General features: G+C 39.2%; 2 protein-coding genes across 3 annotated transcripts in view; one reads left to right on the top strand and one right to left on the bottom strand.

Moving 5' to 3' along the window:
- Positions 1-4182, top strand: part of CYP1B1 (cytochrome P450 family 1 subfamily B member 1) — a 7857-nt gene extending 3675 nt beyond the window's left edge. The window contains exons 2-3 of the mRNA XM_014076665.2: positions 1-633; positions 3328-4182. The exon at positions 1-633 is cut by the window's left edge and continues 363 nt beyond it. Coding sequence (XP_013932140.2) covers positions 1-633; positions 3328-3934 — 1240 coding nt within the window. The 3' untranslated portion in view covers positions 3935-4182. The remainder of the gene's footprint in view (positions 634-3327) is intronic.
- Positions 4183-18318: 14136 nt separating this feature from the next.
- On the bottom strand, positions 18319-52965 carry RMDN2 (regulator of microtubule dynamics 2). 2 transcript variants are annotated; one of them, XM_087717966.1, is made up of 11 exons: positions 52674-52965; positions 47835-48303; positions 45006-45201; positions 42721-42826; positions 41876-41936; positions 32852-32927; positions 32121-32198; positions 25539-25637; positions 24016-24069; positions 23808-23888; positions 18319-19715 (listed from the first exon to the last, which is right to left on the bottom strand). In XM_087717966.1, exons 2-11 carry the CDS (start codon positions 48290-48292, stop codon positions 19662-19664), a joined length of 1263 nt encoding a protein of 420 aa, XP_087574092.1. In that variant the 5' UTR covers positions 48293-48303; positions 52674-52965; the 3' UTR covers positions 18319-19661. The 2 variants fall into 2 exon arrangements, with proteins under 2 accessions (XP_087574092.1, XP_087574093.1); XM_087717967.1 differs by having other exon boundaries at positions 42721-42823; positions 52674-52961.
- Between the last annotated feature and the right edge of the window lie 19124 nt (positions 52966-72089).

Genomic DNA, 72089 nt, shown 5'->3' with positions numbered 1-72089 from the left:
TCAGCTGGTATCCGGCGGACGCAGCTTGGCCTTCGGAAGCTACTCCGAGCTGTGGAAACTCCAGCGGCGCTTGGCGCACTCGACCTTGCGCGCTTTTTCGGCGCGCCGCCTCCTGGAGCAGCCCTTGCTGGCTGAGGCGCGCACTGTGGTCCGTCTCCTGGTGAGCGCTTGCGCCGGCGGCGCCTTCGTAGATCCGTCCCGGAGCCTGGGGGTGGCCGTGGCTAACGTCATGAGCGCGCTCTGTTTCGGCCGCCGCTATAGCCATGCTGACGTCGAGTTCCGGCGGCTGGTGGGTCGAAACGAGCAGTTCGGGCGCACGGTGGGCGCCGGGAGCGTGGTCGACGTGCTGCCCTGGCTGCAGCGCTTTCCCAATCCGGTGCGCTCAGCCTTCCGCGCTTTTCGCGCCCTCAATCACGAGTTCTACAGCTTCGTCCGCCAGAAGTTTCTCTGGCATCGCAACAGCCTCCGGCCGGGAGACCCTCTACGCGACCTGATGGACGCCTTCATCCGCCTGCAGCAAACGCAGCCTGGCTTGCCTCTGGAGCACGTGCCGGCTACCGTCACGGACATCTTCGGCGCCAGCCAGGACACTCTCTCTACCGCCCTTCAGTGGCTCTTGATCTTCCTCATCAGGTGAGCTGTTTGGCAGGAGACTGGGAGGAGATATTGTGCGCAGCGCGCGCGCGGTTAGAAATATTAGGTACCAGTGTAAGAAACTCTATTGAGATTCTCAGATATCCAGGTCATGGTTCCCCCAAATGTGCTTTTTCAAGAGGCAGCTGGACTTTCCGTTTTTTTCTTCCAAGACGTCCTTCCCTTCCAGTCAGAACTGAAGAAGCTTCTTGGATGAGAAGCTAAACCTCTTCAAAGAAAAACCAGAAAATCCAGTTGCCTCTTGAAAAAGCACCTTTGGAACAGTATAAGAAACATCAGTAAAAAACGGTCCAAGGGACTTAACTCAGCTGGAGAGGCTAAAATCCATGAAAGCAGCCAAAAATAAAAAATTGAAGGAGATCCTGTTTGAATGCATTAGGGTTCATGGTTCATCCCTGCATCCCAACCATGATCCTGATTTGGACCCTACTGTGCCTTTTAAACATGCGTTAAGTATATCTCCCCTATGGTATCTACGTTTGAGGTAAACTATGATTTCTGGACAGCAGAAAAAGTTGCTGAATATTTAATGAGAATTTGGAAATATTCGGAGTAAGAAGACTTGACATTATGAAAGATTTTGAAGTCTTGCAAGATTATGCTTTTTTTTTTTTAAAGAGAGGGAGGATGATATCACACAAATTTGCACGATGGTCTCTGATATAGAACCTGCACTGGTGCTAAGCAAAAACTTAAGTTTCCCATTTATTCCCATACCACCTGCTCAGATAGTCTTAGAGGGTTTCTGAATCATTTGGAGCAAATGTGGGAAGGAGGGAAATGTGTGCAAATACTGCCTCCTTCCTATGCCCCCCTTGGCTTTTTGTGAAAGCAAAAAACTAGATGTATGTATTTATTTGTACCCCATATTTATTATTTTTACAAATAACTCAAGGTGGCAAACATATCCAACCTATCTTCCTCCTCCTATTTTTCCCATAGCAACAAACTGTGAGGTGGGTTGGGCTGAGACAGAGTGATTGGCCCAAGGGCACACAACTGGATTTCATGCCTAAGTGGGACTAGAACTCTCAGTCTCCCCTTTTCTAGCCTGGTACCTTAATCACTAGACCAAACTGGCCAAGGACTCATAATTTAAACAAGCTTTTTATATCTTCCCATGTACCAGAGAATATTTCAGTATTTTAAGGAAATTAAGCAATCTAATATTAGTCAATACTATTGCAGGCTGACATAATCTTGAATGATGAAGATTTCAGCTGTTCAAGTGGCAATTATTTTTAATGAACGTTGTTTGTTTTCATCTCTCTCTCCCACCAGATTATAGGAAAAAAAGGGTTATGAGATCATTTCTGTTTGAAATTTGCAGTTATCAATTCAGGAGAAAGAATGGATTTCCATGGTTTGCTCTTCATTAAGATGAGTCTCCAATGAAACTTGTATTCTCAGAGATCATTTTTTTTAGAACAAATAATAGCTCTTCCTTGGATCTTTGGTTAGGTTAAGAAAAACCAACTGACAGTTGTAATGCTGTTGGTAGATGACAAATAGAAAATCTTTGTTGCAGCCTTTAATGCATATTTTTATTTATAAGCTGCCCTTCCATATGGAAACATGGCAGTTTAAAAAAGGAATCAAGATCATAACAGAAAATCAGAACCCTTAGAAATAATAATCCTCAAAATTGTCAAAATCTTCAAACTGATTGTAACCAGAGTTAGTATTAAAAATAAGCATAATGACAGATCTTAATTTAAGTACCGGTAATTTTCATTTTTTTCCAATTTTGTTCAAGAGTCTGGATTTCTAGTGGGCATTATTATTATCTGTTCCCAACAATGTGGAGTCACAGCTGCCAGTTCTTTACCTGGTGTTTGCTTTCATATGCATCGAGTTCTTCCCAAGAATTTAGGATATTATAATATATCAACATGGTATATTTGTGGATCCAAGTGGTGTAGTTGACAGAAGAAATTGTGTCAGTGCAAAGATGAAAGCTAGCTGGGTAACTTTGGTCCAGTCACTTTTAGTCCAATTCACCTCACAGGTGTTGTGGGGAAAATAGGAGATAAAAGGAGTATTAGGTGTGTTTGCCACCTTATTTGTTATAAAGTAATAAAGGCAGGATAAAAATATAAAAAAGAAACTTTTAGTAGGAGTCCTGTTTCAGTCAAATTCAATCAAAATATTACAGTGGGCATTGTTTTAAAGAATAAAGAATAGATGTTCAGCTATCTTTTCTTTAACTTGCCTATTGTCATATATTTTCTGTTAGAACTGTGTAAAATTGTTGGGAATGGAGTGGTTGGTCAGTTCCCTGTATGTCATGATTTTCAACATAATATGTCCATCTGTAAAACTATTGGAGAATGATACTAATTTTATACTCATTTGGGAAAATGAACATGAAAGAAAGAGAATATATCTGTGAATCTCTCTAGCAAGATACTTATATAAAGTGTAAAAAAAAAAGTTGACAGCCATCTCCAAAATGGCAAGGCCCAATTACTGTACATCAGAACTGCATTTGCAAGGGAAAACACATAGTCACAAGAGATTCATATATATCTTCCCCTTTCCTGCCAGTTGTGCCCCCTCACCTGGTATTGTCTTCGTATGTTGCTAGTAGCATAGATTTGCCTAGATAATATCTGCTTTCAGAGAGTTGAAGAAAGTGTTTTAAAAACAATTGCTGCTGCTGTTTTTAACCAGGTATCCAGAGGTGCAAACTAAACTGCAAGAAGAAATAGACAAAGTTGTTGGCCGGAACCGTCTGCCCTGTGCTGAGGATCAGCCCCATTTGCCTTCTGTCATGGCTTTCCTATATGAATCTATGCGTTTCAGTAGCTTTGTGCCAGTTACCATTCCTCATTCCACCACAGCCGATTCCATCTTGATGGGCTACCACATTCCCAAAGACACCGTGGTCTTCATCAATCAGTGGTCAGTGAACCATGACCCAGTGAAATGGCCTGCTCCAGAAGTTTTCAATCCAACAAGATTCCTGGATGAGAATGGATTCCTGAACAAGGACCTTGCTAGTAGTGTGCTGATTTTTTCAGTGGGCAAACGAAGGTGCATTGGAGAGGAGTTATCCAAAGTGCAACTCTTTCTCTTTACTGCCATCTTGGTCCACCAGTGCAATTTCACTGCTAATCCAAAGGAAGATTCTAAAATGGATTTCACTTATGGCTTGACTGTTAAACCAAAGCCATTCACACTTAGTGTCACACTTCGAGACAGCATGGATTTGCTGGATAATGCTGTCCAGGGACTTCAGCCAGAAAATGCATCTGAAAATTGCTTGTTTAATACATGAATGCTCAGGTTTGAATCTTGTCTATAAAGCTGTGTAAGGATTGTGTTTCTCCCCTCTTTAAAAAAAAATACTTAGAAATACAATGTATTCTGGAGAAATGCTAGCAAGAAACGAAGTAAGACAATATATGAATAAGCATGGTGTGGTTTGCAAACTGATGTTTTATTTACTTCAGCAAATCTTGTCAACCCCTCTCCATAGTGTGAATTTAATCATTAGTTTGCTTCCCTAATTACACTTTGGCATTCCTATACTGGCCATCCACATGATTCCCTCATTACACAGTTTCTGTATTTTTTTTGTGTGTGTGTTTTTAATCTTTTAAGGGAGTGGTATATTTCTCTAACAACATTCTATCCAGAAAAAATATTTAATGCTGAAGACCAATTAATAATCAATAGATTATAAAATAGTACGTACTGTCAAGATAATGCAAACAAGCAACTGGGTTTCAGATGGCCAATTAGATGACTTTTCCACCAACAGTAGAATTGTCAAATTCATTGTGTTAGGTGACAAATAGAAAAAAAAAATATAGGAAATTGGTTTCTGTAATTGACTGTCTTCTAGGTGTTAAGACTCTCAGAATTCTCAATATTTTGGTTTCAAATGGTAAGAACAATGCATATTACTCCTAGAGGATACTCATCTGAAACCTTAAATATCAACTCTGCTTTTTTAAAGAACCTACAGTCACCTACAAATGGTGCATTGACATTTGCTAAAGCAGCTCTGTAATATATTGCCATAGGCTCGTAGTTGTATTCCTAGTGTTCAACAAATGTTGAAATTCAAATAGGATTTTTTTATTTTTGTTGCTCATAGGGTGTCTTTAAAAAAAATCAGAAATGCACTTCACATTATCTTAACTAAATGTGTGCATTGCACTGCACATGCATAACATATTGATAAGAGATGATACATTTAGTAATGTGAATTATTTTCCCCCTCTAATACATGCTTTGGAGGTATTCCACATAATCGGATATTATTTGTAGTTAAAGTCAGCATTTATAAATAAGTTAATTTAGCTGGCTGACTTTAGTTAAATGCTTTCTTAAGAAGTGCATTTCTTTTCAGAAATAGAATGTTCTGTCCTTGATCAAAGTATACTTAGAAATAATAGAATAAAATAAAATGGATTGTTTATGTTTTAAACTAGTTGAATAGGAAGTTGAAAGCTCTGTGAATTTTGTTGATGAAATTAGTGATTTACTAACGAGAGGTAAAAAGTTCAAAGTTGTGATTTTTCATTTAAAAAGATTCTTAGTATATATAAAAAAAGTAACAGCATACAGTCATTCTGTATGTTGTATACAGTTTGAGAAATGGAAGATTGGGATGCCCAGACCCCTTTGAGTTGACTATTCTCCATTGAACCCATGTGAATTTGTCACTGTCAACATTTTCCAGATCATCTAAGCCAAACCACCACAAACTATCTCTTCTCCAGAGACAACCTGAGAACTGAACATGGCAGCTTGGAAGTTGCCTAGGTTGGAAAAGGCTGTCCTCAGACTTTACCTTCCAAACTGAGAATTCTATGTATATGTAAATTACTATTTGAAACAATAGCACTCGTTTTAAGAAAATGGAGATTGGGGAGGGGGACAACACATCATGTTTCTGATTTCCCACAGTTGTATTCCAGTTTTATCCACACCTACATAACCTTTTGGCTTGTGCTAATTTTCAGAAGCTCCAAGTAGCCAATGGTAATAGATGCAAAAAGAACACGAAGTACCACAAGTTGCCTATCCCAGGTAAAGATTCTCATGCTGTATTGCCAAACAATGTTCTGGATTACTTTAAAGGTTTAATATAAAGTCTTATCAGGGCAATCTGACAAGTATCAAATTTAATTCTGAGTAAAACACCCACAGCAAATAACAATTTGCTTGCTTCTGTTTTTAGATATCATATATAGAGCACTATCCTCAAACCTGCTAAAACATCCGGTTGTATACATTGGAAAATGAAACAATGGGTTTATGATTTCCAGTGCCTTATATTGGCCTTCCTCATGCTGATCCCCTGGGTAGGTGTTAGATTCAACTTCCATAATACTCTGCCAGCATGGCCTTTGATCCTACTGGGATGTTAGTTCAATCCCTGAAAGGCATCCTACTGTATTCTAGAAAGCCATATTGTGTAATCCTGCAGCTGTATAGATCAATGCATTTGCCTGTGCATTCTATTTCTGAAATTCAAAATAGCAATAAATTCATGCATTCCTATACTGAAGAATTCTTAATTTCATACTTAACTTTGAGAGAGAAAGCACAGAGTTTAAAAACAAATTTAGAAAGGTGATATCAATTATTTCATAATCTACAACAAATAAAATTTATTCTTACAGAACTTAGCCTGCTCCTGTGAAACCCTCTGTATGATTATAAACATATTAATCTCAGGTCAAGATAGGATTGAACATAGGGTAATATTTTTGTTATGTAAAGAAGGTTTGTAACTCTGTGTTGTGTATGTTTATGAATATACATATATATTACAGAATGTAATATTTCAACATAGGTAATTCTCATTGACTTTCTTTTAACAAATGTTGACTATAATTTTGTTTTTTCAACTTCCTCAAGACCTTTAAAATATATCAGACTGATAATACAGTATATATGTCAACAGAACTCAGTTATATAAATCACTTTTAAAGTGTTTAAATCCTATTTGTACTTGATCCAATATGCATAATGGTCAATTCAAATCTGGGTTGATCAGCAGGACAAGAGGTTTAGTTTTCTGAGATTTCAGACTCATGCTGGAGCCCATCCTCATGGAACTTCTCTCTCACCAGAATGTGTCACAATACAGTAATGTGTCACATTCTGATAGAGAGAGGTTCCCTGAGGATGGGCACCATTATGAGTCCAAAAGCTCAGAAGATTAAACCTCTGGTCCTGGTGACCAGCCCAGACTGGATCCTGCAACATTATCCTGGGACACATATTTGCCTTCATATATTTGCCTTCCTTCGTAATGGTCACTTCATTTGAAAGCCAGTAGATCTGGGTGGTTTTTTTAAAAGATGGACCATTAATTACCCAAACTATTACTCTTTTTTCCTCTATTCCAATTACTTTGCACTTAATATAATTTTAAAAAGTGTATCGCTTTAGATTGTCCTGAACTTTATTATTGTGGCTAGGGGCAGGCAACATGGAGTCACTCTTAGTGTCCATCAGGGTGTTATGGTTTGTACTACCTAACTTATTTCTTTTCTAATTTGTTTTATTTTAAAAAAATGAATGGACTGCTGGAATGGCAGACAAGAAAATGCCAGTCTTCTGAAAATATTTCTAAATATACTACAAGAACTCTTAAAAATAAAAACGTGGGGTTGTAATCCAATGCTTTATTTAGATATGTGCCCACCTGCCCAGACAAAAAGCTTCAAATGAAATCTGGGGATGATTAAAATGCATGCTGGGTGTTACAGGAAATAGCTGGGAACATCTTTCCATTGGTATCTTTAATTTTCTTGTTTTATAAGAGTGGGCAGAACATACTCCTAACATTCCAAATATGTACATCCACCCACAAAATTTGCCTTGACCTCTTCTAGAAGCTGTGTTGTTTTTCACAACAGAACATATATATTTTTCCTCACCTTCAAAAGTGGGAAATTTAAGTACTTTTCTTAAGACTTCATACATTTGTTCTTATAAAATGAAGGAGAGCAAGCATTAGTTGTATTCTGTGTTTAATCATTGCATAATGTTGGAAATTTCTGGCTTTAGAAAACTGAATGTAGCTTCTGTGATTGCTTGCTTGCCTGAACTTTGTCCTTTCTTTGATAATCAACACATTTTCAGCATCATCCTGACCCTGTTGCTGGCCACTTTGATATGGTTCTGTAACTTCGTTTCATTTTTGCTTATTAACCTAGCGTAAATCCCCCCCATCTTAGCTGGGTGCCTTGGCCCTTTTCTTACCAAGTACAGTTTGTTCCTTATTCTCTACCTCCTGTTCATCTACAAAATCATAATCTTTTGTACTTTGAAACTTAGCAGAGAAAGATTGTTTTGGCTTGTTTGATTTGGGTTTAAGAATCAGCAAAAGCTTTGAATCACCTTTGTGGAAGGTAACCCTGGGATTACATTTAGGGCAGCCAGGCCCAGGGTTTAACGCTAATGCCTTTTGGTGGTAAAATATTCTGAATATTTTATCTAATGTCCTGTAGAATCAGTTGCCTTTTATATTTTATGGGGATTACAAAGAGATTAGCCTTCTAATTTTATACATATTTTATTATAAAACACATTCATTTACAGTTTATCCTGTAAAAAGTAAAATTCTGATTTTATTTTATATTACTTCCTGATAATAGTTTATACTAACCTTGAATCTTTAGATGTACCTGGGTGTTGGTGTTTCTCCTTTCTTCTAACTTCTTAGCTACAATCTCAGTGGGAGGTTCTGGATACTTTCTTTGTTTATGTTGTATTCATCTTGAAAGAAAATGATTGTTCCTGTGTTTGTACCATGTTAATTATATGTATTATTAATCTGGCTTGATCACGCATATTGTTCCAATATGATCGTGTATAAAGAGAATGGGAGTCTGTAACTCTCATATGTCCTTAATCAGTAGATGGTCTATGGGTAGATGTGTTTGGGGATGATGTGTTTTAGATAAGTTATTGTTGGACTACCTAGAGAAATCTTCCTAACCTTCATTATTGTATTATATGTTTGTTATCCATAATTATTTGTAACAAGGAACCTAAGTACCATCCTCCACAGAAAATAAATTTCTATATTGTTAAACAGTATAGTTTTAATAAAGAAACCTGAATTGTTTATTTCCACTTGTGTATAACTTGCAAATATATGTAGCAGTCCCATCTGTTTCCTGAAGTTGTTATTGGTGCATTGGTACATAATAAGGAGACCACAATGCTATTGCAGAATAGTAGTTTGGCTGCCTGTTGTTTGGCTACAGCTCTGTTGTAGGACACACTCATGTGCTTCCCAAGGTGCAGCGCAGTAGGTCAAGCTGGCTTCACATCAGAAAGAAATACGAGCTCCTTTTCCTGCAACATCATCCTAGGTCCAGTTCCTTGCCAGAGCTGCCTTATAAATCAGCAACGCAACCGGGAAGATTCCTGAAGTGATAGTTTCTGGCTTAGACCACAGTTGATAGACAGTTAATAGGGAAACTGATGATTGAATTTAATTCCTACAGAAGCAAACATATAATGATGCCAGCATAAACTTGGTGAACTCAACACATAGACTTTTGCTAGAAAAATATAAGCATTTAATGACCCTTAGAAAATGATAGGCAAGTAAGATGCTCATTAATTCTTTTGATCAAGGTATTTCAGTATCAGTTCTAGCTCTTTAATTCATCTCGTCTCCTTAGTTTTTGTCTTAAGTCTATCGCTTATAATAATCACATTTGGGTCGAAGAAGGAGGCTGTCAAGATTGAACCACTTTGATTCTTTCAAACCAAATGTGTTTCAACCTGCCAATGAACTGGGGGGAAGGAAAGGGGGAAATGGAATGCTGAGAATGTATGGGGAGACCATGAGAATACGGAAATCATCAAGGTGTTGATGGTGTTAGAGAAAGAGAAGGACTGTTCCCATAACAAATTGATGTCTCATAATTGGAAAATGTGGTCACCCAGGGGTGGGAAGAAGGGGAAGTTATTATTTAACTAGGCAAGCATTTGCACGGGAAAACCAGAGCTGGTTTTGTATCTTCAGTATCAATATGATGTATCCAATAAAGTTTTACTTTTGGGAATACAAAAACAAGAAGTTTTACCTGAATACTCCCATTTTATGTTCCCACAATTTTTCTTGAATCCTTAATGAAACCTAATGCTTTTGGAATATTATGCAAAATTAAAATTGCCAATATGGAGGAGCCAAAGGAGAAATCAGGTATTGATGAATGATGCAAGCTCTGCAAATATATTTAATTCGCAAAAACATCAATCAGTTTTAGTTTCTGGACTTGTAGAAGTATGTGTTTAATTTTTCATGTATAGTAGATTTTCCCCTTACTTGTAGATTTTGGATTGGACTTCAGATGATTGATTAGTTTTAGTTCAACCAAAACAATATAATTGAAGATTAGTATCTTTTCCAAGATAACCTCTCAAGTGGAAAGGAAGCTTTGTTTGAGAGATTTCTCTAAAGTCTGGGCTTCCTTCCGGTTGCTGAGTTTCAGTCAAGTTGAACAGCCTCATTCTGAAACCTTGGCTCATGTTGCTGCTTGTTCCTAGACAGCTCTGCATTGGCCTCATCAGCTTCTGACAGAAGTAAGAAGCAGACTTCTGAATCCGTAATCCAAAACATTGTGCCTTCTGGGTAAACTTTTCAAGGGATGCAAGAATAAAAGAAAATATGGATCCACCAACCACCATTTTCTGTTCAATGCATCATTTCTCTTAAAGGTAAAGGTTCCCCCTTGCACATAGTCGTTCCCGACTCTAGCGGGCGGTGCTCATCTCCGTTTCAAATCTGAAGAGCCAGCACTGTCCGAAGACATCTCCGTGGTCTTGTGGCTGGCATGACTAAATGCCGAAGGCGCACAGAATGCTGTTACCTTCCCACCAAAGGTGGTCCCTATTTTTCTACTTGCATTTTTACGTGCTTTCGATCTTCTAGGTTGGCAGAAGCTGGGACAAATAACAGGAGTTCATTCCATTATGCAGGGCTAAGGATTCGAACTGCCAAAGTGCCAATCTTTTTGATTGACAAGATTAGCGTCTTAACCACTGAGCCACCGCGTCCCTCTTTATTTCTCTTAGGTATCCCCATTGAGCATCCTGTACATTGTTTCCAAGTCATATTTTTGAAGTGCATGACAAGAAGGCTTGAAGCATAGTCAACCACAGAGTGATTCATTCAGTCTCCTGAGGGAAAAACTAGCATACAACAGATACTGAGTCTCGGTATTGTTATACTGAAAAAGATATGAAAAATGGGAAGAGCTAAGTGTAAAGTGATTACAATCAGTGTGGTGTTAAGGCATCAGGCTAGAGACTAGAAAACCATGAGTTCTAGCCTGCTTTAGGCACAGAACCAGTCACTGTATCTCAGCCCCAGTAAGAAGACAAGAGCCATAATGTGAAGACACACACAAACACACACACCCCCCCCACACACGTAAGCAACATTGTATGAAAGAAGCTAATGAAATAATGAAAGAAAATTCTGAAAAACAAACTGGTCATCAGTGTTGTGAGGTAGCACAAAAACAAGATGGTGAAATTTGTTCTGACTACATAGCTAGTCATTACTCCTCCTTCTTAATGTGGCAACCAAATAATATTGCCTGAATAATTTACTGCAGGGGTAAATTAAGATCCAATGACTGATGAATCATGCTAGTGGAAAGATATAAGTGAAACACCCACCTTTATCGTTCTCCACAAAAAGTCCTAATCTAACCCCTTTCTCTAGAAAAGCTGATGCTGTGTTATCAATAGGAAATAGAACAGATACCCTTGTTTACTACTTGCATGGTCCTAATCTACCTATAAGTGCTAGCGCTAAATTAGGATTACTAGCAGAATTGGTAAACCAGGATGTCTGTACAGCACTTTACAGTGGTTCTTGACTACCTCCTTTCATTGGAACAGTAGCTTTATGTGAGTTGGAGAAAATGGTAGACCAAGCCTTCTCTAAAGTGACTTGCCTGTCAGATCTGTGTAAAACCAGGACAACCTGTCTGTAAGGATCTTTGTTCATCCACATTTAACAAGTAGAGCATTTCTCTCTCTCTAATTATCTTGCTGCTCTTCCCACACTCCTTATGTAATATAAGCCATCACCATAAACAAAAATGGCTGCAGGGGGAAGTCAGTAATGACCAGAGAAGCACGGAATGATTGCAAAAAACAAAAACAGCCAATAGGAGGTGGCCAGATCCCAGTCCCATCTGGATCATCACCATGGTCACCATCACCACAACAAAGAAACATGCAGCTAAGCATGTGTTGTTTCAGAAGGAGATGGAAAACACTACTTCTACTCTGGATCAGAAAAAGTCCAAAATTAGCTGGGCTCAGCTACATATGTGTTAGAGATGAGAGAAAGGCTGTAGCATGAAGATGTATTCTTAGTAGTTAGGGAGATATCTTTGTGCCAAAGTTAGGGGGAATGTGTGCTGAAAATTTGGGATTCTTGAAGAATTTATCATTTGACCAGAGGCAAAACCAATGTGAAAATCTCTTTTTTAAAACCAATTTTGCAGAGCTGAGCTACAAAACCCTGATGACCTCTAGATGGGTGCCAGTAGCTAAATTAATATATCTAAATATTATACATTTAAATCAGGCATGAAATCATCTTATCTTCACTACTGGTTCAGCGCTTCGCTTGCACGTGGCGCTTTTGCGCAGAGTGTCCATGATGACGTCTGGCTGAGTGGGGGGACCCTCCCGCCAACGCCACTACCAGTTCGCCCGAACTGGGGTGAACGGGCAGAATACCACCTCTGATTTAAATATATTAACTCCAATGTGAAATGTTGTCATTTGGTGGACATTTGGATTTTTGCCGTCCAGATCTTTACCCCAACACTTTTAAGTGTTATATCTTGTATACAAAAACAATGCCGCCCAGCCATAAACATTTCACTTTATGTCTTGCTTTTGGAAAAGGAAAAGAATATAATTTATTTTCCATTAAATTAATTCCATTAAATTAAGCAAGTGGTTGAAAAATGCAGAAATGGCTTCCTAGCTAAGTAGAGACTTACTGTAAATCTGGATCGCTACTCCTATTTTGAGCAAATATACCCCATAACTGCAGATTTTTTTGTCATTTGCTATTTTGTTGCTTAAAGCTATAATAAAAACTATGAATCCCATCCAAATTTCTTAACAATCTTGAACTCAGCAGTGACCATACAGAAAGATCTTCCTGAGTTTTACATGCTGCCATATATTCATTACTTTATCTGAATTCCTTCCACTTTTTTCTCAGAAGAGATTTTTTTGGCAGCTCACAACTGATTAACAATTGTAGAACATCATTAAAATAGCAGCAAGCAGGAACAAAAAAACAAAACAAAACCGAACTGCAATTAAAAAGCAATTCTGAAACCTGATTAATTTGATCAAACAACAATAACAATCCCAATGTTCTTTTTAAAAAGGAAAGCATTATAAATCTTCCGAAAGGCCATTAAGGAAGGGAAAAAACATGGAAGGGGCTCTAAAATCTAAGTCCAGCCATTGGAACAACCTTCCACCTCAACGCCAAAAAACATATTCCTGGCATTGCTGCAAGCCTTCCAAACATGAGCTCAAAAGCAGTAAGTGCATATGTTGAAAGAAAATTTCCACTACATCCTGATCTTAAACCAGGGATGTTTAGTGGCCAAGGGTCACACTTAAGAGGCAGTGGGGAAGATCAGTGGTTGAATGGGTAATGATACATAATAGGTGAAGCCTTTTTTGTTGTATCAGTGGAGCTGAGTGAGTTTCTTCTAGCTGTTATTGTGGGGAGTCTTGGATGATTTGTTTGTTGTTGCTTTTTACTATTAAGCAGTCATCGGCAAATCCTTTCAATCCAGGAGCCTTCTTCAGTTAGCTTTGTAGCAGGGATGGGTTCCTGCCAGTTCTAATCTCCTCTATAGAAGAGGTTCCACAAATCTACAGTGCCGTTTAGAACTGGTTCCAGCTCCCTCCCCCCGCCCGTCTGCACATCATCAAGATGAAGAGGGAGAGGAGGAATTCTGGGAGTTGAAGTCCAAAAGTCTTAAAGCTGTCAAGTTTGAACACCCCTGGGGTTTTTTCCTAAAGGGTTAGGGGTGCAAAGGTTTTGTAACTTGACAGCTTTAAGACTTGCACACTTCAATGCCAGAGTTCCTGAGCCAACATTTTGGTTGCTAAGCAAGAGTGTTATTAAGTGAGTTTCACCACATTTTACAAGTTGGCCACACCCACCCAATCACATGTCTGACAAGCCACTCCCACTCAGTCACATGTCTGGCAAGCCACTCTCACCTGGTCACATGGCTGGCAAGCCACTCCCACACGGACACATGGCCAGCAAGCCACTCCCACAAAGCAGGCCACACCTACAGAAGAGATTCTAAAAAAATTTGAAACCCACCACTGCTTTGTAGGTGCTTCTGATATGAATACAGACAGAATACTAAGTAGATTTTAGGTTTGACAAGTCTTGTACAGTATATCTCCTGTGGGATGTATCTATTTATCCTAAGTTTTATATACATCTCTTGTGCTAAAATAATGTGGATTTGTTTGTTTGTCAGTAGCCACATTCTAAAATGGATAGAAGGCACCCAAGACAGTAGTAGGGATTACAAAAACAAGAAAAAGAAAAGGCTAGGCCAATGGGTGGAAAGAAGAGAATATAAGAGAAGTGGAGTTCCTGAGAGACTAAAAGAAAATGGTTGAAAGAAGGAAAGAAGAAAAAGGATTTACTAGTAGAATAGAATGAAATATGGTAATATTGCCTATGGAACATAGCTAAGATAATGTGAGGGAAACAGATTAATACTATTAATTGTGAATAATTAACTAAGTGAAATGTTTACTATAAAAAAATTAAATTTGAGGATATATGTTATCAATAGTAAAACAGAATAATAGATGGAAATGAAATGTTAAATTTGATTAACTTGGAGGGGAAAATAATGATAATGTTTATATATTAAGAAGAAATCAAAGTTAAGCTGGAAAATATGGAAAGAAAGTAAGATGGCTGAAATTTGAAATGGAAATATGATGTAAAATGAACTATGTATAAGAGAAGATGTAAAGGGGGAAAACCCAGGCAACACTTTGTTTATAAAAGAAGTTTTAAATATGGAACAAAAATTTTAAAAACTTTGTTTCAAAAAGACAGTAGTAGGGATGGCCCTCTCATTTCTAACCTTGAAGGTGTTAAAGGGCACTATCCAGCATTTTGAATAATCCCTGAAGTCAAAATGGAATATAGTGCAATTAGTCACATGTTCAAACACAAACTCTGTGACCAACCTAAGAAACACATTCTGGATCAGTATGTATCAGCTGCCAAATTTTCTCCTGCATCAGTCTTGCCTCAGAATACACTGCAGCAATCCAGACACACTTCCAGGGTTATCAATGTAATGGATAGGAGCTATGTAGTTATTCAATTCCCAGTATTTCTGCCTTGGCACAATGTCATATCTCTAGGCAGTCTACATATCAAATAATAGAAAAGCAGTAAGCATTGTAACATCCTAAAAATAGTGAAATTTAAAATAACCCATTGCCATTTGACTAGGGAGTAAAGTATAGATATTATTATCCATAATTATTGAGAATAGCACACTACTCTTGAGAAGGTTGGGAAACAGTAGGTGTTGAAGAGTCAAAGGTAGCACATGGCAGCTATTACAAAAACATAACCCAGAAAAGAAACACTCTGCCTGGCTTTGAGGTTTCTATTATAGTCAATATCAATAAAGCAGACTTCTAGTATTTCTTCTAGTTTAATCTATGTTGAAGATGTGACATCAGTCTTTAAATCTGGACAGATATTTCCTTTTCCTCCCTCTTAAACACATGAAAATCAGTGTAGGCCAATCTTGAGTTTCTTCATCATCCCTTCCTGTCTTTCCAGGCTAAACTGATCACTAATATAAGGTCTAGACCAGTGGTTCACAACCTTCCCAATGCCCTTTAATACAGTTCCTCATGATGTGGTGACCCCCAACCATAAAATTGGTATCTCAGTTCCTAAGACCATCGAAAATATGTGTTTTCCAATGGTTTTAGGCGACCCCTGTGAAAGAACCCCAAAGGGGTCCCGACCCATAGGTTGAGAACCACTGGTCTAGACTCTAGTTGGATGGAGCCTATTTCAAAGAATGGGGTTGCAGCATAGCATCAATTCTCACTCCTTCCACCTGCTGAATTGAGGAAATTCAGAATATTTCCCTAACTGCTAGAAGAGGCAGGCTGACCAGTGTTACTAGAGATGAGACAATCCCATTCCCCATGGGGGCTTTGTTAGTTGTGGGGGTCACCACAACATAGCACCTTGAATTGTACTCAGAAATGCATTGGAAGGTAGAGGCACTAATAATATTAATAGGATCTTGATGCAATATTTGTATTAATGAATAGGGAGAGAACCTATAGCAAGTGCTTTACTTTATCCATCATCCATCCATCCATCTTTTCTAATGGCAATATATAATGGCAGGAATTACTTGTCACAAGTAATCAGTCAGGCTTCCCTGGAGTGAAATGAACTGGCAAGTTGTTCATGAGGTTTCACATGTTTCTGTTTTGTGCTGTAATGGAAACCATCTGTATTGCTTGGCCTGGCTTTTCTGCAAACACAAATGCTGCTGTAATTGAGAGTGCAGGGAGGGAAGGCATTCACTGATACACAGGAAAAAATAAGGAGGTTTGATCCTTTGGCTGGAGTACTATTGAAAATGTCCTTGAGACTGAAGTATTAGCAAACAGCTACCTTAGTTTCTGTGTTGATTGGGACTAGCAAGGCCTGAAACCACTTCAGTGTGAAATCGTCTCCACAATATAAGGGACTCTTTGTAATGTTGCCCTGTCCAAATGACTTGAGCACTTCCCAGGGATGTCACTTCTGCCAGATTTTCTGAACTGGGTTATGACATAATTTCAGCAGTCTTGTGCTTTTGGGTGGGCCTCAATTCTCTTTGATCCTTTTTGAATGGTACGTTCCAGCGGTACTGATTAAGAAGCAGATTAGAGGGGAGGAAAAACAGTGGAAGACTGGAACAGAGAGGCAGCATCAGAAAGGAAATTTAGCATTTATTTGTTTTGATTATTTTCTTGGGAGGGCAGTTGGTTTTATTATGAAGATAAAAAAATGACAGAAAAGATCCTTGAAGCAATCCAGTAACTTGGCCAATTATTGTTTTCTGCAGGGTTTTAGATGGGCAGAATATTTGCTTCCCTCCCCACTGAAAAGAATTTGAGACAAATTTTCAGCTTCATAGAAAGACAGGGTACACTGGGCACTGTATGAGTTTGCCCCTATAGCTAAACCATCTCTTCCACTACTCCTACTCTGTTTCCGAGTTGAAGGATACATACCTGAGGTTGTAAGTCAGCTGAAGGACTGCAAGTTCTTAATAGCAATAGTCTTATATCGCAATGCAAAATGCATGTGCATCAATTATAGACGTAGGAATGAAAAATGAAGGTGCTTAAATTATTCTTGTGTGATGGCCACACAATCTACTGCATATTTTCATATTAGAATTCTACTCTTTTGATTATCTAACTTTATAAGCAGCCTAAAGAGACTGGCAATTAAAAAAATATTCTATCACTGCAAAATTAAAATAATCGTCCGTAACTTCTGAGTGCATCTTGCCAAACTGAGAATTGTTGCATTAATACATGTTTTTGTATATCTGACAGAGCAGATTGCATTCGTGTCATGTAACTTTTCTTTGCCAAAGGTTCATTAAAAGCACAAAATTCAGATTTAATACAGCCTGCTTTGCACCAAGTGTAAATATTGCAAGTTATAAGCTTCAGTTCCTTTTATTGCCTCTTTTTCTGAAAAGACTTTTGACATGCAGCTAATTATACACATCATTCATAAATTTCTGAATATTTACATGTTCCACAGGGAGATCACTCTCTCCCCCCTCTTCTCGTTGGAGAGATGGAGAAAGAAGAAGAGCTGGACTTTGCTGAAATGAAGTTTCTCAATCTCTCATCTAGCAAGGTGGAAATATTGCTGTGACACAGATAGATTACTGCAACAAATGGAGTTAAATCATGGAGGAGAACTGGAGCAAAGCTTGGCCTTCATCACACTTTGACCAACCTCTACCATGCTGCTTTATCTTCTATCCAATTTAAGAACATCTGATGTCAGAAGGAGTTAGCCTCTGGTGATGAGAGTGTATTAAGAAATTGGAACCCACACTCTTTGGAGCCCTGTCTCTTGGATAGTACATTCTACATTTGAAAACACCCTAAATTTATATAAAACATATGTGATAGGACAAATAATTCAGCAGCAGCATCCTAACTTTGCCATCTCGGGGTATTTTTTTAGCGTAGGTAGACATTAGAACATAGTGGAATAATCCAGATGGCCATTTTGCCATGCTTTCCTCCTATCCCGAAGCATCGTATTATTCCCATTCCGTGTCCTAAATGGATTTCTGAATTTATTTATTTTTGTATAGTATTGTCAACCTATCTATCTAACAACCACTTATGTGTCAGAAAGCTTTCTCTTGACTGATGTCATGCAACCTCTTTCTTCTGCAGTATTGGATGGTAAATACAAAAGTACCATTGTCTGAAAGGTTTTGCCCCTTATAATTTGGAGAGGTAAAAACTACAGAACAACACAATCAAACACTGTAAGAGACTTCTAACAAAGTAAATAGGTAATGTTTAAAACTTTATATAAGTGCTATTCAGGAATTACATTTTCCTTGGCATTTTTTTCTCCTTGGCCATGGACTCTTCTATTTCACAGTTGAATGGTCTGTCTGTCTAATTGGCCACAGCATCATGGACTAAAATCACTTACGTCTGTCTCACAAGTTTAAGATTACATTTTGGCTTGCTCTTTTGAGCTTGGATGTGAATGGCAGTTGGTTTGGCAAAAAAGATGGAGGAGAGTCAGCTGTTTCCTTCTTCAGGGGGCTCAAACAATATCTACAGCCTGTACTTTGAAATGTGTGCTAGCCAGAATCCATTCTCTCTTTTCCTCCCCCTCTGTAGCAGAGCCAGAATCTCCAAGGAGAAATATTAGCCAGATGAAGGAAATGCCAAAATATTTGGGTGCTCAGAAATGTCAAAATATGACAAATTCACCATGTCTTTATTTTTTTTTTCAATTTAAGAGTCAAAGATCCACAAAGTATAATTTCCCCACAAAAATGATATTTTTCAAGAGAAAAAAATACATAATATAATATCTCCCATGTCTCTTCAGCAGAAAAACTCAGCTACATACATTTGCATTCAGGCATAAACCCAACTAGCTAATCATTCTCAGCAAAATTGTGCCCATCATTCAGTAACTACAAATATATCCATTGCCAGCAGTGGATTTCACATTTTGGAGAGTCCCAACAAGTTAAAATTAGTATTTTAAATGCTAAATTCATTGTTTCCAAGCATTAAAAATATGAGAAAAAGAAAAGATGGTTGATTTTCCTGGGTTAAGATCATTGGTTCCATTGATTAAGAATCCTGACCTGTTTGTTGGAGATAAATATTAAGAAAATAAAAGGAATTAAAGGAAATAAAAGAACTGTTGTCCTGCTTGATGTTGCAAACATAAAGCCATATCCTGAGTGAATTGCTTTATCTTCCGCTTAGAGAAGGGTACTGTCAGAGGAAAAGGACAGAGGGTTTCGCTCTTCTGCATTTTTTCACACAAAACAGCAGCCCCATACAATGGTCCACATGGCCTCAGAAAACCCACCTTAATGTGATTGCATGGACAGAACGCAAGACTGTCCTGTTGAACTGATAATATTGCACATAGTCTGTTATTATTGCAGCCCCTGAAATACAAAAATTATAGGCTTAGAGAAGTCAGTCCACTCATTTGTCTCTGAACCACCATAATTAAAAATTTAAATTCCTCCCCATTCCCTCAAATCCTAACTTTAAAATGGACTGAAATCCTTCTGAATTCAACAGAATGCTTCTTCCAGAACAGGGACTTGAATCTTCTGCATTTTTTCACAGAACCTAAATGGTGTTTTGTGTCATCATTAAAGCTTCAAAGATGGAAGTAAATTTTCTAAAATTTTCTCAGCTTCTTGATCCTAAAAAGGAAGGGGAAAAAAAAGAATTAAGCTTATGTAATTATGCCTTAAGAACCACCCAGAGCTGCTTGAAGCCAGCACCAATTTCTGCATCAAAACAAGAGATTATGTTCAGTGTTAATAGTGCAGAAAGGATTAGTGGTTCATTCTTCTTCCAAATGCAGTACAAAAACAAAGTAGGGGAAAGGGAGAAGACCCTACTTTTATACTTCTCCTTTTCCCTTTCCAATTTCCTTCTAAAGAAGTGTAATGAAGGGTTATCTACAATTCTAAAGGCTTATAATTAAAGGTTTTCCTCTTCCAACAGTTACCTTTGGAGGTATTTCAGCGAAGCCAACATTCCTGAGGCTTGAAGTGTCTAATTTGCATTTTCTCCCTCTCCTTTGTTGCTGTTAAACACAGATACTCTGAGGCAGGGGTCTCCAACCTTGGCAGCTTTAAGCCTGGCGGACTTCAACTCCCACAATTCCCCAGGCAGCTGGGGAATTCTAGGTGTTGGAAGTCCGCCAGGCTTAAAGTTTCCAAGGTTGGAGACCCCTGCTCTGAGGGACCGCAGCTTTGTTGGTTTTACAGCTGTTTTGCACCTCTGACCGTTTTGTTATTTTTGAACTTCAAGTTCAGCTCCCACAAAGCTGGGTGGCTTTTGGAAATGAAATTGTGTTAAGTTAAGCAAAACATTATTTGTACAAAGCCATTTTCTACCTGGTTTAGATCCTGTAATTGTATCACCACAAATATGCTCATAGTGTAGTTGAAAACAAGACATTCATGTTAAGATATTTATGTATACAAGTAGTCCTCATTTAATGGCAGCATAATTAGCAACCCATCACGGTTACAATAAGGACAAACTACAGTAATTTAGTGACCGATATTTGAATTTTCAACCTTTACAGGTCTGTAAAACAAAGGAAAGCTGAAGATTTTATCTTCCTAGGCTCAAAAATGCATAGAATTGGTGAGGAAAGCCATGCAATAAAGAGACATCTGCTTTCTGTGGTAAAGTCAATGATAGATTTTGACAAAATATTCAGAGAACTCACACTATGCAGCTAGTCCTCCACTTACGACTACAATTGAGCCCAAAATTTCTGTTGCCAAGCAAAACTTTTGTTAAGTGAATTTTGCCCCATTTTGCCACCTTTCTGGCCACAGTTGTTAAGTGAATCACTGCAGTTGTTAAGTTAGTCACACAGTTGTAAAGTGAATCTGGCTTTCACATTGATTTTGCTTGTCATAAAAGGTCATAAAAGGTAATCACATGACTCCAGGACACTGCAACTGCCATAAATAGAGTCAGCAGCCAAGCTTCTGAATTTTGATCGTGTGACCATAGGGATGCCGAAATGCTTATAAACATGAAAAATGGTGACGAGTCAGTTTTTTCTGTGTCATCCTAACTTTGAACGGTCATTAAATGAACTATTGTAAGTTGAGGACTACCATAAATATATGGCAATAAAAAATATGAATTGTCAAGGCCATGATTTTCCCAGCTGAAACATACAGCCATAAAAGTTAGACCATCAGAACTAAGAAGAATTGGTACCCTTGAATTGTGGTGCTGGAGACTATTACTAAAATATGTTGCCCTACAAGCAGAACAAATCATCAATATAAAAAATCATTGAAGTAAAACGTCCTCATTAGAAACATTGATAATAAAAGTAAAGCTTAAGTATTTTAGATATTTTAGATGCATAATCTGAAGGCAAAAATTATTTGAGAAGACCTTTATACCTGGAAAATTGAAAGGCAAATGAAAAAGATGACAAAAAACAGGAACTATGTGTGGTAGACTTGTGAGAAAGCTAAGAGATTTTGGATACCAATTCATATAATGATGCAATAAATTTTAAATCATGATATTGCAAAGAACCCAGAATTCTTTTTCTTAGGACTTATGGGCAGTGAATTAGAAAAATATTCATGGTAGATTGATTTTGTATATTGTCACTGCAGCAAGATTATTTGATGCAAGAAGAACAAAACCTTCACAGTAGAAAAATAGGTTGTGAAAATGTCAGAATTCACAGAAATGGCAACATTGACCTGTCTGGTCGGGTAAAAATAACAATTTTCTTGTCTGCAAAAAGTCTGGAAACATTTTTTGTTGAAAGAAGAAAGGAAAGACACAATGACTTATGGGGTTGAAGGTTAAGAAAAAGATACATTAAGTAAAAGGCTAAGGGACATACAATATCTAAGAGGAGGGAAGGACTATAAAACTGTAACTATTTGTTGAAAGGCCAAAAGTTGTATTTCTTAGCTTTAGGGATTTCTCTCTCTCTCTCTATTTTTTCTTTCCTTTTTCTTTTGATTTAAATCATAAATTTACTTTATGATTTTTAAAATATAAATATAAATAAAAGGAAAGGAACTAACAAAAAAACAAGAGAGTCAGATACTATCACTTGTGACACAAGCATGAACTTACAATAACTTTTTAAAAAATTACCGGAAACTAATCCTGGCAAAATGAAGAGTCAGAAATGATTGAATTGAATGAACAACAAATTTAACGAATTCAACAAACAACAAAAACACTACTTTAAAATAAAAATAAGCATTTATGTAAAAACATAATAAACAAGATGCAGTGGCTCAGTGGCTAAGATGCTGAGCTTGTTGATCAGAAAGGTCGGCAGTTTAGCGGTTTGAATCCCTAGCGCCGCATAACAGAGTGAGCTCCCATTACTTCTGCCCAGCTTCTGCCAACCTAGCTTCTGCCAACCTACCAGTTTGAAAGCATGTAAAAATGTAAGTAGAAAAATAGGGACCACCTTTGGTGGGAAGGTAAAAGCATTCCATGCGCCTTCGGCATTTAGTCATGCTGGCCACATGACCCCAGATGTCTTTGGACAGCGCTGGCTCTTCGGCTTTGAAATGGAGATGAGCATCGCCACCTAGAGTCGGGAACGACTAGCACATATGTGCAAGGGGAACCTTTACCTTTATAAGCATATGATCTCTGTTTGCTGCAAGTGTCAAAAATGTCAATATTGGGATTTATCTGTCTGTTGGGAAGTATCAGAGAACTTGGCACTGTACTTGCTAGAAATAAGCAGGAGAACAACATGTTGTCATTAAGGTAGTTTTCTTCAAGTTGAGTTTAATTCCTAATGACTTACAGAGGCAGCCAAGTGGTTTTCTTGGCAACAATATGGATATCAATTGTCACTGCTGATTTCAGAGATACATTTTCCCAGTCTAATTTATTATGCTGGGACCCCTGGATTTCTCCTATCCAAGTCTTAAACAAAAATGATGTTGCTTAGCTTTAGAATCAGTTGAGACTCAAGTGTTGCCATTTCCCAAGGACAGCTGAACACTAAGTATTATTTATATTGGAGGCCAGTATTAAAGCTTCATGTCTTCAAGTGTAAGCTGGATAGATAGTTGCAGATAGACAATAAAAATAGCTAAGCAATAACATATCAATGCTGGAAAGGAATTTATAGTATTCATTCCGAACCTCTATCTTCATTGTACAAAGGTTATATTGCATGTATTGCCTAGTTAAAAGTATTAGATAACTAAATCACAATGAGATATAATTTCTATGATTCCTTATCTCTCCATTTTTAAAGTCATTTTAAAGCATGGTGAATCAGTGGGCCTAATAGGGTTAATTAACCATTTAATCCCGCAGAGTAATTTCTAAACCAGACAGTAATAATTTCAAAATTAGACCACATAAATCAGTGTCACCAGCTGCACTGCAAATTGTCCAGTTCATAATCAAATTACACATTAGCTTTATGATCGTATCATCTACTTAAGTATAATTTTATAATATCGGATTTTACACATTTTCAACATTGCAATCACGGACATCAGATGTTCTTTTGTTTTCTTATGCCTTATTTTGCAAGACTTTGAACACATTATTTCCCTTCCTTTCATTTCTAGATCTTCCTCTATAGTGTTAAAGAATTCAGTTTACCAAGAATTTCTTCTCTGCATCTTGACTGAAATTAATCAGAGCTGCTGAAGACAGACAACGTCTTCTGATGTAGTGGGGAAAGTAGCTGTAGGAGTCTTCATTGTTCCTCCTTCATCAGTAGATGAATGCACAACCTTCAGACCTACCTCTTTGGTGACTGGCAGAATGGACAATGCTGTTTCACAGCAACTCAGGGCATTGTTCCTCTGGCCCAGATCTTTGTAGCACTTAGGTAGAAAGAAAGGACAAGGAAAAAAAATATAACATGTATTTAGTGACCAGGAATTTGTTTTGCATTCAAAATCAAACATGAGAAAAGAAATTAAAGTATAGAAAGACCGCAATGCCCCATACCTTTGTCAAATACAGATAGTTGCTTTTAGAATATCTGGGATGTATTTCTTCAGCCTGAGTATAAGGGCAAAAGATAGAAAGATGAGAATGCCATAGCAATACTAGGCATATTTCCATTTAATTATTGTTTTCATGCCCCAAACCTTCAAAATATTTTGTACTGCTCAATGTCTTCACAATACCAATCTGCCATTTCTGGGCCTCTCCTTGAATTGCTAATGCTAACAATACATATTGACAGGCAGCTAGTACTGTGCTTTCATGCCTATTGTTACTTTGCTGTCTCTGTTTTTATAGGGAAAAATGTTAAAAGGTATTGATAAAAGCCATTGTTTGGTCCAAGTGGGGTGTTTTGGCAAGAATCTTAGAAAATGAGTTCTCATCATTGAGAATTAACTTGCTCCTAAGCTTTGGAAGAGTTGCTATGTTGAAAACCAACAGAATTTAGGTGATTCATGATGCCCCAAAGAAGTCAATAACCTCAGCTACTCAGCAGGACAAGGGATCATAGAGGTATGGCACCAATCCTGAGCATCAAAGCCTCAGGTGCCAATTCTCCATCAATGACATGATTCTTACAAAGCAAATAAATCTTCCCAAAAGTTAGCCAGTAAGAGTAAGGTTGCGGTTCATCCAAGAATGAAGCCAGCAACACACAAAGACTGTACCTGGGACAAGCAAAAACTAGACATTTCAATCATGTAGGTACCATATAGACGCCACAAGTTTGACACTGTTAGCCAGCAGCTCACCTACCACTGAACCATTACAGCCAATTCAGTGAACAAAAATAAACTTAATATCTGCTCGGTTTCTACCAACTGTTGAAATAGTACAGCTTGTAGAGTGGTGGGAGGTGGAAGGAAGGATCTCAGGGAGGAACAGGCAAAATCATTTTGCAAGGCCTATTCTTGTCCCATGATCTTCATATCCTTTCTTATCAAAGTCATTCAACAGAGGCTGCTGGACTATTTATACTTTCAGTAAGGGATCTGAGGGAGACAAGAACAGGGAAACTGTCTGAAATCTAGACTTGATCCATTGTTTCTGCTTCTTAACTAGCACTAAGGATTAAAGTCAAGACACTCCCCTCCCCCTAAATGAAGTAACAAAGAGAAAAAAAGAGGCGGGAAAGCAGAAGAGAGGGGGATGAAAGCTCTAATCTCTTTAAGGCATTTGTGCTAAGCAGCAATTATTAAATTGCTCATACAAACTTCCTGTGTTTAACTAGTCAAAAGATGACAACAGGAGCTATTCCCACAGGAAATGCTCATAAACAACTCTATGGATAGAATTCAAAGAGCTGAATATTTAATTGCAAAAGAAAAAAGAAAAAAAAAGAGCAACGTAGCAAATCTTGAAATTCAGCTTAGGTGAACAGGAATGGTCACCCTTCTAAAGATATTGTCTGAAAAATCTTTTGATGAGCGCTGACTTTATAGCTCCTGAGAACAATTTGTTGAACAAATTTCTTGAATGCCAGCCAGTTGGCAGCCAGAGAGAAGAGAGAATATTTTATTTACCTTCAAAAAATTCTGCAAAGCTTCATGTATTGTTGAAGTTGGCGGAGTCCCAAAAAGAGCAGCAGCTACTTTTTTCTCAATCCAAGACAACTGAGCGATCTTTGGAAACCCCAACAAGAAGAAGGGAAAGGTGAAGAAAAAAAATATCATTTAGTGTGTTTTTAGATATCATGGCAAGTGTAATTGTAAAATATCTCTATCAGGTATTGATCTGTGGCCTGTTAGAAACCGGGGTGCACTACTGGAGGTGAACCGCGGGTAAGCAAGTGATGCTTCTTCTGTATTTGCAGTCACTCCCCTGCACTAGCATCCCTGTCTCAGCTCCACCTCAGATCAACAAGCATTAGATTCTTATAGCAGCGCGAACTCTGCTGTAAACTACATGTGTTCTGACCTAGGCTTCCTGAGAAAGCATAAATCACAATCTTAGTTCCAAAAGCCCTCTTTTATTTATATGGCTGTGAATTATGGTCATTCACAGTCCTCACGGCTTTCAGGGGAATGTTGATAAACACCCACCTTATCTTCCTTGGAATGCTGCCTGAAACCCAATTGTCAAATGCAGAGCAAGGCCAAACTTAGCACAGAGTCAAACAGAAATTTTCAAAGCTTGAACTGACCAGATGAACTAATTGCTTCCTGCAAAAGCTCATGTTCCGTTCGCTCCTCTTTTATGTCTTATAGGAGGGGCCAATCATCTCCAAGTCTTACTCCTGAGTCAATCCTGTTTTCTTAATTGTTCTTGCCCTCTGGCAGCTCTGCACATGTGCACTGGGAACAGGCTCCCACTGTTCTTCTGCCTCACTAATGTCAGGCTCCGGAGGCCACAAATAACTACCAGATGGTCTTGGCCCCCTCTCTGCCTCCAATGCAGAGACCTCGTCCGAGCCTTCCCCAGACTCCAGAACTGGCCCATGTTCCTCCCTAGCCTCCAACTCTGCTGCCAGCTCTACTGGCCGCTGGTGGGCCACAACAACATGTGAGGGATCTAGGTTCCATGCTTCTCCTGCTCTGCCCTCCCGCCCCCCAGTCTGTGAAATAATTGTCTTCCATGAAACTAGTTCCTGGTCCAGTTTCAACTTAGGGACCACTGATCTCTGTGATACGTTTTTTATTAATTTTGCTGGACCTTACATTTCACCCTTATTTTAAAAAGTATTTTAAGCCTATTTGGGAATAGATTCTTTACTGTTCATTTTTTTCTACTTGCAACTGACAGAAAAGCATTCTGCCCATTTTTTAAATTATCGCACTGTTGTATTTTCTTTAGAGTCAAAATGGGCCACTGGGGCTGCACTAAGAAGATTTCATGGTTGCATTTAAACTCTAGGAGAGTTCAAATACTTGACTACTGACTTATTTATATATTACTATGTATGCCTTTGGAGTTTTGGACTAAGATAAGGAAGGACCCCAAAACTTCTCAGAACAAGTCTGATTGTATTCTCACTAGAAGAATAGGCTGCATCATGAATACATATTTTATGTAGTTTTTGGAATAATTTGCAAAAGGATGGAAACCATGTAAAACCGAGCCCTTTCTCACAATACCTTTGTAAAAAAAAGTGTGGTCAAACTCACTACCAAAAGAGTTAAAACTTTTAACAGACTTTTACTCTTTGTACAGATGCCTTATGATCACAACTGGAGCTGGAACTTTCATCCCTAAGACAAGCAGTCATTAATTGAATCATGCCCAATTTTACTGTCTTTTTTGCCATTGGTTGTTAAACAAATCACAAAGTTGTTCAGCGAATCCAGTTTTCCCAATTGACTTTGCCTGTTGGAAATCCCCTGGGAAGGTTGCAAATATCAGGATCATGAGAACACTGTGATGGTTATAAGGGCAAGCACTGGTCGCTTTTTTCAGTGTTAACTTTGAAAGTTGTTAAATGAACGGTTGTAAGTGGAGGACTACCTGCAGCTCGTATTCTATGTACTCTTCTAAGTCCTTTTGAGTATTATTCTTATATCCAGCTAACCATGGCACACATAGGCCTTGTTAGCAGATTTCTGAAAACAAATCGTCTTGATATTGCTTTCATTTCAGGCTCTGCTTACTATAGGCAGCTTAAAGTATATTCTAATATTGAAATATTGGTTTCTCCATTCTTCCAACACACATATTGTTGTATAATCTGTGATGGCTGGGTGATTATGTTGGTGATGATGTATTCAGAGGTTGGCATATGCCAAATACCTACTTGCTTCTTAAGGCTGCGGTGGTATGTTCCTGCCCAGAAGTTGCTGGCTACAACCTTCTATACCTATTTTGACTTAGGCTGCTAAAAAGATCAAAACCTCTACCTTCGTCAATGCACCTGGCCTGCAGAGGCATTATACAACAGGCATAGTTGTTATAAACACAGGTTTAGCAGTGAAGAGTGTTAGATCTGTTTTTAAACATAATTAGCCTTCTTTTGAAAAATATGTCATTTATAAACCAAAATAAAAGACCATTGTCTTGGTTGATTTAAATGGGCAAATCCATTCATTCCTTCAGAGAGAATTCTGCCAACTGTTTACTACTGTTTATGTTACAAATGAGTATATTTCTGCTGTTTTGAATTGCAAGACATTTTACATGATTGCCCTTTTTAATGTGTGTATGTGTGTCTCTTGTTCTGCCTACTCCAGTGCAATTTTCTGTACTTATTAGGCTACTCTTGCTGACATTATCCTGCAGCAATTACTGATTTGGGATATAGATGAGACACAGTGAAACTGACAAGAATGCTGCCTGTTTCATCTTTCAGTCTCAAAGAGGAGCCACTGGCATCTAGGATAAATCTGACCTGACCACTTCCTGCCAACGTTGACATTTCCTTGCATTACGTAATTTCCCTTTACTCCATCCCGCATAAGGTGTTAACAAAGGAATAGAATGCAAAGGACCACTCTTGATTCCCTTTGCATTTTCCTTATAATGCTTTTTTTTTACCTGTCAGGGTATGCATGGCTACCGCTCTTCTGAAAGAACGCTATTTAAAATAGTTGGGGCAACAGACTAAACACAGAATAGAAGGGCACAGAAAGAAACAGATATGACTTCTTCACACTTCACCCATCATGATTGTGACCTATCGGCTTCTCTTTTCTTCATTTTGGACATGGCTAGAGGGCTCTTCCAGAAGAATGGTAGACATAAGCAGCCTGGATATTTCTGTACAATGGAGAACCTCAATGAAAGCAATGTGTAATTCCAGCAATTTGAAAGTGCGTAAAAATCTCCATTCCAGGTACCAGTCATACAGGAGTGTGTTCTGGCAGGCACTACTGCCAGTTCGCTCAGGTGTGCACTACACACGCATGCACATGCGCAGAACTTAAAAACAAGATGGTGGCACCAATGGTGCTGCCCAGGGAACCAGTTTGGGGCGTGGCAGATCTGGGTAGCTGTCGGTTCCAGTGACCCAGGCCACCAAACCACTACCGGTTCAACCAAACCAGTATGAACCCACCACGGCAATCATTGTACTCCAGGCAGGTTCCACCTCACATTAAAAACACACTGGATTGAAGGACAAATGCAACTCAAGAGGTCAGCCAATTGCTGTGAGCTGCCCTACTTTAAAACTGTTAGGACAGCATCAGACTCTGACTTTGCCACTGAAGAGGAATGGGCCTTCAGGCAGCATGGGCATGCAATTGAGATGTTGGTATACTTTCTGCTAACTCAAGGACAGGACAATAGCATGTCAATGTACTGAAGAACTCTTGGAAAATCAGAGATCTTTGAAGAACACCATTAAGGTCATTCAATCCTGCTGAAGCATATATAGATTGTTGGAAAAGTAAAATAAAGGGAAACACTGTTTCTGTAATTTACTAGAAACCATTCACATTTTTATGTGCATATTGGCAAGCATGCATGCACACACACTGGGAATACCACAAATTGATGGCTGACAAACAAGTTTCATCTGTGATACTGAAGCACATAGTCTTCTAGTTTTTCCATGTGGAATCTGAAATCAGCTTCTAAGACTTGCAGCTGAGTTGCAAAATAAAGGAACTGTCTGGGGCAATATACATTTTCTTGCAAAAATTAATAAAAACTGATATAGAGGATTTCAGTTTTACATTTTGGTTTGGATGTGAATTTGGTCTATATTGCTTAATAATCCTTCTTTCCCCAAAGGTCCTGTTTTACTTGATTCTAGTATATTCTAAAAATAAAATTAAAGCATTTGTAAAAGAAGGAGATATAACTGTAATTTAAAAAGGTCATATTATAAGAGTTGGAAGGGGCCAGGTAGACCATTACGTCAACCTCTGGTGAAGGAATCCAAATTGAAGTATTCTAGAGAGGTGGCTCTGGCGCCTTGATGTCAAATACTGTACATCCAACCAAGTGAACTCTATCCCTCCTCTAGGTAATTGGCTTTGCTGCTAAATTGATGTTATTGTTGGAAAAAAAATTTCTAATGCTCAGCTGAAATCTACCTTTGTAATTGAAACCCATTATTCTATGACTTACACTACAGAACATGAAATGACAACCTTTTATACAAAGTACTATCAAGTTCTCCTTTGAACCTTCTCAAGACTAAACATGCCATCTTAGAAGTCACAGAATCATTGGACTCAGAGGGATCTTGGAGGTCTTCTAGTCCAACCTCCTGCTTATGTCATTATGGACAAATGGCTGTCCAATTTTTTTTCTTGAAAACCTCCTACAATGGAGCACCCACATCTCCAGGAGGCAAGCTGTTCCACTACTTAATTGTTCTCACTGACAAGACATTTCTCCTAAATTTCAGGCTAAATCTCTTTCTGACAAGCTTCCATTCACTGTTTCTTGTCCTCCCCACAAGTGCTTTGGAGACTAGCTTGACCCATTCTTTTTTGTGATAGCCCCTGAAGTACCAGAAGACAACTATCATGTCATCCTAATCCTTCTCAATAGGCTAGACCAGTGGTCGGCAAACCGCGGCTCGCGAGCCACATGCGGCTCTTTGGTCCCTCTCCTGCGGCTCCTACTGACCCAATCGCGCAATCTGCTCTCCGCCCCAAGAAGGCACGAGCCTCTTGCCTGCTTTTGCGATTCCACGTCCTTCACAGGCAACTCAGTGTCGGGAAGAACTCCAGCTCTTTTCTTGTGCTTATCTCTTGCACATACATGCAAGCAAAATACCCTCTTGGACCAAGATCATGGCGGCAGGGACAGCGACTCCTTCCACTGCCGCCACTGAGAAGTGAGTAGCTGGCTGTGCTGCGCAGGAGAGCCACGCTGCACAAGAGACTCCTCAGCTCCAGACTCAGGGCAGTGCGAGCTGCAGTCCCCTTCGTGTTGGCTCAGGAAGGAGGGAATGGGGAGCAGCAGTAGCAGCTGGTTGGGTGCAGGGACGGAAGAACTCTAGCTCTCCTGCGCTGTATAGGGTTTGCCTTTTGCAGGGCTCTGGAACTCTTCCCTCTCTGCATTCAGAGATGGCTGCTGAGGATCCTTCCTGAGCCAACACGAAGGGGACCACGGCTTGTGCTGACCTGAGATTGGCGCTGATGAGTCTCCTGAGCAGTGTGGCTCTCCTGTGCAGCGCAGGCAGCTACTCACTTCTCAGTGGCGGCAGCAGGAGTCACTGTCCCCGCTGCCGTGATCCCGGCCCAGGAGGGTATAACGCTCTCTACACGGGGCTGCCCTTGAAGAGCACCTGGAAGCTTCAACTGGTTCAGAATGCGGCTGCGCAGGTTATCATGGGGGTACCTAGGTGCTCTCATGTTACATCCCTTTTAGGCGGCATGCACTGGTTGCCGGTTGTCTTCCAGGTGCGATTCAATGTACTTATTATGACCTTTAAAGCGCTCCATGGCTTAGGCCCAGGGTACCTGTGAGACCACCTACTGCCACTGTCCAGTGCGATCCCACAGAGCTGGCCTTCTCAGGGTACTGTCAGCCAGACAGTGTCGGCTAGCAACCCCCAGGGGGGAGAGCCTTCTCTGTGGGACCGCCTTCCCTCTGGAATGAGCTGCCCCCGGAGCTTCGCATAATCCCCGACCTCCGGTCCTTCAGACACACCCTAAAAAGTTGGCTTTTCCAGCAAGCTGGCCTGGCCTGAATAGAATAAAATATAGGATTAATTTGGTTGTTAATTTTAATTTAATTTTTAATTTTTTATTGTAAATATCAATTGGAGTTTTTTTGGGGATACTTTATTTAATGTCCCTTTTAATTTTTGTAATATATGTTTTCTTTTATGTTGTACGCCGCCTTGAGTCCTTGGGAGAAGAGCGGCATATAAATCCAATAAACCTAAACCTAGGACAACTAACAACTATTAAACAGAAGGAAAAAAATAAATAAAAGCAGGTATTTGTAGTAACTAAAGTTGTTTCTCTACCTTAGGGTTAGTGTTTCTCCATCTTAAATTAGGAAGAGGCTGTTGTGAAATTACTTTGGACATAAACCCTTTAGGACTTTAAAGTGTATCTCTCTACCAGTGTGAAGTATAGTTTTAATCCAGTCCTAAACTTTATTAAAATTACTCAGCTGCCCTCCCTTTTTTTTGCCCTTTTCAAAAAAAATAAAAAAATCTTCATGAACTTCTGATGAGTAAATGTTTAAAAGGATCACGGGATACTTACTTCATAACACCACCTTCCAGTTAGATAATACAAAAGGGGATCCTGTGGTTTAAGTGCAATAGCTTTGTCAAGATGTTCCTGTAAGAAAGAAAATCATAACAAAGATCTGCCATTCCTGTTTTCAGCTGTTTTGCCACAATAAATTTAGGCATCTTATTTGCTTACGTATTCCATAAATATTAGAGTTCATTAAGGTTATGTATGCATTAAAAAATCTCTAATGACAACCCAAGGATACATGTAGACAGAAATGATAAAACTGGAATGCATTTCGGGGATCCTCGCTCAATTAACTGAACTCAGAGTAAGATGGGGCTGATTTTAAGAGAACAGCATTTTAAATCTGTTGTGAGCAGAGACACCCTCAGAAGTTGGAATTCACGGAACCAGGAGCAAATGAATATTTCTAAGGCAAACATATTGAACCACATACTTTGGGCTTCCAGGTTAGCAGGATCTCAAGCTGCTCCTTCCGCATTTAGGGTGGGAGCAGGATGAAAATATTGTAGCTAATCCAAAAGAATTATTTTCAGTTTGAAAACTAGTTTAAGTTATCTGGAAGATTACACACACACACACACACACACACACACACTCATCAACATAACTCTGACAGTAAACTGTGCCTCCCAGGCAGAATTAGTTTTACTTTACACATAATCTTCAGTACTGTCAGGGTGAATTAAGTTATAACAGTAGCAAGCAGTTTAAGAAGACTACCCAAAACTTACCTTAAAAAGATAGCCATTCCTGATTTTGTTTTGTATAGTTTCAAACTGAGACATGTAGCCACACATCACTGCAAACCTGAAAAGGAAGTGACAAAAAAGAGGGGAAGGGGGATATCATTACACTTTTATGGTCATTACAATACAGATAACCCTTGCTTAGCCTCTGCCTTCTTTAGTGACAATTTGCAACTATGATGGAGTTGAAAAAATAATGACTCATCCTTGCATTAAAGACATTCACTTTACAGGCCTGTAAAGCAAAGGAAAGTTGAAGTAAAATTGTTATGTATTGAATGTATAAAGTTGTGTTAATTAATAAAGTGAAACTAACCTTTACATGACCCTAACTGTTTTGGAGGGGAATGTAGAACATTTATATTTGGGCGGGCTTTTTCTAGTTCTATGATTGGTTAAGGCCCTTTGGGCCTAGAGTGTAAATCACAGGCATTTGCCTGCAGTTCCTCAGTTCATTTTTGAGACAATGAAAGCTGTTTCAGCTATGCTGGTCTGGTTTTTGTCTACTGAAGCCCACTACATAATAAAATTGTAAGCAGTGTCATGGTAAACCATTTCACTTAATGACCAAGTTGCCAATCTCAATTGTGGTTGCTGAACAGAGACTACTTATAATATCAGCCTGTTACTTTCAGTAGATAATTACTGTATTTATAAGAAAGGGAGCCATCTTAGAAGAGGCATTCCTTCTCATATCATGTATTACCCAACCTCTTCTAAGATGGCTCCTTCTGATTTGTAGCCGCCCTGAGTCCCCTCGGGGAATAGGGCGGCATACAAGTTCAATAAAACTTGAAACTTGAAACTTGTACAAATATCAACAAAGACAATATAAGTGTTTTATTTATTTGTTGTTCCGGAAAAAATAATTACTATAAACAATCCTAAACCATTTTGCACTAAAAAAAAGTTCCATTAGATCTACTGGAATGAAGCCTTCGGCTTAGGCTCATTGCTTTAACTTTTTAAAACTGCAAAGGGTGAAGCAGCGAGGATTTATTTAGCTAGACAATAGCACAGCCCCATTTTTATTGTGTACCTTCAGTTGCCAACTCAGTTTCAATATGCATCTGCTAGCTCAAAATCCATTTTGTGTTAACAAATTCCCAAGAGTAGTTTTCAGTGATTCAAACTTTTATGTTTTCAATCCTGACTCAGATCATCCATAAAGATTAGGGTGGTTTTAAACAAATTTCAACTTCAGCTATTAAATATTCACACTCTTCTGCCTTGCTCTTACATACTGCAATTGACTGACAGCAATGGAATGAAAATATATTTTTCCAAAACTTGTGGATACAATTACTATTTGTCTTCTCTAAACTAATACCCAACAGCTGTATGGAACCACATGCTGAAACTGTATAGTTATCCAGGTGAAGAATGCCAGGTGGGGAAAGGAATAGAGCAGGGGTGCCCAAGGCCTGTGTGCGCCCCCAACCTCCGTTTTCGCTGGCAGAGGGCTGCAGGCGGTCGTTGCGGCTGAAAAGAGCCTGGGAGGGCCACACATGTCCCCTGAGCTCCGTTTTCGCTGGCAAAGAGAAGCAGGCCAAAAACAGAGCTCAGGAATCTGTTTTTGCTGGCAGAGTGCTTGGTCCACCACAGGTGCCTCCGACACGAGTGACCTCAAGCTGACCATGCCCCCTCCCCAACTCAAACACAGTCCTGATGCTGCCCTTATTGAAATCGAGTTTGACACCCCTGGAATAGAGCAATGCATTGTTTTATAGTCTGTCGCCTCATCCCAATCTATTTCCTTTACATGTCAAATTCAGGATATTCTTCTACCCAAACAGTTGGGATCATCTCACTGTAGCACAGCTCAAAAAGAAACCAGACTTGATATTGCTAGCAAAGACAGTTAAAGAATTTCAAGTATTCAGGAGAAACAAGGTTACTAAAACTTGATTTCTCCTATGTTGCAGGACGGCAACGCCACTTTCTCTCCAGTTTCGCTTGGCTCATTAGGTGCTAATCAGATAAACTCAGCATACCATAGCTAAACGGATTACAGCTAGAAAAGAAAACAATGAAATACAAATAAGCTAATCCTGAAGTTTCATAGAATCTCCAAGTCTGTGCGTGACAAGAGAAGAAAAGTGCTGGGTTAAACCAGTTAAGGGCTATATTTCTGTATGTGAGGGCTTTTCTGGATGAATAAGAAAGCTGCTTATTTTCTCTTAGTGGAAAAGTCACACGAACAATAATCCACACTCTATATTTACTGACATCTATGAGAGAAAAGCTATAGTGTCAGATAGGATTGCAATTTTATGTTCATAAGATCCACTGTTACACCATAGCTGTTTTGGGATATGCTGCATCATTATTTTGAAAACCATAATCAGTCGAGTAAAAATGTGATTTGTGCTGAAGGTATTTCAGCTACCTGAAATGAGCAGTTTAAGTGATTTTCTTGGAATTCTAGCAAACAGGTTTTTTGGGGGGAGGGGGCGATATAGAAAGGGGTTAGTAATGTGATGAAATGACTGCCAATCTAGCAGTTCGAAAGCATGTAAAAATGCAAGTAGAAAAATAGGGACCACTTTGGTGGGAAGGTAACAGTGTTCCACGCGCCTTCGGTATTTAGTCATGCAGCCACATAACCATTGAGACGTCTTCGGACAGCGCTGGCTCTTCGGCTTTGAAACAGAGATGAGCACCGCCCCCTAGAGTCGGGAACGACTAGCACATATGTGCAAGGGGAACCATTACCTTTACCTCTCTTCTAAAAAACTGGATTTCTAAATTTTTACAAAATAGCAATCCCTTTCCAGTAGATCAAAAACAATCTGGAATCTCTCTTTCCCAGAATATGTTTGTGAAACTAGCAGTTATTAATCCATTGGTTAAAAATATAGGAAATCGAGACCAGACTTTATAAAACAAACAACAGAAAATGACAGCAGATTTTTGCCTCTTATTCTGCTTCCAAAAGATGAGAGACAAGCTCTTTTTTTCAATAAAAGCAGGAAAAAGGAACACTATGGCTCATAAGGGCAACAGGGCCATCCATTGCCATGTCTGTCTGTCAGCAATGATAGGGATTTGACAATAGCTGTCATATACATTCTTGTCCCTATTCTTATATCAAAACTATACAGTACTAGAAATTGATGTTGCAGGACAATTTTCATTTTGAAGGAAACTATTTTAAAAGCACGTAGAAAGGTCTTTGGGATGAATCAAGCTTTAGACAAGATCCCTATTATGATTTAGTGTATTTTCAAATCAACCAACCATTTCCATTATTCGGTTGACATAGCAGTAATCCAGACTGGCTTTAGACCACTCCACAATGGCTGGGTGATACTAGATCAGTGTTGGTGAATCTTTTTGGTACCAAGTGCTGAAACGGGAGCACTGGAAACTGGAAGAGCAGCTCCCTGCTGCGCATGCGTGGGAGCACTAGAAAACGGAAGAGCAGTTCCCCTAGGCGCATGTGCACTCCGGGACCCTGAATTTCTGGTTTCCGGCATGCATGTGTACGCCAGTGACCTGGTCTTCTGGTTTCTGGCACACATGCGCGCAGAAGCTCATTAATGCCAGGGAGCTGCTCTTCCAGTTTCTGGCGCTCCTGAGCGTGAGAAGACCAGCTAAGGTGGTGCAGTGGTTAGGGTGCAGTACTACAGGCCACTTCAGCTGACTGTTATCTGCAGTTCAGCGGTTCTAATCTCACCGGCTCAAGGTTGACTCAGCCTTCCATCCTTCCGAGGTGGGTGAAATGAGGACCCAGACTGTGGGGACGATATGCTGACTCTGTAAACCGCTTAGAGAGGGCTGAAAGCCCTATGAAGCGGTATATAAGTCTAACTGCTATTGCTATTGCTATAGCTGGTTGGCGCTCATGGCGAACCCAGAAGACCACGTGCCCAGAGAGATGGCTCTGTGTGCCACTTCTGGCATGTGTCCCATGTTCACCATCATGGGTACTAGATGATACTTGATACTAGTGACTTTCCTTCACTGCTTAATTGGAGGTCTCCTCCAATCTTTTCAGAATAGCATATAGGTAGTCCTTGACTTACAACAGTTCACTTAGTAATCATTCAAAGTTACAGCAGCATTGAAGAAAGTGATATTACCATTTTTCACACTTATGACCATCGCAGCATCCCCATGGTCAGGTGATTTACATTCAGACGCTTGATAACTGACTTGTATTTTTGACAGTTGTAGTGTCCGGGTGTCACACGATCCCTTTTTGTGACCTTCTGACAAGCAAAGTCAATGGGGAAGCCTGATTCACTTAACAACCTTGTTTAACAACTGCAATGATTCATTTAACAAATGTCGCAAGGTCTTAAAACTCACTTAACAAATTTCTCACCTAACAACTTAAATTTTGGGCTCAATTGTGGTCATATGTTGAGGATTACCCAGGGGTGAAATGCTACTGGTTCGGACCGGTTCGGCCGAGCTGGTAGTAAAAATGCTACTGGTTTGCCCGAGCCGGTATTTTAAAAAATGAAACCGGTTCAGGTGAACCAGTTTTTCTGACGATCAGCTGTGACGTGTGCTTTATATTAGCTAGAAAGCTAATGTAAATTGTGTGGCACAGTGGATCCCCCCCACTTGCTGTTAACTTACCTTTGCAGGCGCTCAGTATCAGCTCCACCCACCCCGCCCGGACATAATCACATCCGTTTTTGACTCTCTGTGCATGCTCCCATTACTACCTAACAAGGTAGCAAAGGTAAGTGGATTCCACCCCTGTGACTACCTGTGTACTTTACTATTCATTAATTCTTTACTTACATTTATATATCTTAATCATATTTCACTTTGGATACAAGAACTTTTAATATGAGATAATTTTAATATGAGTAGTTTTAATATGAGTTAAGAGAAGTGACTGCTGGAATTTACTAACTTCCTTTGCCTTTTGCACTAAGCGTTTTAGCTAAGATTTTCCCATAGCCCATGACGACTTCAGCATATGACACAAGGTTGTTTGGCACTATTTTGCCAAAACTAAATCTGCTTGACTAGTCAGCCACACAGGGAGAATTTGCTGATGTCATCGTTTCTTAAAGAGGTTTAGGACTAGGTCATCTTTTAGGAAGTACGTTTAAAATGGTATTATTTTGGCAAGCTTTTGGTCCTTTCTATGGGCAACCATCATAGTTGACTTTCATTACTGTATTTTTTTATTTACTGTATTCCCAGAACCTGCATGGATTGGGGCAGCAAAGGTGGTATTCTGCCAGTTCGCACTGGTTCGGGCGAACTGCTAGTGGCGTGGCACAAGACTCCGCCCACCCACCCAGATATCATAACAGACCTTCTGCACATGCGCAGAAGGTTCTGCACATGCCCAGACATCCGTGCGCGCCTGCTACCGAATCAGTAGTGAAGAAAAGAGGATACCATTACTGGGCAGCATATATTACATAAATGAAACCACTTAGCAAAGCATCTTCATACAGTGATAAAACAAGAATGAAACTATAAATCACAAATGGGAATCATGTCTTAGTATGCTTAGAGTAGATCCATTGATTATAAGATCTAGGAGTCCTATTGGACAACCACTTAAAAATGAGCCAGCAGTGCACTGCAGTCACCAAAATATCCAAAACAATCCTAGGGTGCATTAACAGGGAGATAGAATCAAGATCACAAAGATCATGAAGTATTAATACCACTTTATAATGTCATGGTAAGACCACACTGGGAATATTGTATCCAGTTTTGGACACTGTGATATAAAAAGATGTTGAGACTCTAGGAAGAGTGCAGAGAAGAGCAACAAAGATAATTAGGGGACTGGAGGTTAAAAAGCATATGAAGAACGGTTACAGGAATTGGGTATGTCTGGTCTAGTGAAAAAAAGGACTAGGGATGGCATGATAGTAGTGTTGCAATATTTTAAGGGCTGCTACAAGGAAGAGGAGGTCAACCTAGTCTCCAAAGCACCTGACTGCAAGACAAGAAGCAATGGATGGAAACTAATCAAGGAAAGAACCTAGAACTAAAACTAAGGAGAAATTTCCTGGCAGTAAAATCAATTAACCAGTGGAACAGCTTGCCTTCTGGGGTGGTGGGTGCTTCATCACTAGAGATTTTTAAGGAGAGATTAGACAGCCGTTTGTCTGAAATGGTATAGGATCTCTTGCTTGAACAGCGGGTTGGACTAGAAGATGTCCAACTCTGTTATTCTGAAAATTGGACAGTTTTCATTTCATAAAACCCTAAGTCTTACTGATTCTACTGAATTTAATCCTGGATTCCCTCTTTGATATTTTGCATGTTTCATGTTCGTTTATTTATTAAACATGTTTAGCTACAAGGATTATGTCTATGACAGTAGAACAACTTTAAACACAATTAAAAAAGGAGATCTTAACTCAACATTAACCCAGCACTTATTATAACTTAATTTCTGGATGATCTAGATTTTTTTTTTGCATAGCTAGTACAGATAGGGTAACTGTTTCCTTTATTAAAATCAGAAAGAGGAAAATGTATTTATTTTTCCTCACAACTGAACTGAGAAATAATTCACAGCTTTCAATGTTTCTCACAAATAGATAAATATAATGGGCAATATAAAAGATGATAGAATAACCCTGCAATCTGTGAAGGATGGAGTCTTTGTACAACAGGAATTCGTGGATATCTACTGCTACTATTGAGGGCATAATGTGCAACTGAAAACATTAACTAAATACAAGCTCTTTTGTGATCTGGTTTCAACCTGTTATACCAAGATAAGGATCTAGGTGTTGCCATAAGCTTCTGATTGCTTCAACTAGAATATACAAATGAGAAATCAATTCTCACAGCTCCTCAAATTCTTAGTGAAAATAAATACTTATCCAAAAGTTTACATAAACCACTTTGTCCAAACAGAAACCCAGACACTTAAGAGCAATATGCCTATAAAAATCTGAGCAAGACATTGGACAGCCATTTGTCCTAAATGGTACAGGTCTCTTGCTTGAGCAGGGAGTTGCACTATTTGATCTCTAGGGTTCCTCCTAACTCTGTTATTACTGTTCCTGTTGCAATATCGGCTTTTATTGAGAGCAAACCTAATGCATCTCACAAAATATGGATAAAGCTTCCTATGGGAAGCTCCATTGATCCTTGGGTTCTTACATTTTACACAGTGGAGGCTCTTTATGTTTTTAAACATTTCAATTGCACTTAGAGAAAGGAAAAGATCTACCTTGGGAAGAAGATAGGTTAGATAGAATAGGATAGAAAAAAAATATGTTAATGGAAACCGGGTGGGAGGGAGAGGGAACCAGATGTCCAAAGTTGCAACATTATGGGAAGAAGTCATAAAAGTGTCTACCATCATTTTTTTTTCATTTGAATAGCTGGATGAATCTTAGTTTACCTCATTACCATACTTTGGCTAAAAAGGGAAAGAAAAATACATTTATAAAGGGCAGAAAAATGAGCAAAATTATTTCAGTTCTTCAGAACTGAAGAAGCTTTTTGGACAGGAAGCAAAACATTTTCAAGGGAAAAAACCCAATAAAGTCCAGATGCCCAATAAAAAAACCCAATAAAGTCCAGATGCCTTAGAGGAAAGCACTTTGAGGCAATTATGACCCAGGGGATTAAGAACCTCTGCAAATATCTCAAAATGTGAGGTGAGCCATGGCTTTTAAAGAGGTGAGCCAAGCCTCACTCTGTTTAATGACCTTAGCATGTACTGAGACTAAAGTCATTTTCCCAGCATTTGGAGGGTTCCAAGCAAGAAAAGCTGAGCTGGTTTTTACTATATGTAATATTGAGGGTGTCACAGTTATTTTTCCTATAATATTGTACATATAAAATATGAGAGAGAAAAGTCAACACAAATCATAAAAGTGGTTCAGAATATGAGTTAAATATGAGCTAAAGTCTTAAAACAGCAAATCTTCTGAGACAGAAAATCTACAGCCTTGGTGAATTGTAAAATAATTCAGTAACTTCGAAAGATTCTGAATGAAGAATGAGAATTTATCATACAGTTAGGAAATTAGAAAAATAGAGAATCCAATGGCTCCATCTAATGGCCAGGGTTAAAAAAAGCAATAATTATAGAGATGTTCAGAAGATGATCGTATCTGAGCTATCTTATTTTAATGTGGATGTTAAACAGGATCAAACCTGGTTAGGATTTCAATGGAAATCCACTTGGGAAAAGCAGGGCTGATCACTAGACTGGAAATATCCTAGAAGAATGTTTCTCAACTGTGGCAATTTTAAGATGTGTGAACTTCAACATCTAGGGCCTGAAGTTCATACATCTTAAAAAGTTGCCTTCTTCTTCTTGTGCCATACTCGTCATTGGACTTAGGCAATCATGTTGGCAATCTTATTTTTGTCAACAGCCGCATGAAAAAGTGCTGACGAGTTTTGTCCAAACCACTCCCTTAGGTTTTGAAGCCATGATATTCTCCTTCTGACTGGACCTCGTTTGCATTTATTTTTTCCCTGGACGTGAAGTATGCCATAAGAAATGCTGTTCTACAAGGTGGCATTGGTGAGCTACTTTCATACTAGTGGCAATAAAACAATAAATATTTGCCATAGTGTCACCATGAATCAAACTCAACTTAAAGGAAGGATTATTTTCCCTTGTTTGAGAAAGACTCCTATCAATAATCCTCAATAGTAGCTGGCAATCTAGTAGCACAAAAAAGAATAATAATGATGAGCCAAACTGACCAATCATAAAAGAAATGTAGAATGGCTACATCTAGGATAACTTTCCCAGATCTACTATAAGAAGATGTCAAGGACTGAACCTGTGAATACAGGTAGTCCTCGACTTACAACCACTTGTTTAGTGACTGTTCAAAGTTACAGTACTGAAAGAAGAGACTTATGACCATTCTTCACACTTACTGTTGCTTAGCAACAGAACATTTGGTTTAATTGTGGTTGTAAGTTGAGGAGTCTCTGAATGCATTTATTAAAACAGTTTGTCTGTTTTAGGCATTTCACGATTGAAAATTTTAGAAATCGGATCAAAGATGTGGTAAAATCTCCACTATTCAAACTTACCACTGATGACTCTCAGCATTTGATGGATCTAAGTTAACTGCATTCTCTCCAACAATTTTTCCTGAAAAAGGTGCATTTTACAGATTTTAGCTATATACATAAAGTAATATTAGATCATGCTCCATTCACTCAACAATAAATATAATTATATATTGACCGTGACTTTAAATTGGGAATTTATCTTATTTGGCTCCAGATTAATTTAATTCAGCAGGACACACATCTAGGATAAAACCAATGTAGTATAGTGGTTAAGTGCTGAATTAGACAGGGACATCCAGGTCCAAGTCCTGCCCAGATGTTGAAGGTTATGTAGAGCTACTGTCTCTCAGCATAACCTTGTTCCTATGGCTGCTTTTATGAGAAAGTTGGAAAAGGCATGTTGCCTTCAATTCTCAGGTGAAAGATGTACTGTACATCAAATAAATAAACAAACAAACATATTCAGCTTTGCAATTAATGTTTTAAAACCTACAAATGCATGTTTTGGTATAATTAAGAAGAACCTGAATCAGAATAAAACCTGAAGCCATTCCCCTAGCATTCCCTGTATATTTAAAAATGAACAGGGGCAGAAGTGCTCCTTCTCTGAAATTCCACTAATATACTTGCTTAGCTAAATATTCTCACCATCTTTCTTGGTGTGAGGCTGCCCTGGTACAAGCAAAGAAAAGTAAAGAGGGAATCAGATTAATTCTCAGCAGGATTGTTACCAAAGTTATTTCTCTGCCTCAGTCGCCTAAATGAGCCCCATCTTATTTTTAACAGAAGCAATAAAAAAATAGCATTCCTGATATATTTCTACTTTGAACAAATTTCCATTAAAATCTATTTGAACAACCAACCTTCAGCAGCATAATTCTTTTTCTCCTCAGCATCTGTAGTTAACTCAAACATGTCCCCGTAAGCTCGGACAAGTCTCCAAAGAAAACCAGGATGGTTTCTATACTGCTTGCAAAGAAAAGAGATGCATTAGATTGGTTTTATTGCAGAGATCTTTTGACATATTTAAAATGCATGTTCCCCCAATCCCCATGTGCTATTCTGTAAGTGATTACGTTGTCTTGTATTTTAAATTCATTGGGTTCATGCATTATTGTGTTGTGCTTGGTTTATTTACTATACTTTTGAAGCTGCCGGACTCCAACAAATTCTGTGCTTCTCACAGAACTAAGCACAACTTAAAACAATGAAATGCAATAAATTAGGCCAAAACGAATTGCAAGATAATTGCAAGACAGCAATCCAGACAACTAATAAAAAAACAGGGGGAGCTCCATCCACCCTAGGCCAATATCTGGGAGAACAGGCAGGTTTTCAAGGCCTTCTGGATACCGTTAGAGTGGGGGCTGTATGGATCTCATGGGGGCCCTAATTCGAAAGAGAAGGTGCCACCACAGACATTGTACCCTTCCTGGGTCTCAAAAGATAACACTGTTTAATTGCGGAGGCTCAGAGTGCACTTATTCTGCCAGATCGGTAACTCCAAATAGAAGAAGAATAGCATAGAATAACAGAGTTGGAAGGGACCTTGGAGGTCTTCTAGTCCAACCCCCTGCTTAGGCAGGAACCCTACACCACTTCAGTCAAATGGTTATCCAACATCTTCTTAAAAACTTCCAGTGTTGGAGCATTCACAACTTGTGGAGGCAAATAAATGACCTTATGCCAAAAAACAACTTTTTCCAGAGTTTCTGTTGCAGCAAATAATAGGATCCAGAATTTAATACATATATGTTTTAAAATGTCTGCAGGAAAGTAACTTTTTTTTTTGCTGTATGGCCTGCCAGTTTTCTATAGATAGTGACATGGAAGCAGTAACATATTTTTTTTCCTTTCTGCAAACCGAACTAATATACGGTAGCTTATTTTGACCTTTCAAATGCGTTTATCTAAGCACTGAAATTCATTCCTTCATTCAGTTCAGCGGACCCCAATATTTGTTGAAAACATGCTATGGGGTTTTATACAAACCGGTGGCCATGGTGGGTACATTTAGCAACAGCCATTGGCAAAATGCAAACCAACATCTCTCCTATGCATTAAAGACTCTTTTATCACCCGAGACACTTCTTTCTTTCTTTCCCCCCTCTCCCTCTCTCCCCCCTCTCTCTCTTTCTTTCTTTCCTATGCAAGGGGGATGCCTCCGAAGAAAGCATCGCTTATATTTCCTTAGAATGGGCACAGGCATCATATATAATGCAGTGCTGGCTCCCTCCCATCATTTTCATTTTAGCATAATAAGAGAAGCAACCTAGCAACCTTGCCATCTTTTGTTCCTGTACTCAATTCCTTATTGTATTCTGGAAACAAAATGGGAAGTCCTTGGTTATTGCTGGAACCCCTCCATCCATGATTGGAAATGAACCAAGGAGAGAGGCAGCCTAGAACTAAGGAGAAATTGCCTAATGGTGAAAGCAATTAACCAATGGAATAACTTGCCTTCAGAAGCTGTGGGTGCTCCATAACTGAAGGAGATTTATCTGAAATGATATAAGGTCTCCTGTTCGAGCAGGGAGTTGGCTAGAAGACTTCCGAGATCTCTTCCAATCCTATAATTCTATGTTCTGCCTTCTTTCTAATCTTTCTAATCCCACAGTAAACGCCCCATTGACTCTCATATAAATCACAAACTTAATGCTTCTCTGTTGGCAATCAGAAAGGGGAAACAAGGAGAGGTGGAACCTGATAATGGATGTGGTGCAGAGGTTAGAATGTAGTATTGCAGGCTAATTCTGCTGACTCTTGGCAGTTCGAGTCTCACTGGCTCAAGATTGATTCAGCCTTCCATCTTTCTGAGGACCCAGAAATGGTAAAACGAGAACCCAGATTGTTGATTGTTGAGGGCAATACGCTGACTTCATAAACTGCTTAGAGAGGGCTCTAAATAACTGTGAAGCGGTACCTAAGACTAAGTGCTATTGCTAAGTGCTATTTCCCATCTGCACTGAATAACCATAACCACTTATATGGGGATCCCACTCTCAGCAAATATTTGGGAATGTTAATCAAAGGGTCATTTTTAAGCAATGAAATTTTTCCCCTTAAAACCAATCTACTCAAATGTGTCTTTGACATCACTAAAACTTTTAAAAGTATATCATAAAAAGCACTGAATTATTGACCATACCTTTTCTTCTCTTTCAAGCAATAGTTTGAAGCTTTCTCTTTTCTCATGTTCCGAGCCACCATGCATTCTGTCCACCTCCTGCAGGAGATTAGACAAGTCTATTTTCCCTTCTGGTGTCAAAGAAGATACAGAGGAATTGATCCGTCCTTTTTCTTCCTCAGATTCTCCTTCGGTGTCAGTATGAGCTGTCATGTAACTAAAACAGAAGAGGAGAAATATAACCTCTTCTTGAAAACCACATGGTTATATTGCCGCTTGTAACTGATATATTTTTTACTAATTAACATATCTTAAGAATGCTGCTAAGTATGCAATGTTGAGCATTTTCATTAATTTTGCAATATCTACAGACAGACCAATTAAATTATGCTTAAATCAAGTACAGTTCTTTGGTACATTGCACAACAGATAGTCCTTGATTTACAATTATTCATTTAGTGACGGTTCAATGTCACTGAAAAATCACACTTATAATCATTGCAGCACCCCCACAATCAAATTTTAGATTCTTGGCAACTGGAATGCATTTATGATGGCTGCAGTCCCAGGGTGATGTGATCATCTTTTGTGAACTTCTGACAAGCAAAGTGAATGGGGAAACCAAATCCACTTAATTATTATGTTACTAACTTAACATCTTCAGTGATTCACTTAACAACTGTGGTAAGAAAGGTCATAAAATGGAACAAAATTAACTTAATTGTCTTGCTTAGCAATGGAAATTTTGGCCTCAATTGTGGTTGTAAGTCAAGAACTACCTGTACAGTATAATTACTTTTATTTATAAGAAACTATTCAGTAAAATTACAATGATATTTTTGATATTGAAACATAAAGCCAATCTGAATTAACGAAATTCAGCAATTACATCTTTTCCAATTAATATTGTCCTTATCTTCAATTTCGTTCGAAAGTTTATCTTTTTAAGAGGAAGAAATTGTTTTTTAATTTTAATGTCTTTAAAATTACCAACTGAAAAATTCTTCAGACAATTGAATTGTAGAAAACAACGGAATTACGAGTTTTTAAATGCAATCATATGGAACTAACAACATTTCTGCACCAAATAACAAATGTTCTGACATTTGGAGCTTTTAAGATTGATTATGGCAGTCAGTATTATTTACTAAATCACAAGAGCTTGAGACAAGATAAATTATCTCTTAGTTTCCAATGAAAACATTTCAATCTTTTTAAAAAAACACAATCAAGGACTTGTTCTTAGCCTTGAAAAGACTGTACTGGATATTGCAAGTTGTTGCAATTCTTAGTGTTTGTCCCTAAAGATTTCATAGTCTGCTTGTTTTTGAACTATGCTCACCTATTTCTTACAGCAACCAAAGCTACTAATACATGATGCAACAAGGGAGTTTGTTTTTCAGCTGGCTCAATGCAGAATCCGAAATTTATTACAGCTGAGAGGGAGTGACTGGACCTCTGTGTATGGAGAAGGACTGGTACTCCCTGCTTCTAGACCAGCACTTTAACCATTACACCACACCGGGTTTCTTAGTGCAGTATATGTTATGCCAGGAACATTCAAGGCCTCAAATTCATAATTACAAGTTTGCAAGTACTGTACTGATTTATTACAAGTTTGCAAGAGCTTTTTAAATCTGCTATAGATTGTTTTTGTCTATGAAAATTAGTACATTCTGGAGAACTGATAGCAGAAATTTTGAGTAGTTCGGAAAACTGGTAAATACCACCTCTGACTGGCCCCACCCCCATCTATTCTCTGCCTCCTGAGTCCCATCTGATCGGGAGGGAATGGGGATTTTGCAGTAACCTTCCCCTGGAGTGGGGAGGGAATGGAGATTTTACAGTATACTTCCCTTGCCACACCCACCAAGCCATGCCACACCCACCAAGCCATGTCCACAGAACCAGTAGTAAAAAATTTTGAATCCCACCACTGCTGTATAGCTTATAGATTATAAATAAAGAAGATAAAATAGTAGTTGCATTGGTAAAGACAGTCCTTATGGGTCAACCAAGCATCTCTTCTTCGTGCAGCTGCTTCGACTTTCCTCTTTAGAGAGTGGCAGAATCCTAGCATATTGGCCTTCCACATCAATGAATAGTAATCTGTTTATCAATCTTGAACATGTTTGATGAACATGTAAAAAAAAAGCTAGAACAAATTAAGAGGATTAAAAAGAAATATGCCACTGAAACCACAAATTTTTCTTTTGGGATCGATGGACAAAACAATTGGAAAAAAAGGTTATGGAATTTTGTTTTTGTTTTTTTACATAACTGCAGTGAGATTATTGTATGCATGATGATAGAAAGATGCGACACAACCCACAATGGAGGAATGGTTGGTGAAGATGATGGAACTTGCTGAGATAGCTAAATTGAATTATTTGATCACAGAAAAGACAATGCCTATGTTCATTGCTGAATGCAAACTCTTTGTAAACCTTTTGCATGAAACAGGAGCAAATGAACTTATAACTTATTGTTTTGATGATTAAACAGGGTAGATTATAGAAAGAAGATAGTTACATTGTAAACATTGAGTATAAAGTAAAATTATAATTGTATTTCTAACTGCTGCAAACAAAACTGGAAGTTATTTCTTTGTAACTTTTTCTTTTCTTGTCTATTTTTCTTTTACTTTCTTTTATTTTCTTCCCTTTCTTGCACCTTTATCTTTGTTTTATTTATTTCTTTTTCTTATATTAATTTGTATTAGTTTTTCATCTTCCTTTTTAAAAATTAATAAAAATTATATATAAAATGTACCTTGCTTTTATGGACTTTTTATCTTTTATAAACTAAGAATTTCATTAACACAATTCCACATATTTTCAAAATACCCACCCGCCTTCACTTTCAGCATCTTCAGAACTGGTGGTATCAGACGAGCCTTGAGCTTCTGCCTCAGTCTTTCGCTTCTTTGCAAGCCTATGCGAAGGGCTGGTTCTGCGACTTTCTGTTTTTCCTTGAAGTTCATCTCGAACAAGTTCATCCAACTTTGGAATAGCTTCTTTCAGGAATGTCAATTCTCTTTTAAGTTCTTCTACACTTACCACCAAGCCATTCAATTTCTCCAGGATCTGAAGCTGTCTTCCTTGTAACACCAAAACTGTCCTTTCCTCTTGGTGAGTTTCATGTGGAAAATCTATTAAATCAAAACCGCTGGCTGAATTTGGAAATACAGGCAAATGCATACCTTTGCTGCGTTTGTTTGTCTTGAGATACCAACACAGGAGAAATGTTACTCCAGCAGCTCCTGCCATTAAGCCAAATAGTAGCCTTTTGCTTTCAAAGTGGGACATGCCTGCTGCTTCTGAAAAATGTGCAAAGCATAAAAAAACATGGTTTAATGCTTTCTGTGAAATACCTTGCTTTTTGCAAAAAACAGGCTAGAGCAGGGGTGTCAAACTCAAGGCCCGCGGGCCAGATCCGGCCCACAGGGTGCTTAGATCTGGCCTACGGGACTGCCCTGGAAATAGCAAAGGACTGGCCCATGGTGTCTCTGCAAGTGAAAATGGAGCGCAGGATGGCTGTGTGTGGCCCTTCTAAGCTCCATTTTCACTGGCAGAGAGTTGCAGAAGGCTGTCCCAGCCAAAAGTGTAGATTGGGAACCTGTTTTTGTTGGCAGAGTATTCAGGCCAACACAGGCACTCCTAACACGAGTGATGTTGAGCTGGCCATGTCCACCTTGGCCACGCCCACCCTGGCCCCCCAAGGTCAAACACAACCCTGATGTGGCCCTCAATGAAATGAGTTTGACACACCTGGGCTGGAGTCTCAGGTCATTCTTTTTATGTATCAGTTTTGCTATGATTCTTAATTTGGGCTGCTGTCTTAAAGATATACATCAAAGATTTACGCATCAAAATTTGAAGGCATTCATGATGCCTACATAAAGGTCTCGTTTTTAATCTAACCACATTTTTAAATACAGGTAGTCCTCAACTTACATTCATTTAATGGCCATTCAAAATTACAACAGCATTTTAAAAAGTTATTTATGATCATTTTCCACACTTATGATTGTTGCAGCATCCCCAGGGTCATGTGATCGAAATTTAGGAGCTTGGCAACTGACTCTTATTTATGACATTGCAGCATCCTGGGATTATGTGATTTTACCTTTTGCAATCTTCTGACAAGCAAAATTAATGGGAAAGCCAGATTCATTTAACAAGGGTGTTACTAATTTAACAATTGAAGTGATTCACTAACAACTGTGACAACAAAAGTCATAAAATGGGGCAAAATTCATTTAGCAAATGCCTCAATTAGCAACAGAACTTTTGGGCCCAATTGTAGTTGTAACTCAAGGACTCTCTCTAGCTAGCTGATTTCAAATGAGTTTCTAAAGTCTAATCTATCTGAACCCTAATTTTATTCTGTTCTACATAGCAAAGTACTGTATGTTTTCCTTTGAAGAGTAGGCCATAAATATTTTAAACTTCAAAAAATTCTAAGCAGTAGATTCACATTTTCTTTTGCCCAATTATCTCCCCCCCAAAGTATATTTATTATAGCAGGGTTGGCGACCTTTTCGGCACCGAGTGCCAAAATGGAAGCACGCGCATGCGTGCATGCCAGAAACCAGAAGAGAAGCTGCCCGGTGCACATGCCGGAATGATAATTTTCCAGTTTCTGGCACATGCATGAGAAGGTCTTCTGGTTTCTGGCACGTATGCGTGTGCGAAGACCAGCTGGCAAGTGCACATGCTTGTGCTGGGAGGATGATCCTCTGGTTTCCAGTGCATGCATGCACATCGGCTACCTGGTCTTCCGGTTTCTGGCATGCATATGCATGCGAAGATCAGCTGGCTAGTGTGCATGTGTGCACCAGAAACCAGAAGATCATCTTCCCAACACATACATGCGCACGGGGTGCTGCTCTTCCAGTTTCCCGCACTTCCACGTGCATGAAGACCAGCTGTCAGGCATGCATCCTTCAATAACTAAGAACAAAAAACCTCAACTCCATTTGAATAGATAAAGTACTTTTACTAGATATGAATTGAAAGCAGCAAAAAGGAAAGCAAGATCTGAGCCAGAAAGGCACAAACATGTACACATCAAATGATTGCCCAGCCCTTCCCTCCTGTTACCCCAGCCCAGTGTCCAATCTGCAACTCCCTAAGGTGTCATGTGGGGTGCATCTTCAAAGAGCCTCATCAGGTTGGTATGCGAGACGGTTGGCCTTGACCAAGTCCAAACATCAGTCATCAGCATGCGCAGAGGATGGTGAGAACAAAACTCCCTCTCCCAATACCATGCCCCCACCCTCCCCGTTTCTATGGCAAGCAAGTGAAGCAGAGGCTGACACCAGCTGGCCTGCACACCGGAACCCAGAAGAGCAATGGGCGACGGCTCTGTGCCCAGAGAGATGGCTCTGTGTGCCACTTTTGGCACACGTGCCATAGGTTCAGCATCACGGTATTATATTGATACCATCTTCCCTATCCATACGCTCCATATTAAGGATCAATAGTTTTCATGTGATGGTAAAGTCTAATTTTTCAAGATAATCCAAAGGCACAACTGAACAGAATGGTACATACATTTAATTTTGTGCTGAATTATATAGAGTTTTCTTTTAGTAGTCTTCTATATCTCTGTTATGAGGTTTTGGTCAACAGTTGAATATAAAGCTATTCAACAGATGAACAGTCAGAAATTAAGGCAGCTCAATAATCTATCCAAGGCAATGTTGAAAACTTAAAAAGTGTTTTAATTTCATATATATGATAAACTAATTGTAATCTAAAATCTTCAAGAAAGCTCTATTTATAGTTTATAGCCTAGGGGGGGTCTTTCTCTACCACTGAAGTAACATGCTGTCTACTTAGTTTTGATGTGGCACAAAATAATCCCAACACAACAATTGCTCTCTCCAGTGATCATTTCTATCAAGCTCTATGGTCTTTATTTGGAGTCACTACCACTTTTCCTTTCAAGATGTCACCCACCAGCAAGTAAAAACAGTCCTCAAAGAGGCACTGCAGTAGGGTGGCAAGGACCTCACTTCTAGATGCTGCCCAGGCAATTATAGACTAGTTTGTCTACTGTTCCTCCCATAGCCCAATTTCTCAAGTTAAAATAATCTGGAATACAGAAATGGGACACAAGGCACAAATAGTCCAAATTAGATTCTTCCATAACCGCACAACTAAAAAGTGAGTAGTTATTGGATAACTAAGTGTCTGGTCTAAAAAGTGCTCCCCCCACCCTTCAATAAACAACCAGAGTCCAGTTGCCTTTTGAAGAAGAAAAAAAAAGCACCTCTGAGACAACTATGACCTGGATGACTGAGAATCTTCCTGGACAACCAAGTGTCTTATTGGTGGAAGCAGAGGATGCAGAAATAACAAATGTTGAGAAATAAATGTAACATGTGCTAGCATGCTGCATCCATAGTGCTTATAATAGAACTGATCACACCTACAATAGATCAATTGGCTTTGGGCCTTTCCCAAATATCAAGCTGGTATCACCAATTCAGATTTTATATACCGTGGAACATTAATAGGACAGGTCTGGCTTAATACAAATCTTCACTTCAGTAGACCAATTTAAAGGAGAGGATATCTGATATTTATAAATGTCCATTAAATCAAAGACAAATGTTGTTAGTCAATGTGTAAAAACAGATTTGTTCTTGCAAAGCCAAACACATTTGAACTTTGACACATCAAGGTTTCACTGAAATTTAAACCCAATGCAAAGAGAACAGGACAAGGCTGTTTAAAGTATTGGTCTGGAATGAAAAGAGGAAATTGTGACAGGATCAAGGTTACAGGCATAATATTCATACCATGACTGCATTGCATTAGATGCATATGGAGTAGGATCTACATTGAAGAAATAACAATAACACCCTATTTCCTAAATGGGATTAGAAGGTGCCTTGCAAATGATGTTGCAATCCTAGAAACTACACCTTCTAGCCTGGCCTGCTAGTAAACAATTCATACTGTTGAAACTATCCAGCTCCAGTTTTCCATACCCTGTTAAAGACTTGGTTGGCCTGCTTCAGAATAATCATTCATTAGATTTTTAAAATGTTATTTAGAAACAGGCATTAGTTAAATCTCATACTCGGTATGGTAGTAAATAATCCAAGGAAAATCAGTTTAAGATGAGAGTATCCAGGGTCATAACCTGTTGGATCAAATAATCTAATGCCACCTGAAAGGCTAACCTCAGAATTAAACTAAATTCAGGAAAATTTATTTCTAAGAAGTCCTGCCTGTGACTTTTTTGTGGGACGTTTATTATAATAGAGCAAAAGTTTTGAAGAGGTCGTCACCCTATGTTCTAATAATAATAATATTCATTTCTAGGGTGCCTAAAACTCTATAACTGTGTTCTCTCCCCAGAAAAATCTGTCTCCAACTATGCTGTCCCCAATGCTTTAGGTGAGTTGCTAAGCTGCAGTTGTTGGCTTTCTTACAACCGAAACAACCACGCGTAACCCGAAAATCTATGCATGATCCCAATCACAAGAAGCGGTGCTATATACAGTCCAGGCAGCCCGAACCGTGCAGAGAGTGCCTAGGTGTAAATTACGCGAGCCTCTGGTGCTGTCGAGAAGGAAAAAACGCATCCTGCGCCCGCTTCTGAGCGCCTCTTCTCCTTCAGCCAGCCCCGTTTTCACCTGCGAAGGCCGCAGAGGTGTCAGTTTCCACCTACCAGGGAAGCTCTCCTGCCGGCGCTCCGATCCGGCTTGCCGCTGCTACTTGCGCTCCTGCCGCCGCCTCCTCCTCCTTCTCTGCTTCCGTACCTGAGCCTGCGGAGAGGCGGCGGCGGAGAAAAGCTCAAGGGCCGCCCACCCAGTTTGAGACCCGGATACGAATGGGCGGGCGGTGGACAGCGCTCCCGGGAAAGCGCCGCTTCTTAGTTGATCGCCAGATGGTCGGACGGCAGCTCCAATCGTCCCCTGCCAGCGCCGCTTGTGGAGCGGTGGAAGTTGACCTCCAACACGGCTCGAGGACGGCTTTTCATGGAGCTGGGAGGACTTCCGGGGTCCTCTGCCAGAGATGGAGACCTTGTTAATCTCCAAGAGGGCTTGCAATGCCAACGCCGCCGCGGATCCGACTGGCTGAGCCAATTTGGCAGGTTCTCTTCTCCGCTGCCCTTCGCCTCGGAGGTCTCGGATACCAATACCGGCGGAAACTATTAGTATGCCCACTTATCTGTGCCGAGTATGAGATTTAACTAATATCAGCATTGAATATAGTAGGAGTTTTGACGTAAATACTTTTAATATGTAAACCGGCATACCAGATTTTCAGATTGGTAAAGAGGGACACCATTGGGCGGGGGGGGGGGGGCTTGATTAAAATTTTTGTATTTTGTCAAAAGGTCACAAAAGGCGATTACATGACCCCAGGACACTGAAACCATCATAAATACGAATCTGTTGCCAAACATCAAAATTTTGGTCAAATTTTGACCATGAGGATGCTGCAACGTCACTAAGTGTGAAAAATGGTCATCAGTCACTTTTTTCAATGCCATTGTAACTTTGGTCACTAAACCCATTATACCACCTTTCTTGCCACAGTTCTTAAGTGAATAACTGCAGCTGATAAGTTAGTAACATAAGTGAATCTGGTTTCCCCATTTGACTTTGTCAAAAGGTCACAAAAGGTGATTACATGACCCCAGGACACTTAAACCATATAAATACGAATCTGTTGCCAAACGTCAAAATTTTAATCACGTGACCATGAGGATGCTGTAACGGTCGCTAAGTGTGAAAAATGGTCATCAGTCACTTTTCAATGCCATTGTAACTTTGGTCACTAAATGAACTGTTTGAAAGCTAAGGCTAGCTTGCATTATAATGCCTTATGCTAGCTTACATTTTCAAGAAAGAGAAGCTAAACTCCTTATTAGAATTGAAATAGAAATGAGTAGAGTAGAATAGAATAGAATAGTTTATTAGCCAAGTGTGATTGGACATACAAGGAATTTGTCTTTGGTGAATATGCTCTCAGTGTACATAAAGAAAAATAAAATAAAATACATTCATCAAGAATCATAAGCTACAACACTTAGTGATAGTCATAGGTTACTAATAAGCAATCAAATTATACTAGGAAACAAATTATTGGATTTTTAAATGATTGGATTTTCTTTCAAAGAAACTCAGTATGTGCTTCCTGATTAGTAAAAGAGCAGTGTCAATGACTCCTGACTATTTAAAAAAAGATTCTATCCAAAATAAATTGAAATAAACCATTTTTAAAAATTCTATGCACAATAGTTTGAAATGTATTGTGCATATAATTTTTTAAAATGGTTTATTTCAATTTATTTTGGATAGAATCTTTTTTAAATAGCCTAAAACAATTAAAAAAAGAATCTACACAGAATAAATTGAAGTAAAACGTTTCAAACTATTCCACACATAATAAATTGAAGTAAAACTATTTTTAAAAATTCTATGCACAATACATTTCAAAGTATTGTGCATAGAATTTTTAAAAATTTAAGTCACAGTCATATGTCCACAAGATGCTGCAAATGGCTATAAATGTGGGTCAGTTATGGAGTGACTGCAGGGGAGATATGAGGCGTCAGAACTTCAAACCAGGTTGTAAGTACCTTTTGGGAGGGAGGGATCTATCATAACTTTAAACAGTCAGTTACCAGGCATAAGTCGAAGACTACCTGAGCAATCCTGCCTTCCAAATGCCAGGTAGCTCCATCAACAGTCCTTTTCATCTTTTTGTAAGAAAAATACGATGGAAAAAGGAACAATAACTATTGTACATTTATTCCAGGACATACACGAAGTCATAGGAATGGATCATGAATGAGAGCACATTTCCACCAATTAATCCAGAAAATAAAGCAGAAAGGATCCCACTATCCCCCCTCCGCTTTCTCCCTCTCTTTCTTTTTGGGGGAAAGGAGGAGAAAGGACCAAAAGGAGAAAGAGGGAGAAAGAGGAGGTGGTGGGGGGGAAGCAATCCTTGCTGCACCAAGCTCAGAAAGCAGCAAGGATTCCACTATCCCCCCCACCTCCTCTTTCTCCCTCTCTTTCTCTTTTTGGGGGGAAGGTGGAGAAAGGACAAAAAGGAGAAAGAATTTTTGGAGGACAAACAATATAGTCAAGGAATATATCCATTACTAGTCATTTGAGTCCGGTCACCTGTGCAGGGCAGGAATTCAAATGATGGCTTTCCAGCTCCTGCGGAACTTATCCAACATAGGGCAACACATCCATCCTCTATGGATAATTAATTCAACTTGCTTGGTGGAAAATTCTAGTCACTAATGGTGGAGCCTACAGGAAGGGTTCACTTTCACCCTTCTAGACTTTTGGTGGAGTGAATTTCTCGTTCCTCAGCCTTAACTCTGCCGTCTGGCATTTCTTCTCGGCTTCAGCTCAGGCCAAGAAACAACTTTTACTTTTCACTTGCATTCAATAAAGAGACACAAAAAGAAAAAAGGAAGGAAGCTAAATGTGAAAGAAGAGGTGGCATTCTTTTCCTTCCTGCGATTCTGATTCTAGAGTCATGCAAAGTAACAAAGCGTTCTGCAAAAAGTCCTTGTGTGAGGGATAAGAAGAGGCCAGTGGCCAAGGGAGCTCTGATAAGGTGGTTCCACAGGGGGAACCCAACCATGTGATACTTTTTGAAAACTATCTACCAGAGATAAAGACACTTGGCATGTCGTGACTGACTCCAGAAGACTTTCTGTCCCAACTCCCTGCCCCCAAACCTTCACACTGACTTATATAGTAAATAACCTCATCTCCCTCATTTGTAGCAGCATAGCGATGACAGGTTTGAGAAACCTTTAGAATGGACATGTTATTAGAAGTAAGAGGACCAGTTCTAGTTAGAATGAAAAAATGCCGAGCTGAATTGTGTGGACATAACAAAATGTCACACAACACACACACACACACACACACACACACACACACACACACACCGATTCCAGGCATCCAGGCTTATTTTAAAGATGAGGACACATTGGAACTAGAGAGGGAGTTGTATTTTATTGTGCCTTAAACAAGACTGTAAAGAGGTTTGAAGATATCAGGCCACAAAATGTTTTAGAATTTCCCATTTTTCTCCTGCTCCATCTTCTTTGGAATATTCCAGTTCATGTTCTTGGCAAAAAGAAGTAAATTTTGAGAAGGAACACACAAACACAGTGGGGAGGAAATCTTATCAGAGGACTTATTTCAGCCATGTTCTTGAAGAGCATGGTGCTGCTACCCATGTCTTGCTGAAGTAAACAAAAATAGGAGTCACAGGAATCACAGGATATCTCAAAGAAGAACGGGCCATGAGAGTCGTTCTGAATCTCAAGCTCCTGAACAAATTCATCAGACTCCACTCTTTTAGAATGGAAACTCCGAGATCACAACATCAGCCATCATGCCAAACAATTTTACAGCCTCAGTGGATCTGTCAATGTTATGCTTGCCTATCTCCATCATAGCCTCATCAGAGAGGCTTACCATCTATTCCCCAGTTTTGTATATGAAAAAATGCCTCCAGTTCAGAGGTTTGGTCTGACTTTAGTACTCAAATTATCAGACACCTGAGGAATCAGGGATTCCATATTTATGCCAATTTTTTTCGTTTCCTCATCATAGCTTTCCAAACAGAGAAAGCAGTCAAGAGCCATCGCCAAGTTGCCTTTGTCAACTCACAGCCTCCAAGTTGCCACAGGACAACTCCACACGGCCAACTCACTGCAGGGACAACTCACCGCAAGTGGCCAAAGAGCCAGGCGGCTGGGCGGGCAAACAGGCAAAGTGCAGAGTGTGTTGGGGTGGGTGGCAGGGAGGCAGGGAGGCGACAGCAGCTGGGACTTCCCATTTCTACACACCCTGCCATCCTGGGCTCTGAGCTTGGCACTGTGACATCAGCAGTAGCAGCTCTGAGCGCGGCACAAATACTAATCCATCCTGGGCTCAGCACCACCACCAATACCACCACCACCACCGAGCCAGGCTTAGAGCCGAGAGCAGCACCAGGCAAGAGCTGAATATGTGAAAATGGGAAGACCCTGGCATCCACCTCCTCCCTGCCACCTGTCCTGACCAGCGCTATGGTCCACCCACCCACTCGCTTGCCTGGCTCTTCAGTCACCTATGGTGAATTGTCCCCACATCAGGTTGGCCAGGTGGAGTTGTCCTGAGGGGACTTGGCAATGAGTTGACAGAAGTGACTTGGTGGTGATGAGCTGGTCGCACTGAATTGGCTGTGGCAATTTGTCCTAGACCTTCCCCCCCATGGACCCATACTTTGTATAAAGTGATAAAGTCTCAGATTCCATATTGAAACCCGGTATCAGAACATCCCTGCATTAAGCATTTCCTCAGGGAAACCAGTATATTCCCGCTCATACACACATACCAACAAACATATATTCCATTCAGTTTTTCAGGGCCTTAAATACTGCTACATTTGAAACCATTAAGCAATTTGTGATCACTACACTTGCCTAATATTGGTGCCTTCGGCTCATAGAGTAAGGGAACTGGAAGCTTTCTTGGTGATCAGTAGTGTGGTGTGTGCCACCAAGACAAGACAAGACAATGTGATCATGAGACTAGCTACTTATTTCATACCAAAAGTCATTCAAAGTTTTACAAATGACAAGAGATAATCTTACCAAATTTTTGTTTTTCCATGGAATACAATTGGAAGAAATTATTTGCATACAGAGCCATAAGAATTTATCTCATGTGCACATTCTAGGAGACCTGAAGGCTAAGTACATATTTGTGCCTTACAAGACAGGAAGTGCTGAGAGATAAATTATCTACCCTCCATTAATAGATGTGACAGGAAATACATAGCACAGCAATAATTTATTCTGGCCATAAATTCTGGATGGCATCGCAGCTCATTCCTTCACATCCTCTTGATTTCATTGATAGACATCTCTAGGGTTGTGAATTGGGTGGAGATGACAACAATTGTTAAATATTACCAGTAAATAAATTACAAATAAATTCACCTCAGTAGAGGCAGCCAACCACTTAGTGCTACAGATGGTACTGTAACTTTCATTGCAACCCCAGAATGGGGATATGGTGTATCACTGTCCCATTAGCTCCATCATCAGTAATCAAGAAGAGCATCAGGAATCCAAACCAGAGAGAAGGGACTATAATAAAAAGCACATGTAATCCAATTGTTTAATATTGTTATCGATCAACTGGTTATGGATTTACTTTTAGATGTCGTTGGAACTATATTTATTCCATATGTAAAGATGTCATAGGTTTTGCTTTCAGCTGAGGTTAATGTACACAACTGAGGAGGAAAGAGGAATTTCCTCCACCAGATGTTAAAGTTCAAACTCTGCCTTTGGCTAGAAAAGTTGGAGTTAACCTTTTCCTGTTGGTCCAGATTGGCTTCTTGTGTTAAGTGTAATGGTCTCTTCCCATATACTCCTTTAATTAAAATCAAATTCTTCTAGGTCATACACTGGCCCTGATTTTCTCCTATGTGTCATCGCTCCACATACTAGAACAATGCTATCATAATTCCTCTCAGTCTTCTGTTCTCAAAGTTGAACAGGTCCAATTTCCTCAATTTCTCTTTTATTTTGTTTTTCTAATCATCTTCTGACCATCTATGAAGCTGTAAGGCACACTTTTTGTAGAGAAGCAGGGGGGGAAGGTATTTAAGTTTGAAAGATTCTGTTACTGTAACCTTATAATCAAAACACAGGCAATCCTTGACTTACGACCACAACTGAGCCCAAAATCTATATTGCTAAAGGAGACATTTGTTAAGTGAATTTTGCCCCATTTTACGAGCTTCCTTGCCACAGATGTTAAGTGAATCACAGACGTTGGTGTTAAAAATCTGGTTATTAAATAAATCTGTCTTTCCGATTGACTTTGCTTGACAGAAGGTCACAAAAAGTGATCACATGACCTTGGGACACAGCAACAGTCACAAATATGAACAAGTTGCCAAGCAACTGAATTTTGATCACATGATCATGGGGATGCTGCAGAGGTCGTAACTATGAAAAACATTCATAAGTCGCTTTTTAAAGTGCTGTTGTAGTCACTAAACAAACTGTTGTAAGTCAAGGACTACTTGTAGTAGTATTGTAGCATGCATAACTTTGTTTACTAGTTTAGTCTACCCTGAGAGTCTGATATCAGTCTTGTAATATGCTTTCCTCCTCCCTTTATCTTTTTTTTAAAATATTTTTTTATTATTTTTACATTTAAAACAATGCAGTACCGCGAAGTCGAAGTGACCACACATTCACATTATATATACAACTAGTCTCAACTATTAACTATTAGCCTACTTAGTACATTGTCTATCCTTCTGTCCAATCACAGTATCTACAGTTTGTTCCTGTCTTGTCACCTTCTCTTATACGAATAATAAAATCTGTTCCAGACTTCAAAATATTCTGATTCCCCTTTATTTTTAAGTTCAAGAGTGAGCCTATTTGTTTCCACACAGTGAACACTTTTCTGATTGTATCTAGCTCTGATGGTATTTTTTCTCTTTTCCAATACTGTGCATAAGTTATGCACGCCACAGTTAGTACATGTATAATGAGATAAAGTGTATTTTTCTTAAACCCTTCCAGTATTATACCTAGGAGAAAAATTTCTGGTTTAAACAAAATTTGGTCTCCCACCATTTGTTCTAATCATGATTGAATTATTTTTCAATATTTTTTTGACTCTTTGCATGTCCACCACATATGATAAAAAGTGCCTGGTGCTTTTTTTACACTTCCAACAATTTGGGGATAGATTTTTAAACATTTTGGAGAGGCGTGCTGGGGGGAGGTGCCATCTGTAGAACATCTTATAAAGATTTTCTTTATACGCCGTAGCCATTGTTAGTTTCCGATTAAGTATCCAAAGTTTTTCCCACTTAGCCAATTCCACATTATAACTGAATTTTTTTGCCCAAGCGACCACAGTTTCGTTGACATGTTCTTCCTCTAGTTTGTGTTCCAACAAAAATCTATACAACACTTTGATCAACCTGTTTTTTGTCTCTATCAAAAGTTTATCTAATATTGTGTAATCTTTGGCAATCCCTTCCTTCTTCCTATCCTGTGCAAACCTTGATTGTATCTGTAAATAGGACCACCATTCTACTTGTACCCCTTGTGATGCCAATTCTAATCTAGTTTTAATCTCCCCCTGTCTGTTCAATAACTCTTTATATGTAACAATATTTTCCGTATTAATTAAATTTGGGTGTATGTATGCTTCCATCATAGATAGCCAAATGGGTGTTTCGGTATAGTGGTCGTGTTTAATTTTGTTCCATATTAATAAAAGGGATTGTCTGATGTAATGTCTATTGAAATATTTGTGTGCAGATCCTTTTTCATACCATAGGAAGGCATGCCATCCTGCTTGGAGGTCATGACCTCCCAATTTGGGTTATATTTTATTTCTCAACAATATCCATTATTTTAGAGTGGTCGCAATATAATAAAGTTCCCAATCTGGTATGCCAAATCCTCTTTTTTCCTTAGTATCTTGCATAGCTTTGAGTTTTATTCTTGATTTTCTTCCCTGCCAAATAAATTTAGAAACCAATTGATTCAAATCTTTAAAAAATCTTTTTCTAATTTAATGGGAATATTCTGAAATAGGAAAAGAAATTTTGGTAGTACATTCATTTTTATGACTGTGATCCTACCCATCAGGCCTCCTCCCTTTATCTTAATGACAACTAGGAGGGTCCTGTCTGAATCACTTTCTCAAAATACATTTCTGCTCCAGACTCAAAGATTTCTTTTATCTGAAAAGTATATCTTGGTAGCATAACTCTTCCTCCTGTTCCTCAAGATTACTTCTTCAGACCATTGTAGAATTATTCCTAAAGCACTATCCTTCTCAAAATAACATGTTGAAAGCTGAAAACAGCTCAAAATCTGAATCAGTAGAGAATAGAGTGGAACCATTACTTCCTCTGATAAGGCTTATTACCAGATTATCTGCTGGTGATTTATAAAAAGTGCACTAATACTAAAAAACAGTGTTTTTGTTTTTCTTGAAGTTTATTGTTGGTTTCTCCTATTTGCCAATAAAATGAAAGTTTGAGTTCTTTTAAAACAAGTTCTGAATTATCCTTTGCTAAAGATCAGTATAATTTGTGAGCAAAATATTTTACTGTGTCCACAAGGGGACATCTGTGCTGCAGTTTTTAAGGAAATTAGTTTTGTTGTTGTTGTCATAGATTATTGAGTTTGCCTCTTGTGCCCTCTTTGGCTCCATTTTGAGTTCTTAGTAAAACTTTTCCTAATGGGTGGTATTGAGAAACACTTCTCAAATGACTTCATTTTCAATAGCCTCTTTCATTAGCCCTGGTTTACAGCGTCATCCTATACTACTTTCCCCATGTTTTATTGCCTTGAATACTTCCAAGCAGGAAATCTACTTGGCTATAGTATGAATGTGATTAAGCCTCCACCAATAAAGTGGAGGAATGAAAACTAGGCAGGCTAATGGATACTGCATTAATAGAATATCTCCCTCCCCCCCTCTTTCTCTCTCACACACACGTTCTTAATTGGAATTTGTCTTATCAGATGTTCAGTTGATATCAGATTGTTATAATATTTAAGTTGTTATCCCCTGGGACACATGAGGAAAATGAATTATATGTAAGCGGTAAAAAAAAAAAAGAGCTGAGGGATACTTGGATGTAGGCTATTCTAAACAAAGGAAATTAAAATATATCTATGGCTCTAAAACTTGACTTGGCTCCTATTACAGTAGTTTTCCATGAAGGAAAGTTTTACTGCTTTTTTTGTGGGAAGCATGCTTCCTCTCTAATTCTAGATAAAGCTACCCAATTTTCCTAGTAGAGGCCTCTCAAGAAATCTCTAGTTATAATACCTGGCTGGCTTGTATTATCCCTAGCTTTTTTGATATTAAAATTCTTTCAGTATTCCACCTACAAAAGAAATTAAGTGTTTCTGTTAAGCAAAAAGGCAATACCTGATAACGGCTGGGTGTTATATTTTTCAGAATTGAGGGTACATTCATAATGTGTCTGCTAGTCATTCTATGGAGACTTCTAGGAAATACAATTACAATACCTAATAGAGCAGAGTCTCTAAAAATCTGCAAACTTTCTTCATCATTCTTCTGATTACTTTGGCATAGTTCATAAACTGTGCTTAGCAATCAATCCTTTCTGATGGAATAATCCACTATCAGTACCTTACTCTTAATTTAAATTGTTTGTATAAGATTTTATTGGTGATATGTGTTTGAACCTTGTGCTTTGATAGGGCCTATAGGCTAATCAATAAAACCCGCCAGGTGTTTTTGCCTCGGGACATCTCTGTGTGTGTCCCGAAAGTTGCTTTCGGGACACAGGGATGCCTCTATTAAGTCCCTGCGGCCCCGCGTTTACTTTAAAAATGCGGGGACCGCCGGGAGGTAGCGCACGCAGGGACGTCACTGACGTCCCATGTGTGCGCCCATAGCAACAATCACGGAGGATTCAAGAGAATTACTTTATATATAGTCAATATAGGCACAGAGTTAAAATTTTTTAACATTTTCTAATGGTGGTGTGCCTCGTGATTTTTTTCATGAAAAAAGTGTGCCTTTGCACAAAAAAGGTTGAAAAACACTGGGCTATGTAATTGGTACTCAGAAGAAAGAAATGAAGTTCATAGCCATCTGGAGTAGCAACTTGCTCAACCTTAATTTTAAATCAATGACTGACATACATACATACATACATACATACATACATACATACACACACACACACACACACACACACACACACACACACACACAAATATAAATATAAGAGAAACTCCTAAAGATTGCAGAGGAACTTACTTCTAGTAGTCCACAGGGTTACAGTTCTAGCTATTTAATTCTAGTGAAGCAGGTCTCAAAAAGGAGAAAGATTACTGTAACAGCAAAGAATTCTAGCAACGGGGTGCCATTTAACCATTATAGACCTCCAGGGAGGGCAGATTTTCCAGATTTAGCTTTCAATTCAGAACAGATGGCCACCTTTCCAACACAATCTTCAAAGAGCTATCATGTGCAATACTTATGATCCCCACTTTTTATGTTAAAAATATGTTGCTAATTGACTCTGGCTATTCTATTGAATATATGATTCAGAGCAATGTTCCAACAGTGTTTAATTATGGGGAGGCAAGAGAAAAGGGCAGGAATGAGCAATAAACTAAAATTACAAAGCACAGGCTGCTTGTGGTATTTGGCTGGGTAAAAAAAGAGAGAACTCTGCCATTGTTCTTCTGGCTGTCAATCACATATTTTCCTTTTCTTTCTATTATATAATAGGAATATGTGTGTCAGCTTGTGGAAAGCATAGGTTATAGATTCTGCTTCTTAGTGTTGTTAATATGCGCAATAAAAGATCATTCCAAAGATTGTGGCCCTAGCAAACTCTAATGGCTCTATCAATACTATTTTCTGATGAAAACTGCAAATTTCAACAAGCTCAAATCAGAGGACAGAATTTATGTTGTCTTCAAGAGCATGTCACTAACTTAGATATCTTGGCCTGAAACTATTGAAAGTTTTATAGACCCTGTTGTTTTTGTAGTTTATAGATATTACTCAGCCACTCTACACAATCTCCCTTTTATTTCATGTCTTGTTGCAATATGTTTCCAACAAACAGATGCCTATCTTCCTCTGACTTATTTTTCCAGTGTGCAGGCAACATGGTTTTCCTTCTACACCAAATATGGATACAGACCTGAAACTGTAGATCTAAATCTCAGAGTTCACCAAAATATTTGGATTCTGGGCTATGGAGCAGAGCCATCTCACGTATCATAAATATGTTCTGCATAAATTTTCTGAATATTATTTTTTGGGGAAATTGCCCGTCCTTTTTCTTGTTCTCATTTTTTAACCGGACGAATGCAAATGAGCATCCAAGCTGACAATTTCAGTATAAAACTGTTACTGGATTTGGGAAGAGAGCTTAGCAGGCCTCAAATGGTCTCTTTCTCTGGATTTCTTGGCCCTAACAAAGTAGTCAACATGGCTGCCCTTTGACAGCCAGAAAAAAGGGAATATCTTGGACTGTGTTTCAATAATCTCAAAAGGGAGATGGGATGGTCATAATGGATGGAGACAATTTAGTTTTCTGCCCTTTAAGGGGAAGGGAATAGCCTAGCCCAGTGATGAGTGCCCAAAGCATGCACTCGAACCCCAAAAATGTAATGCATGTGTGCCCCGCGCACATACATGTGGCCCCCTGCACGCACCCCAACAAGGGTGGGTTTCAAAAAATTTTGGAACCTCTTCTGTAGGTGTGGCCTGCTTTCTGGGTCCACTGGTGGAAATTCTTCTAACTGGTTTAGTAGATTTGACGAACCGGTTCTACCGAATAGGTGCGAACTGGTAGGAACCCACCTCTGCACCCCAACCTCCACATATGTACACACACCGCTGCATGCCCCACACCCCCTGTGCATGTGTGCGTGGCACCCTGCATATGCCCCACCCCCATATCCATGTACATCCCCCAACCACCCCACCCTCCACACATGTGCACAGAAGCCTTCCACATGTGCCCCGCCCCCATGGGCAGAGACCCAAAGACCAGCTGGCTGGCAGGAGGTGCGCATGCATACGCAGCAGAACTAAACTGGGGGAATGGCTCGCGTGCCATCCGAGAGGGTGCTGTGCGCCACCTCTGATTCGCATGCCATAAATTCTCCATAGGTTTGCAGGGGTGTCAAACTTGCAGCCCGCAGGCCAGATGCATCATATGCTGGCCCCGCCCTCGCCCAGTGTAGCAAACGGGAGGAAGTCCCGATACATCACATGACACCACTGTGACGACGTGCGTTTGACACCCCTATGGAATCTAAGCATATGGGTGTCTGAAACACTTTAACCCAGCTATATCTTTTTCTGGGGATTGCACGACTGCTTCCTGCAGCTCTGGAATAGTCCTGGAAAATTTAGTGTAAGGAGTTGTAGGAAGTTGTAATGTAGGCAGAAATTAAATAAGAGAGATAATATGCATTTTTAATGTGTCGTTATTTTCTTTCAGAATTTATTTTGAATTTCCAGTCTAGCCTGAGCCTTAGACTTTCCAAATGGCTCTTCATCCTGGAACTAATCAAGTTTAGCTTTCTAGATTATCCCAAGGTGCATAAATACTGCCACCTACTGGCTTTAATCTGTCATCATGTCCTATGTTATGGACCTTGAGCTACAATCTCTATCTATGTATAGAATATGATACAGAAAAATAATCGATTTCTAATTATTCCCCTGAACTGAACTTGCGTAACTCTGGTCCTACTCAGTGAAACTGTTTTGACTTCAGGAAATTTCTCATGAGTGAAGGAAGGGACTGACAAAATTAGAAAATATTTTCTAAACTGTTTTCTTCTGTAAGAATGAACATCTCCATATTAGTTTCTTTTACAGTCAGAGAAGAAAGAAGGACAACTGTTATGGTATGATTTCAGGCAAAGCTGGCCCCAGAAGTAAGAAAACCGTAGTTTAAAAAGAATCTCAATCACTACTGGTTTACAGTGCAGATGGTCTGTAGACCAGCAGTTCCCAAACTTTGTAGCTTAGTGGCCCAGTTTGGGGGGGGGGGGGAGGAAGAGAGGAACTGGGCCATGCAAGGACGGGTTATCGTATACATGCAGCCCTTGCATGAGTGGTGGGCCAGCACATGCAGCCCTTGTGTGAACAGCGGTCCAGACACAGCTCAACTTGCACAAGCAGCGGGCTGGCATGCACACACACACACGAGTGCCCCCAGCTTGTCAATCGTGCAAGATGAGCTGCATGTGCATGCATGGGCTCCAGCCAGCCACTCATGGCCCAATTCCGAATAAGCCATGGCCTGGTAGCGGCCCATGGCCTGAGGACCATATAGTGCAATTTCCAAACTACAAATAATTCTTTTAGAAAGTCTAAAATATTGTTAGATCACCACAAGCCATTCATAAAACCAATTGTCCTCCCAATAGCAACTTTGATATTTGGTGAAACTGAAGACAAAAAGTGAAAGAGAAAAAAACATTAGAGGCTAATTTTAATATGTTTGCAATTGAATTCCAGTTGTTTTAAAATGACAAGTTCAATATTCTAACTTGTATAGTATTAATGCATTCAATTGTGTTGAAATCATCACTATTATCATTGAATCAAACATCTGGATTTAACAATTTCTAGTTATTTGTTTTAAAAAGTATTCACATTACAGAGCAAAGTATGCACTAAAAATCATGTTAGGGGGGAAAACTCTTGTGTTTCCTTTTTATACTAATAGATCAACCCATCTGTATGTTATTAGGCACCATTCTACATAATTCTTCCTTGTTCCATCTTCCCACTTGTAATAGCAATAGCACTTGGACTTATACACCACTTCACAGTGCTTTAACAGCTGTCTCTAAGTGGTTTAAAGAGAGCATATTGCCTCCAAAAATCTGAGTCCTCATTTTACTGACCTTGGAAGGACTTCTGCCATACTTAAGTAGCAGAAAAATATGTGTTGTGGTGAATCTTAAGAGAATATATAATTAAATATCTTTGTAATGTTGGACTTACAGTAGAGCTGTAAATCAGTCAAGCCTTAGCATTTAAAATACATGTTTATGGCCAACATCAGTCTGGCCAGCCTAAACTTGTTAGGTATTTTAATCACAAATGAGGTCTTTTAACAGATTAGGTAAAATAGTTTAAACAGTTCTTCATTAAGATAAGACTTGCCCTATAGAAAAATTGTTTAAAACTATGGTAAACATTATGATTTACAATTTTCCAGAAAAATAATTCCTCTGTCTATTTAACAGAATCAACCAATAACAAATTGTCAACAGACTGAAACAACAATATTGTAGTTTAGAATATATTTTATCCTCCCAGAAGTGATTCTGTGGCTGAAATATATCGCACATTTTGTCTTGTTGAAATAAAATGTGATAAAAACTTATTTTGCCCCTTTAAATTTTTTAAAATTATTACATTTATTTTCTTATTTTTTCTTCTATAAAGTTATTACTAATAACTTTAGTAATAAACTAATAAACTTTAGTTTATTTCCACCCATTTTCTATATCCCCAAACATTGCTTTGTTCATAGTCATTTTATATGAAGAGTCTCCTGTAATTATGACAAAAGAAGAAGTGTAGACAACTGCTACAACATTCAGAACATCTCTAAGAGATGGTTATCCCATCCTCCTTTAGAAGAGTGAACTGGGCAGGTCAGTTCTACTTGCAGAAAGAGGTCTTAAAGATACTAGGGTGCCAAGCCATTACTGTCTTTCATCACTTAGATATGGATTTCAGCAGGTTTATTGATGAAAATCTTTAAAGGCAGTCTATCATCAATCTCGACTCACAGGTTTCTTCCGACTAAAGAGATCTGCAGCTGGCAAATTTAAAAAATCAAAGGAAGCAACTGAAAAGGGAGGATGAGATGATCAGCATGGCATTAGCTCTGCCTACTTTCATTCAGCGGTCATCCAGATTCTTGCTGCCCAGATATGGTAGCTGTCAATGTGGACTTGGTCCTTGGAGGATGATTTAATTAATCCTGATAATCTTCTGGACTTCTCTTCATATGTTCAATTTTATTGAACAACCAAGATAAAGCTTTTCAACTGTTTGCTACCTAAAGGTTAGGAAAACAAATAGTGCAAACCTCATGGAATATTTTACTGGTAGACTTTTCTGCTACCAAGCTTGGGGAATGCTGTGCGATCTGATATTGAATTCATCCAGTTTAACTGTAACACGTCCACCAGTGTTTTTACACTTATAGCATTTTACTTTTATCCTTTGCCATTATTGATTGTTCCAGAAAAATATGTTAGCCACTATGATAATGAGCAGAATCCATGCACTCTCTTCTTTCAAGCATGCATAATTCTAGAAAAACTACTTTCACTCTGAGAAAAGTAGATTTTATGCCATGCTCCATCAGGAACCATAATCAGTAGAAGAGGTAAACAAAGCAGAATATTAGCTTGAAATCCTGATTTTGAATGGATGACCAGATCTGGCAAGGGGAATCCATCCTTACTCAGAGGGCTCAGATTCTGAAAAATCTTTATTGCCATCAAGCCCTTGCACACTATGGAGAGTCACAGTATTGTAGCCATCTTTTCAAAAATCTAATAAATAAATATGCTTTTGAACATCTGTATTATTATTATTATTCATTGTGTGCTACCAGGTCTTTTTCAACTCGTAGCAACTACATAGATCAAGGGTGTCAAACTGGCAGCTTGCGGGCCAGGGTTCACCGACAAATGTGCGCTCGACAAAAGCTTGCCCGACGAAACTGTGGTAAGAAAACCGCAAGTTCTAAATTGCGCTGATGAATGAGCACAGAAGTGCGCCGAAAACAGTGCGCCGACAGAAGCACGCTCTAAACCTAACCCTAAACCTAACCCTAAACCTAACCCTAAACCTAACCCTAAACCTAACCCTAAACCTAACCCTGAACCTAACCCTGAACCTAACTCTTACCTTAACTTAAATTGTGCTTCTGTCGGCGTGCTGTTGTTGGTGTGCTGTTGTGGGCGCGTTGATGATGTCGTGGTTTTTGTGCCATGGTTTCATCGGCGCGCTTTTGTCGTGTGTGCATTTGTCGGGTCACGGCGGGCCAGATGGGTCATGCGCAGGCTGTGCCCGCCCCAGCTCTGCAAATGGGAAAAATGTTGTGAAACATCACGTGATGGCAACATGACATAGTGAGTTTGACACTCGTGACATAGATAAATCTTCTCCATGACAATCTGTCCCTAACCTGGCCTGTCAGGTCTTTTTATGGTGTTCTCATCACCACTGAAATTAACTCTATTGTCTTAACTGCTGGTGCCCCTCTTCTTGTCTTTCCTTCCACCTCTCCCAACATTTAAGCTTTTTCAGAGAGCTTATTTTTGAATAATGTGTCTGAAGTAGAATAATTTGAGTCTGATCATTTGTGTCTTGAGAACTCTGGGTTGATTTATTCAAGAATCTATCTATTTGTTTTCTTGGCTATCCACAGTATTCCTAGCAGCCGTCTCCAACACTGAAGTTCTAAAGTGTCAATATTTTCCCTATCCTGCTTTTCAAAGTCCAAGTTTGGCTTCCATAGAGTGTCGCAAGGAATACCGTAGTTACACAATTCAGATCTTTGCACATGTAGTCACATGATGGCATTTGAATATCTTTTCCAAGCCTGTCATGGCTGCCCTACTAAGTGCTACCCTGTGATGTATTTCCCGAATGCTTGTTCTTTTAACTGTTGATCTGGATTCTGATTTATATATGCACAATTTCAGGAAATACATTCTGTTTTGTCAATTTGTTGAGCTTTGCCTTTCATATATTTGAACAGTTTCAATTTAATTCTATGCAAAACTTTCAGAAACACACAGAATATAGTTCATTATTCCCCTCCTGTATTTCCATAGATATTCACTTTGTTCTGCTGGTATGATTTTCACAGACCGTAGATAATCACAGGTTTACTTTCCAGAAACAAAAATAGTTCGGGATGATGTTTTTAAATGTTGACTGTCATACATATATGAAACCAAGGAGCCACACCTCATCATAGATTTAACTATATATAATTATGAACTCCATAATTTTGAACAAAATGAAAATATCCTGAACTACTGAATTATTTAATTTGCCAATAGGTTAAAACTATCTCATGGGAACTAGTATGGGTCAAGATAATCCATCTGGTCAAAGAGAACAAGAGAATATGGCTCCTTTTTGTGTATTAAAAGGACAGTTTGGGTTAGCAATGTTTAAAACACAGCTTAGCTTCTCCAGAAAATCCTACAAGTACAGAATTTTGTTGAATGCCACTAGGGTGAACCCTCATCTTGCTGAGAGCAGTGTCTGTGTATAAATAAATCTTATACCATAGAAATATATGTGAAAGCTGATGTTTCATCACTCCAAAGTGGAATTGGAATCACTGTGAGTTTGTTATAAGTATTATATGACTATGTATGATTAGTTTTGTGAGACCACACTTGGAAAATTGCCTCCAGTTCTGTTCACCATGATAGAAGAAAGATGTTGAGACCCTAGAACGAGTACAGAGAAGATCAACAAAGATAAAGAGTCTGGAGAATAAATCATAGAAAGAATGGCTGAGAGAACTAGATATATCTAGTCCAGTGGTGGGTTGCCAATTTTTTTACTACCAGTTCAGGTGCGCTCGTATACTTGCGATGCTTCCTCCCACCACTGCTACTATTGGTTCGCCCAATCAGGCTGAACCAGGAACAACCCACCTCTGGTCTAGCCTAAGAAAAGATAAAGACTAGGCATGAGATGATAGGAGACTTCCAGTATTTAAGGGGCTGTCACAGAGAAGGATCACCTAATGTCTAAAGCACAGAGTGCAAGACAAAAAGTAATGGGTGGAAGATCATTAAAAAGAGATCCAACCAAGAACTTCTTGACAGTGAGAAAGAGTTGTCTCCAGAAATTGTGAGTGCTTCATCACTGGAGGTCTTTAAGAAGAGATTGGACAACCATTTGTCTGGAATAGTATAAAATTGGAGGAGGTGGATTAGAAAACCTCTAAGGTCCCTTCCAACCTTGCTGTTCCATTTTCTAGTATAATGTTTATGATTGGTCTTTATCAGAAGGAATATGAACATTAGTTTACTCTTGGACAACAACTAATTTTTATGATTCCATGTCATTTTTAGTTCTGAATTAGTTCTATCAAATCTGGCAGTTTACAGATTAGTTGGGAGAAGCAATCTGGGATCATAATTCTGGGAGCTCATTATCTGTGGGTGTTTTCATCAATAATGCTAAGAATGCTGTTATGTCTGCAATGTGCTGATCTGTGTGTATTATCTTCATGTGAGATAGAAAGAGAGGAATGTTATTTTAAAAAAATGATTTGAGGCAATGCATTTAGAAGAAATGTAAATAAGAATAAATGCTACTTTCTTTCCAGTATTTTATTGATACTTGTGAAAATGCCCCCAGACTACTGTCCTGCCATCCCATGCATGCCTTTTGCTCCCTTTGGGCCCACAACCATTTTCTTGATATTTATACAGTTTCCTGTTTAATAAATAAAAAAACCCGCAATAGATCTTTTGGCTAACTGCCGATGACACTGGAATTTTTGGCTTCCTGTTTCTACACGCATAGTCTAATCTTCAACACACTGGCTTTATCTGCTCCATTTTTCTGGCCCCTGGACATAATTTGTCTGCCTTTGCTGTAATCCCACTGAGGTCTACTGTGGCTTCCTGGCTTTTTGCCCAGCATGAATTTTATCTGTTTATTTCTTGACATTGGAACAAATTCTAATCCAGGCAAGGATCCTGACTACTGACTGCAGCCTTACTTCAATCTAGTTTTTGCAAACAACATATGGCGGGCTAAACCTACAACTGGATTCCACAATTTCAAAATTGCACTTGAGAGCTCCCTTAATGGAATGCTGGTCTGCAGAACATAAATCTCATGCAAATATAAAAATAGGTGTTGTCAAGAAAAGATCAAGTCTCCTCCAGTTTTCTGGTGTACAAGGGTCGGCTGCATTTAACTGCGGTTATTCTGTATGAAATCAGCTCGAACCCTCCTCAGTTACTAGTTCTAAGCAAGTGGCTATATCTCAACGTCATCCAGGGGTGGGCTTCAAAAATTCCAGCAACCGATTTACTGCCCCATTGCTGGGTGGGTGTGGCCATGGCCTAGTTGGCCTCTTGCACCATGGTGAGGAGGGGGTGTTTTTCTTCCTCCCCAGGTTCTAGAGGCTTTCCTCAAGCCTCTTGGGAATGTGAAAACTGCTTTCCCTCGACTCTGGAGGTCCACTGGAGGCAGGAAACAGGCCTATTTCTGGTCTTCTGGAACCTCTGGTAGGCCCGTTTTTCTCTCTCCCTGAGCCTCCGTACAGTCCCTGCACTTAGCTGGCATGATGAACAGGCCGCGTGGAGACTCCTGGGAGGTGAGCGGCGGGATTGGAGGGTGGGGTGGTGTGGCCAGCCAGGGGTAGCATTTGGGGCTGGCCAAACTCACAGAATCCTAGCTAGAGGGTTGCCCAAACCTGTGCAGCCCATCCCTGGCCCTTATCTAGCTTCTTTACAGCTGGGGATTAT

This window comes from Thamnophis sirtalis, unplaced genomic scaffold (assembly GCF_051295495.1).
Source record: "Thamnophis sirtalis isolate CommonGarterSnake01/CBP01778 unplaced genomic scaffold, rThaSir2_p1.2 scaffold_6, whole genome shotgun sequence".
Taxonomy (NCBI): domain Eukaryota; kingdom Metazoa; phylum Chordata; class Lepidosauria; order Squamata; family Natricidae; genus Thamnophis; species Thamnophis sirtalis.
Note: the sequence above shows the minus strand (reverse complement) of the source record. Positions and strands in the feature narration are given on the sequence as shown.

What these genes read in the sequence shown, in the direction of transcription:
- RMDN2 (XM_087717966.1), bottom strand. Translation starts at nt 48,292, where the DNA reads ATGTCCCACTTTGAAAGCAAAAGGCTACTATTTGGCTTAATGGCAGGA. An exon ending in GATGCTGAAAGTGAAGGCGG is followed by an intron (nt 45,202 to 47,834) that starts GTGGGTATTTTG and finishes CTTCTGTTTTAG; the next exon opens with TTACATGACAGCTCATACTG. An exon ending in AAAGAATTATGCTGCTGAAG is followed by an intron (nt 41,937 to 42,720) that starts GTTGGTTGTTCA and finishes CACCTTTTTCAG; the next exon opens with GAAAAATTGTTGGAGAGAAT.